General features: G+C 43.0%; 1 protein-coding gene and 1 long non-coding RNA gene across 4 annotated transcripts in view; one reads left to right on the top strand and one right to left on the bottom strand.

Annotated features, from left to right (window-relative positions):
* The window catches only part of LOC308621412, a 10,384-nt gene extending 1,433 nt beyond the window's left edge, over window positions 1-8,951 (top strand). The window contains exons 1-3 of the long non-coding RNA XR_014016452.1: window positions 1-677; window positions 7,012-7,173; window positions 8,551-8,951. The exon at window positions 1-677 is cut by the window's left edge and continues 1,433 nt beyond it. This is a non-coding gene — a long non-coding RNA (uncharacterized lncRNA). The remainder of the gene's footprint in view (window positions 678-7,011; window positions 7,174-8,550) is intronic.
* Window positions 8,952-33,838: 24,887 nt separating this feature from the next.
* HOPX (HOP homeobox) lies at window positions 33,839-55,629 on the bottom strand. Of its 3 annotated transcripts, none has more exons than XM_081254302.1 (3): window positions 55,499-55,629; window positions 40,841-40,997; window positions 33,839-34,634 (listed from the first exon to the last, which is right to left on the bottom strand). In XM_081254302.1, the coding sequence occupies exons 2-3, from the start codon at window positions 40,982-40,984 to the stop codon at window positions 34,557-34,559; spliced, it is 222 nt and encodes a 73-aa protein (XP_081110428.1). In that variant the 5' UTR covers window positions 40,985-40,997; window positions 55,499-55,629; the 3' UTR covers window positions 33,839-34,556. The 3 variants fall into 3 exon arrangements, with proteins under 3 accessions (XP_081110428.1, XP_081110427.1, XP_081110426.1); XM_081254301.1 differs by lacking the exon at window positions 55,499-55,629 and adding an exon at window positions 41,468-41,547; XM_081254300.1 differs by lacking the exon at window positions 55,499-55,629 and having other exon boundaries at window positions 40,841-41,541.
* Window positions 55,630-72,089: the final 16,460 nt, after the last annotated feature.

Here is a 72,089-nt window from a genome sequence, read left to right as displayed (position 1 = left end):
ATAACGTAAGGCTTTATCCCTTTTTTAAAATGCAAACACAGGCAGAAAGGGTACCTCACTAAACCTAATCAGGCATTTACACCTCAGCATGGAGGAGTTTATAAAATCCTAAACAGGAAGCCTGGAAGCTTAGAATATAAGCTTTACTAATCCCTTAGGAGAAATAGCCCCATACATCCTTAAGCTGTTCTTGAGGAGCCTTGCACATGCCCAATTACATGCAAGACTAAGGACAGTAACACTAGGTCCAGAACATCTGAATTTCCCCCTTTCAGTCTGGTGTCAGGCTGCTCCCATCTCGTAAGATGCTCTTACCTCCTTGGCATTTGTGCTTGCCCAGGGTTCTCCAGAGAAACAGAACCAGTAGGGGATTTTCTTCCTCCCTCCCTCCCTCCCTCCTTCCCTTCCTTCATTCCTTCCTTCCTCTCTCACTTTTTATCTCTTTTCTTTCATCCTATCTATCTATCTAAATGGGATTTATTATGAGGAATCGGCTCACAAGATTATGGAGGCTGAAAAAGACCCATGATCTGCCGTCTGCAAGCTGGAGACCCAGCAAAGCCAGTGGTGTAATTCATTTGGGGTCTGAAGGCCTGAGACCCAGGGGAGCTGATGATATAAATCCCAGTCTGGGGGCTTGACGTGATGAGATGAGATGTCCGAGCTCTAGCAGTGAGGTAAGAAAAAAAGAAGGAAATTCCACCTGTTTCTGCTTTTTGTTCTACTCAGGTCCCCAGTGGATTGGGTGAAGTTCATCCACATGGAGGAGGGCCATCTACTGAGTCCACCAATTCAAATGGTTAATCTCATCTGAAAACATCCTCACTGACACACCCAGAAAAAATGTTGGGTCTGGACAACCCATGGCCAGTCAAGCTGACATATAAAACTAACCGTCTCACCCAGTCATAGAGAGGAGGTGGGAATTTGCAGGTGGAAGAGGTATGTGTCATTATCTCTAGAGAAGGAATAAGGTATCTTTTTGAAATCACACACCACCAGTGAAGCTCCTTAGGTTAGGCAGTTAGTAAGCTGCCCCACTTTACCCGAAGTACCTACACTCAGTCATCTCTTCTGCAGGTTTCCACATCATGACAACACGCTCTAGACCTGGGGAGCTTAGCCCTGGCTATACCTTAGAGTCAACAGGGCAGCTTAAGAAAATACCTAAACCGGGGCAGCTTAAGAAAATACATAAACCAGGCCTGCCCATGCAAACCCTTACTGTCCAACACTCAAGCATCTGAACCAAAATATTAAGGTGAGGCCCAGGCACTGCTCTTTTTCAAAAGTTGCCCAGGTGATGCTGATACACAGCTTGAAGAAGCACTGCTCCAGATCAGTGCTATTCAAACTTTAGCTGCACAAGAGTCACTTAGAGGACTTGTTCAAACACAGATTTGGGGGTTTCATTCCCCAGAGATTCTGATTCAGTAGGTCTGGGTTAGGGCTTGAAAATCAGTACTTCTGAGATGCTCCCAGGTGATGTTGATGCTATGTATTGGTTTTCGGAGGGCTGCCATAACAAAGGACCACAGCGTGGGTGGCTTAAACAACAGAAATTTATTTTCTCACAATTCTGGTGTCTAGAAGTCCAAGATCAAGGTTTCAGCAAGGTTGGTTTCTTCTGGGTGTGTGGACCCCACCACTTTGAGTAGGAAGGCTCTAGATTCCACAGATCAAAGAGACAGTATGGGCTCACCAGTTAAGAGTCATTTGCAAGAAATATGATCCGTAATGGAATGGCTTCTTTTATATATTCCTTTGATATTAATGAGATCTCTGAATTCTCTTTGCCCTTCCCTCTAGAGTGAAGTGAGCAAAGGGTAGAGAGGTAGACAGAGAGGTCTGAGGTCAGAGAAATAGCCAGGAACCAGGGCTTTGTAGACTATTATGAGGTCTTTTCACAGAAGAAGGAGATGAGGGCTCTCCATATTGTGACCTTCTGCTGAATATTCCAAGCTGTGGGAGATCTTCATATATTAAGATCTTCCTTTACCATCGTTCGTCAGCCAACTGAGATGTTCCACGGCAAGGTATCTGCGTTTTCCTTTGCCCATTTCCCTGTTTTAGTTTAAAATAGGTTAACATTTTAAAAAAATTTTTTTATTGTGGTAAGAATACTTAACATGAGATCTACCCTCTTAACAAATTTTATATGTACAATACCTCATTGTTGACTACAGGTACAATGTTACATACACCAGGTCTCCAGAGCTTATTCATCTTGTTGGACTGAAAATTTATGCCTGTTGGTTAGCAACTCCCCACTTCCCCCTCCCCCTAACCCCTAACACCGTCATTCTACTCTTTAATTCTATGAATTTGCCTGTTTTAGATACCCCATATAAGTGGAATTATGCAGAATTTTCTTTCTGTAACTGGCTTATTTCACCTAGCATAATATCCTCATGGTTCCTCCATGTTATTGCATATAGCAGGATTTCCTTTTTTTTTTTAAAGGCTGAAGAGTATTCCATTGTATGAATATACTACATTTTCTTTATCCATTTATCTGTTGATGTTCTTTCCATATGTTGGCTATATGACAGGCAACAAAAACAAAAATAAACAAGTGGAAGGACCTCAACCTCAAATGCCTCTGCACAATAAAGGAAACAATCAGCTGAGTGAAAAGGCAATCTAGAGAATGAATGGGAGAAAATATTTGTAAGCCATGTATCTGAAAAGGGGTTAATCTGATAAGGGGTTAATCTCTAAAATATGTAAAAAGAACTCCTACAATTCCATTGTAAAAAAAAAAAAAAAGCTAGTCTACATAGGTTTGATACACATGGAGTGGCTCTTGTAGAATAAAATCATAGGCAGCATTAGCGCACACTGCAGAGTCACAGCTAAGGCCGGCTGGCTGGGATTCTGCAGCATCTACATTTACCTACATGAATGTAAGAAGTTAGCTGAAAAATTGCTGTTTCAAAGCCTCTCCCTGGGCCTTCCTGCAGCAGCGAGTTGTAAGTCCTGCATGGGAAATGGCAGACCACAGCTACAGCCTGCCTGCAATTTACGCAAAGTAACTTCTCAAGGAAAATAAAGTCATAGCCCAAGAATCAGACTGATTCTTGCACAGCCAGGATGAAACATTTTTAAGTTAGTTGCTGTTGTCCAGCTCCTTGGAAGTTTTTCATGTTGAAAAAAAGAAAATACTTGGATGTTAACTAGACCTATTGTGATCATTTTGCAATGTATACAAATATAAAATAATTATGTGTGCACCTAAACTAATGTGTGTCAACTACACCTCAATTTTCTAAAAAAAAAAAAAAAAAAAGAACAAAACACATCTTATATTACACACACAAAAAAAATTTTTTTTGATGATCAGATAAAATGAGTTGCAGCTTTAAGGGGACAAAATAAACTCGTGTTTTTAAGGCACATGACTTTCAGCGGGGCAGGCTGAGGGCTGCATTTAGCTGTGGAAATGCATTGTAAGCAAATGTGACTTTCGTGAATCTAAAATGTTAGAAAGGAAAAACTTTTCCTCTACTCTGTTAGGTTTAGTGTCTGTGGGCCTGTGAGTTAAACTGACACAAGAGATTAACAGGAGAAAAAGGTTTATTCATATGTATATGAAAACCAACAAAAGCAGTAGTGGCTCTTTAAAGAGTTAAATTTAGAGGTTTATAGACTAACTTAGTAGGGACAAGGGAGGGAAGAAAAAGGTGTTATGGGAAGACAAATAGGTTTCTTTAGGAAAGACAAGTGGATTTTTAGGAGAACAAATGGGAGATAAGAAAGTTGGTGATGGGCTTCCCTGGTGGTGCAGTGGTTAAGAATCCACTTGCCAGTGCAAGGCACACAGGTTCGAGCCCTGGCCCGGGAAGATCCCACATGCTGCGGAGCAACTAAGCCCGTGCGCCACAACTACTGAAGCCCGCGCACCTAGAGCCCGTGCTCCGCAACAAGAGAAGTCCCCGCAGTGAGAAGCCCGCACACTGCAACTAGAGAAAGCCCGCGCGCAGCAACGAAGACCCAGCGCAGCCAAAAACTACCCCAGACGGGATTTATGGCAGCCTCATTTCCCAGACGTTGCTGCTTTTAGTCAGATAAGGGAAGCTCTGAGAAGGCTTCTTTCCACATCTGTTGGATCTCAAATGTCTTCAGCTTAAAATAATCTTCATTTCAGCTCTAGGTCCCCACAATAGTAGTATGAGACAGAAATACTGTCTTGCTGCATAAGGAAGTGACTTGTAAACTGTTCTCTGTTGCTGCCTAGCACCTGGCAGTGCCCCTTTAGCTGGCAAGCTGTAATCCTCTTCATCCTCCATGTCAGGAGAGCTATGGTTATTTGAAGACATCTGAAATTCTCTTTGAAATTTAGCATTTATTACATTGTTATTCTCACATATGCTATTACTATAATTTGAAAGATTTTATAAATCCTATAAAAATATTATTCAAGTTATGATATTGCTAAAATCAGGGCTTGAAAAACGCAACCATAAATCAAAAAGTTCAGAATAAAAGTTAGATAAAATGGTATGAATAAGGCCAATCAACCAAATTAATACTATGCTATTAATTTAAGAGATAGCCCTATAGGAAAAATTTTAAATAGTGCTTAAAAATTAAAAGCAACATTAAAGTAAAAATGTGCTCCAATAGTTATAGACTTTTGTACTCTACAGATGCATTCTTCATACTCTTTATTCCTTTGGTAAAATGAGCTTGATTTATGAGAGATCTCCCAAAATTTGTTCCTTGAGTAAAATATACCTCTGTATAAGAGGGTGGACAAAAGCTAAGACATCATTTAGTTCATGAGTAAAGAATCAAATTGCAATTCAATGGCAGTTGTTTATGTAGAAGAGCTAGAAGTTGAACAAACATCTCAAAACTGTAGGGCAATTAATTCTGCAAACTCATGGCAACTATAAAGTAATTCATCCTTAAAATTATGACAAGATCAGAGATGATAAGTATGTGAACTCTGCTTGAGTTCACATAGAAATAGATTTATGAAATAGTTCACATAGAAATAGATCTATGAAATAATGTTGATTGAAAACAATTATTGATAGAATTCAAAATAGTACAGTTATTTTAGCTATGGACAAAATACAAGCTTGTCTACTGATAAAGATGGGGACTTAATTTAAACCTATGTAAATAGTACTTATATTCATTGGGTCCTCATTTTCTTCAGAGTTGTTTGTGTTAATGATAAAAGCAAATTGGAGTGGTCACCAGCTTTGGGAGGGGAAGGGAGGAAGGATAAATTGATGGAGCACAGGGGATTTTTAGGGAAATGAAACTATTCTGCATGATATTGTAATGGTGATGTATATCATTGTACATTTGTCAAATCCATAGACTATACAACACAAGGAGTGAACCCTAATTTAAACAATGGACTTTAGTTAATAATAATTATCAGTATTGGCTCATCAATTATAACCATTGTACCACACTAATACAAGATATTAGTAGCAGGAGAAATTGGGGGGTGGGGAGTAGGGGTGAGGAAGTATATGGGAACTCTGTACTTTCCACTCAATTTGTCTGAAAACGTAAAACTGCCCCCCAATTAATAAAGTCTATTAATTAAAGAAAAAAACTAAATTGGTGGACAAAGAGATTGCTGATTCTTGGGAAAATCTTGAATCATCCAACACAAATCAGGCTAAAACATGCTTTCGGTTCTTTATTTACTTTGCTTAAAGGTGCATTGTTTATTTTGCAAGGGCGTAAGGATTAAGAACAAAATGAGAGCAATAGACTGTCTTGCACCCGTTGCCAAAATAAGCTTTCTCATTTGGTTGACTATCATGAACCTTAAATCAATCTACTCAGAGGAATAAATTTCACCCTTTATAGGAAAAGTTCCAAATCTTCTTCAATTGATTTAGGAAGTAAACCCTGTATCTCAGAAATTCTCACTACAGGATTCACCACATCAACAAACATATATGCTTTATTGTTAGTATCTTGTTGATCAGCAATAACACATTTATCTTCATCAGAACACACAGCTTTTGCTCAGGCGGTGAACCAGGTCTGTAAGCCCCTCTCTGCAGTGGAAGCTCCGTAATCCTAGAGAATTCAAACTCGCTCTCACAATCAGACCCCAGTCTCCTCCAGCCCTGGAGCCACTTGCATCCTTCCTCCTCTGGCCACTCACCACCTTCTCTGCCTTGAATCATGGGTGTAAACTCAGGTCTATGAAAAAAACATGTCTTTATTCTCTCCAACTCAGCTTGCTTTCCAACCTCAAGCTTTATTCCGCCTAGCTGGTGGAAAAACAGCCTCCCGTCTTTCTGGGGTTCCAGGAGCCTCCGAGTGCCAAGATGTTGAGTGGTTGTGGGGGAAGATCCTCTGGACCATGGTCCATGCAGGTCACTGCTTAGACATGTCATCCCTCCCCACACGTTCCCTGCAGGTCCTCCCGCTTTCTGCTGTTTTCCTCCATGACTGGCACGTGGGAGTCTTTGGCAGGGCTGCCTTTGATCCTATCTGCCTCGACACAGCCATTTTCTCTCTGGGATTGTTTCCCTTAGTAGTGACTAGTAGTGACTGTGCTGCAAAGCCAGGCACAGGTCTTTTCTGCTTCTGGAATCCACGACCTCTCATTTTTCCCTGTAGACTCCCGCCTGTTAAAAACACTTTCCAGTGTGGGGATGACATAGATTCTCTTTCTTTAATCTTCTCCACAACACCCCACCCCTAGGATTCCCTAAGGGCTTAAGTTTTTGGAACAAGAAGCAAAAATACTTTCAAACTATATGTTTTCTCCCTTGTACATCCCTTCCTTAAGGCAATGAGGCCAGAGCCTGCTGGGATGGAAGGAAGGGAAAGGAGCCCTACAGAGAAAAAGGAAGAAACCCATATTTCAGAGTATTATTTGGCCATGTATTTTATTTGTATGGAGGCCTTATCTCCCTTAGTATATTTTAGACTGTCCGATAGCCTGAGTTGTTTTCTCATGTCCTCCCTAGCATTTGTGGAGTGAAAAGGTGTGCCCTTGACAGTCTCTGGTTGTTCTTCCTTTAGCCTTGACCAGCTTTGAGGACAGCTCTGGAGCACTCCTGTGGGGTCGTGATGGTCACATCCCTGCCACATCATAAGACTTCCCTTCCTAGTCGTTGCCGGCTATTACATTTTTGGCCACCTTTGGAGACATTGGATACCTCTGAACACAGTTCACCAGAACAGGTGAAATTTAAAACTGTTTTTCATCAAATAGAAAAGGTTTGGTCCAAATCATTAAGAGGATGGTGAATGTTATAACCATATTACTATGGCAGGGGGAGGTAAAGGGTAGAAACCTTCATACATTGAGTCTCCTACCCCAAAATGCCACAGTGCTTCTCCAGAATCCTCACATCAGATGCTCCTCTAGGCTGAAGCACTGAAGGCCTGTCTTAAAATGTAAACGTGGGCTTCCCTGGTGGCGCAGTGGTTGAGAGTCCGCCTGCCGATGCAGGGGACACGGGTTTGTGCCCCGGTCTGGGAGGATCCCATATGCCGCGGAGCGGCTGGGCCCGTGAGCCATGGCCGCTGTGCCTGCGCGTCCGGAGCCTGTGCGCCACAACGGTGGGAGGCCCGCGTACCGCAAAAAAAAAAAAAAAAAAATGTAAACGTGCTCTTTGGTGATGCTCTTAGATGACCTTGGTTACTCAGTAAAGAACAAACCCTGAAGGAATGAGACACAGGACAGGTAAGTTTTGATGAAACAAGGTGGGAGGGGGAAAGGAGAAGACCACAGCCTCCCATGGCAGACTGGGGTGAGAAATGGAATATGAAAGGGTCTCAGAAACCAACCCAAAGGTTTGTAATTTTGTCCAAGATGGGTAAGGCCCTGCATCTGTGGTAAGGGGGTGTGTGAGCCCATCAACTTTCTTTTTTGTGAGTTGTCCGATGAGCGCTTTATTCATTCTCCCCTCAACTCTGCAGGGAGCCTGCAGCTGTGGTATTTAGCTCCCCCCAGGTTTCCATTGTGTGGGCTGGAGTCCCAGGGCCCTGGTGGCTCACCACTGGGAGGGCACCACGCTGATGGGGAGAAGGGGGAATAAGCTCTTCTTTGCTCCAAGCACTTCTCCTTGCCTGCTTCCACTGCCCAGGGCTGATGGGGTTCTCCATGCCCCCCCGCCCCTCACAGCCCTGAATCTTGTCAAGGCCATTAACTATTTTTTCAGCTATATCAATTTAAGAATTTTTATTGAGATGTAATTGACATCTAACATTATATTAGTTTCAGGTGTGCAACATAATGACTCGCTATTTGTATGGAACGCTGAGTCTGGGTGCTGAGCAGCCGATCTGGTGAGGGTGGGTCCAGGCCTCATTCACCCCTGCACCCCAGCGCCCAGCCCTGTGTCTGCCACCTCAAGGCCACTCCCGCAATGTTTGCTGTGCTGAAATGAGCTGCATTTAGTCCACATTTGTGGAATTTGGGTCTACCTTCCCAAGCCTTTTAATATCCCCAAATAAGTCTCAGGCTCTGAAAAAGATAAATTGATTTTACTAATTGACTCAGGTGATTCTAATTCTTTGTCTTTGCTTTTCTAATTGTTCTCCGTGCTCCGCAAGCATCAAGGAGTGCAAAGTGCAAAGGAGTAGAAAGCGAAGGGAAAGACCCCTTCTTATCTTCAGACCAGACTCTCATGTGCTTTTGTGGAATAAGTATTTTGTACCAGGACTGGACAACAAAGTGGGTTCCTGATGAGAGAAGATGAAAGGAATGACCGCGTGGCCAGGATGGGGATATCAAAGGCCACCCTCTCTTCCCTCTGGCCAGCTGCTCAGCTCCGTGGAGCAAAACAACCCTTCTGTCTGGGATTTGTGTTAGACCTGATGCTGCTGTGGCTTTTCCCCAGACTGTGTAAGGCAAGTTCCCTGCTTATTATCCTTGTTTAGACTCAGCTAAACTCATAAACAGGACCTCTTAGGTTGCTGCTATTGTTTTGAAACTTTCTGGGCTTTGAAGATGGTCTGTGATTGATTTATTACTTACAGAACCTCGAATTCTTGGTTCATTAACCCTCACAGCTCCCAACTCTTGGTGCAAATGGAATAACTTAGTTGAAGTGCAGCTGAATTATCTAAACCTGCAAAAGATTTTAAATGGTTGCTGTTTGACCTTGTGGTATATGTGTGGCAAACTGTTCTCTGAACCCCATACAGGACATGTTAAGAAAGGAGATTTGAAATCAAAACTGTCCTGGGAGTGAGTCGTATGGTCACTTTATGTATATTGCATATTACTTGGTTAACAAAGTCATTTGCCTAAACTTGTTTTGCTTAGACAGATATTATAACTACTTGTATTCTGTAACCTCACACCAATTTGAAGGTATGGCAAACAGTTGTGGGTAAGAGAAAGATGGGAAGAGACAAACTGGTTCAGGTGTTCTGAATGAATGTTTTGGAGATATAGGTGCTACTCATCTAAAATTAGTTATTTGTATTTTATTATTTCCATTACATAGCATATATTAATACAATATATAAGTATATACATTATATTAAATTTAATGTATTCTATTAATATATAATGCATTAATATGAACATATATTTAATTTATTGATAAATATATTACTTTACATTTGATATATTAATATATAACATGTAATGTATGTTATATTAAATATAAATTATATATATTTAATTGGAAGTCCCTTTAGTAAATAAAACAACTTGTTCTGTGATGGCTCAGAGAATACTATTTGGTTAAGCACCTGAATTCCAGTTGCCTTACTTTAGAGGCGAGAGTGCTTCACTGCCAAGCTTTAGTTTAGTTTGTCATTTTTCCTCATTTTGCCTTTGCAGAAAGTCATCATATGAGTTATCTACTTCTGTGTAACAAGCTAACCTACAGCTAGTGGCTTAAAATTGTAAGCGTTTATTATCTCAGTTTCTGTGGGCCTTGAATCTGGGTGCAGCTTAGGTGGTTGCTTTAGCTCCTTGCTGGCTGTCGACTAGAAACTTCCCTCAGTTCTTTGACATGTGGGCCTCCCCACAGGGCAGTGCACAGCATGGCAGCAGGATCCTCAGAGTGAGTAAGAGTGAGCAAAAGAGAGCAAACAGAAGCCTGTCTTTCTGTAACCTAATCTTGGAAGTGACACCCTGTCAATTTTGTCACAGGGTCCAGCCCAGTCAAGGGGAGGGGATTCCACAAGAGCATGAATATCACATGTAGGGATTTGAAGCCATCTTAGGTGCTGCCTACCCCAGCTAAAGAGAGAAAAGTGACTTTTTACTTATCAAAATGAATATCACCGAGATATGACACCAAATACACAAGTAACCAAAGAAAAACAGGTAAATTGGACTTCATCTAAAGACTTACATATCACAGGATACTATCAAGAAAGTGAAAAGAGAATCCACAGAATGGGAGAAAATATTTGCAAACCACATATGGAATAAAGGTCTAATATCCAAAATACATAAAAAGCTCTTACAGCTCAGCAATAAAAAGACAAATAACCCAATTTAAAAATAGGCAAAGGAGGGCTTCCCTGGTGGAGCAGTGGTTGAGAGTCTGCCTGCCGATGCAGGGGACACGGGTTCGTGCCCCGGTCCGGGAGGATCCCACATGCCGCAGAGCGGCTGGGCCTGTGAGCCATGGCCACTGAGACTGTGCGTCCGGAGCCTGTGCTCCACAACGGGAGAGGCCACAACAGTGAGAGGCCCGTGTACCGCAAAAAAAAAAAAAAAAATAGGCAAAGGATTTACATAGACATTTCTCTAAAGAAGGTATACAAATGGCCAATAAGTGCATGAAAAGATGCTCAGCATCATTAGTCACTAGGAAAATGCAAATCAAAATCACAATGAGCACCACTTCATACACACTATATTTTATTTTATTTTATTTTTTAATTAATTTTTTACTGGAGTATAGTTGATTTACAATGTTGTGTTAGTTTCTGCTATACAGCAAAGTGAATCAGTTATACATATATCCACTCTTTTTTAGATTCTTTTCCCACATAGGTCATTAGAGAGTACTGAGTAGAGTTCCCTGTGCTATACAGTAGGTTCTTATTAGTTACCTATTTTATATAGAGTAGTATGTACATGTCAATCCCAATCTTCCAATTTATCTCTCCCTGCTCCTTCCCCCTGGTAACCATAAGTTTGTTTTCTACATCTGTGACTCTATTTCTGTTTTGTAAATAAGTTCATTTGTACCAGTTTTTTACATTCCACATATAAGCGATATCATGTATTTGTCTTTCTCGGCCTGACTTCTTTCACTCAGTATGACAGTCTCTAGGTCCATCCATGTTCTATATTTTTTTTAATGAAGAATAACAAATATTGACAACAATATGGAAAAACTGGAATCCTCACACACTGAGGTATAAAATGGTGCAGCCACTGTGAAAACAGTTTGGCAGTTCCTCCAAAAGTTAAATATAGAATTACCACATGACCCAGCAATGCTACTCCTGCATAGGTATACACCCACGAGACATGAAAATATACATTCACAAAAAAACTTGTACATGAATGATCATAGCAGCATTATTCATAATAGCCAAGAAGTGGAAATAATGCAAATGTCCATCAACTAATGAATGTAAAAACAAAATGTAGTCTATCCATGGAATGTTACTCAGCCATAAAAAGAAGCACTGATACATGCTACAACATGAATGAACCTTGAAAACATTACGCTAACTGAAAAAAGCCTGACACCAAAGGCCACATAGTGTATGATTCCATTTATATGAAGTGTCCAGAATAGGAAACTCTGTAAAGACAGAAAACAGATTAATGTTTGCCAGGGGCTTGGAGGAAGGGGGAATAGGGACTGCCTGCTAATAGGTACAGAGTCTCTTTTTGAGGTGGTGGAAATGTTCTGAAATTATATAGTGGTGCTGGTCACAGAACTCTGAGAATACACTAAAATCCACTGAATTGTACACTTTAAAATGGTGAATTTTATGTTATGTGAATTTTATCTCAATAAGAATTTTTTTTTAAGTTACTATGACCAATGGTAACAAATATTTACTGAATGTTTGGTAGCCTGCTAAGTACCCTGCTGTGTCTGGGTTCTAGAACCCAGGTCAGTGGTTTTCAACCTCAGTGGCACATTAAAATTACGTGGGAGCTTTTAAAATTTTTGATGCCCAGGCCACGCCCCAGACCAGTTAAATCAGAATCTCTAGGGTAGAATCCAGGCCTCAGTGGTTTTTAGGGTGCCGCATGAAATTCCATTGTGCGGCCAAGTTTGAGAACCGCCAGCCTAGAGCATCATGACTCCTCAGCAAGTTGGGTTCCCTCAAGAAGTGACCACTCTCACACCCTGTCTTCTTTCCATTAACAATAATCAGCAAAGAAAGCTGCTTGTCCTCAGGGACAGACTCCTCTTCCAAGTCAAGACGGCCCCTTAGTTTCTCCTAATTCACCACTATTTTCCTTTCTGTGGGTGACCCAGAATGTTCAGTAATTTAAAGAGGGAATATTTTATGCTTTGCAGTTTTTTTCTCATTTTGGATTAGGTTGCTGTGATTCAGCTGTGGGCAGAGAATCATTTGTTCCACTTTGGAACAAAAGTTGAATTCTGTCCAAATGGGTTGGCACTTTTGCCCTGAAAAACCTGGATTTTATAGTTTATGAAGTTCTGAGCAAAAAACTAAGATGAAATGAGCTAGAAACGTGAGGACTTTTACTGGGCCTATGTGCTCTCTTTTGTATTTATCATCTAACTGTAATACTTTAGTTTATTTAACCATCTTCTTGGCCTCCCAGAGCCTTAGCCTTTAGTGTCCTAAATCCTCCATTGCCAGCAGCACAGCAAGCTGCTTTTGTGTGGTATTCATTCTGTTTGGCAAACCCATGTGTTCTTGTGTCCCAAACCACAAGTGGTCCTAGTTAAATCCACCAATCAAAGTACTAACTTTTTTTTTCATTTGTCCCCAGAAGCTGAAGCCAATTTGTGAAAAAGATGGAAATGGGTTAAAAAAAAAAAAAAAAAAAAAGAAGTTAGGGCTTCCCTGGTGGCGCAGTGGTTGAGAGTCCGCCTGCCGACGCAGGGGACACGGGTTCCTGCCCCGGTCCGGGAATATCCCACATGCCGCAGAGCGGCTGGGACTGTGAGCCATGGCCACTGAGCCTGCGCGTCCGGAGCCTGTGCTCCGCAACGGGAGAGGCCACAGCAGTGAGAGGCCCGCGTACCGCAAAAAAAAAAAAAAGATGATTTTAAAGAGCCATAAAGAAAGGATCAGCAACAGCTACTTTAGGCTACAGGAGGGCCAGTGAGGTTTTAGCTAGTAACCCACCCTGGTGGTAGGTGATGGGGGTAAATATAGTTGGCCCTCTGTACCCCGGGGTTCCACATCTGCAGATTCAACCAACCATGCAACAAAAGATATTTGAAAAAAAAATTCCAGAAAATTCCAAAAAGCAAAACTTGAATTTGCCATGCGCAGGCAACTATTTACATAGCATTTACACTGTATTTGCAACTATCTCTATAGCATTTACATTGTATTAGGTATCATAAGTAATCTAGAAATGATTTAAAGTATACAGGAGGAAGTACACAGACTATTTGCAAATACTATGCTATTTTATATGAGGGACTTAAGCATCCAAGCATTTTGGTATCTGCAGAGGGTCCTGGAACCAATCACCCAAGGATCCCAAGGGACAGCTGTACACAGGATCAACTCTGGCACCACTCACAGGGACAACGAGAGAAAAACTCTGGAAGGGAGACTGATCAGAGACTAGCAACTGCCAAAAACTTCTGGCAAGAACACAAAAAATTGCAGAGGCCTGTGGAGTGGAGGAAACCCAGACAAGAAAGGGCAGGGAAGTAACAAGCAGAAGCGTGTGGATCTGCCCCTTAAAGGTAGTAGAAATCAGCCATCTTTCTAGAATTAAATAGAGTGCACAAGTCTTAAGTATATAGCTCAGTGAATTTTTACACATATACACCTATGAAACCACCAGCCAAATCAATACCTAGAACATTCCTATCTTCCCAGAAAATTCTCTCATGCCCCCTCCAGCTCAGTAGCCTCCTCTCCTCACCCAGAAGTAGCCACTATTCTTATTCATATCACTGTAAATTAGCTTTGCCTTTTCTTGATCATCGTATGAATGGAATCATATAGCATATTTTCATTTGTATATGGCTTCTCTTGCATGGCATAATGTTTTTGAGATCTACCCGTATTGTTATGTGTATCAATAGTTTGTTCTTTTATTATTGCTGCGTAGTATTTCATGATATAAATATGCCATATTGCTTATCCAGTCCTCTGTTGATGGACATTTGGCTTGTTTAAAGTTTGGGGCTATTCTGAATAAAGCTGCTATGAACATTGGGGGTACAGGCCTTTTCATAGACATACACATTCATTTTTCTTGAGGATATATCTAGGAGTGGAATTTCTGGGTCATACGGTAGGTATATGTTTAACTTTAGTAGATACTGCCAAACAGTTTTTCAGAGGTGGTTGTATCATTTCACACTTTCACTAACAGTGAGAACTCCAGTGGTTGTTTTTGAGATGAAAAGAAAATCAGCAAATACCTTAACCTGGGCCAAGTTCCTGGCAGCATAAAATTTGGGATATGAACTATCCATGCTTTGCAGTTGAGTGATGAAAGAAAAACAATAAAAACAGAGGCCAGGGAGGGGCCTGTAACTGTCCCAGCCCAACCAGTACCAGCAGGAAGGAAACCCTGCAGCTATTTTGGGATAGTTTCCTAGCAGGGACATTAGCTAGTTAAAAGGGAAAGGGATTTGATAGAAAGGGAGATGCTAAAGTTGTTTCCAATTAACCTGTTGAAAAACAGTAATTAAAAAAAAAAAAACAGGTAGGTAGCAGTGTTCCTCATACTTTACTGGGCAGGAGAATTCTGGTTAAAAATACAGAATTTGCATTTTTAAAGAGATATCCCAGGTGATATCACTGGTGTTTCAAAAACTACTCCAAAACATTGTTTAGAGGTTCAGCAATGCTAGCACATAATGTGTGCTGGGGATAAAAGTAAGAATATTCCCATCTCACTCTACATCATAGCACCTTACTGACACTGACCTTTTTGACCATTAAATGTTTTGTTGAGTATTCTTTTAAACACATAAAAATTGGGGGAAAGCTCCCACCTTTCACTTTGCCCCCTGGGGGTCTTCGTCTCAGTAATGCAAGGTTTAAAAGTGAGAGTCGGCTTCTTTCCTCCCTTCCTTGTTGCCAAGGAGGACGATCAACCTAGGTGACCCCAATCACCTTTTAAAAAGATTTACTGTTAGTCTCAATGTAGAGCTCTGAGGAGATATCAAAAATTACTGATACGCCTGTGCTCCGCAACGGGAGAGGCCACAACAGTGAGAGGCCCACATACCGCAAAAAAAAAAAAAAAAATTACTGATACATCATTGCAAAGTTAAAGCTATTTTGGCACGTGGTAGGTACTTGACACATGTTGAGAGAATTACATTTATTTCATTAAAAAATACATTAAGTGCCTTTTATGTGACAGGCACTATGCCAAAGCAAGGAATACCATGGTGGAAAAGATAGAGGAGGTTTCTATTTTGAAGAGGTTTGCGCTCTAATGGGGAACTGTATTAGTCAGGGTGGGATAACTTCTCTAACGAAAACACACAGACACCTAATTCTCAGTGGCTTATTAGCTCAATAAAAAATGGATTCTTCACTCGTTTCGTCTCAGTCTGATTTGGGCTGATGAGAGGATGGGTGTTCTGCTCCATGCAGACCTTCGAGGTCCCAGGCTCCTTCCACATTCTTTTATGTCCACAGAGCCCTCTCCATTCAGCCAGCAGATTGGAAAGAGAGTTAGGAGACTGCACGGGTAGTTTTCATGATACGGCCAAGCCTGGAAGTGGCAGACATCACTTTACCCACATTGCATTGACCAGGCTGAGTCATGTGGCCACACCTAACTGCAGAGGAGGTTAGGAAACATAGTTGAGTACGCAGAAAAGAAAGGGTTTGGTGAACACACACAGTCTCTACTGAAGGGGTAGACAAGGAAGTATAATCTGGTGTGGTAAGTGCTGTACTATGGGGAGGTAAAGGGTGCTTGATAATATACAGGAGAGACACCTAACCCATACTGAGCTTGGGCAGAGAATATCCTGAAGGAACTGATGCCTAAGCTGGCAGAAAAAAAGTTCATTGCTCTCTAGAATATGGTAACTTGTCCCCTAATGAGATACTACTCCCTTGCATGAACAATTTGTTTAAATCCAAAACCCTTTTTTTCCCCAAAGTAACCATTAGAAAATAATAAGCCCTTTCTTGGGTTCCTCTTGTTCTCTGCTTTAAGAAGAAATGGTAGGGCGGAGTCAAGATGGTGGACTAGGAAGATGCAGAATTCGTGTCTCCTCACAACTAGGGCACCTACAAGGCACTGGTGGGGGACCATGGACGACTAAGGGGACGGGAGGAACCTCCAGTGACCGGGTAGGATGTGAGGCATGGGGGGAGTGAGGGGGGAGGAGAAGTGGAGGCCAGGCAGGACTGGTGCCCCTGAGGGGCGTCTAGGGGAGGGGAAGGGATGCCACACCCGAAGAGGGAAATTGGGGGACCGTTGGGAGGGCGGAGGATCAAAAGGGAGCGTGGCCAGGCTTCTGCCTACTTGGGCCCCCCAGAGCCTGCTGAGATCCGGGGCCTGATCCTCTGCCCACCGAGGCCCCCTCCAGCTGGACGGGTCCTGCGGGAGTGGGAGGGAGGGGAGGCAGAACAAAAGTAAAGGCCGGACCTCTGGGACCGGCACCCCTGAGGGGCGGCTGGGGTGGGGGAGGAGTTCCTACACCCAGCGGGACCCACCCACGGTGAGGGGTCCAGCAGTGACGGGGGAGACCCTGGGGGAGATGGGGAGGAGGGGCACGAAGGAACGGAAGGGAACGGTGCCAGTGCTTTCCCTGTCCACTTAGGCACTGGGGAGCCTGTTGGGCTCCCGGGCGTCAGATCCTCCCTCCTAACACGCAGAGCCCAAGCCCCGTCCCTACACCCCCACCCAGGGCCCCACCTCTACACTCGGTGACCCCCTCTGAGACCCCCTCCAACGTGCTGGAGCTAAACCCCACCCACACACCCTCACCCAGGGCCCTACCTCCAAACTCCGGAACTCCACACTCCAAAGGCCCTCCTTTCCACGTGCTGCCTCTCCCCTTCTGTGCAGGTCCTAAGCAGAGGCCCCGCCCCACGCTTGAACGGCACCCTGCCTAGGCCCGGCCCCCAAAGCCTTTTCTGGCTGTGTGGGTCCTGAGCCTTGGCCCCTCCCCATGCTCAAACGTCACCCCCACACCCGCCTAGGGCCCGCCCCACCCTAAACCCTGCCCCTCCTAAACTCTGCCCCCATAGTCAAGGCTTTTTTTATTTTATTTTATTTTCTCTTTTAGATTGGGGTTCTCTTTTACCTTGTTGATGCACTGTAGTTGATTCTTTCAAATTTTTATTTTTCCTAATCTTTTATTTTTCTAATTTTATTCTTTATACTTTGTTACTATTCTCTCCTTTTGGCTTGTCCCCCCCCCCTTTTTTTCTTTTCTTTTTTTCTGTTGTAGTTTTATTTTACCTTGTTGCAGTTGTTTCAATTATATTTTTCCCATTATTCTTTGATATTGTACTGCTTTCTTTCTTTTTTTTTTTTACTGTGCCACGAAGCTTGTGGGATCTTGGTTCCCAGGCTGGAGGTCAGACCCCAGCTCCTGTGGTGGGAGCTCTGAGTCCAAACCACTGGACTAAGAGAGAACCTCAAACCCCAGGGAATATCAATTGGAGTGAGGCCTCCAGGAGGTCCTCATCTCAGCACCAAGATCTGGCTCTTTCCAACTGCCCGCAAACTCCAGGGCTGGACGCCTCAGGCCAAACAATCAGTAAGACAGGAATACAGCCCCACCCATCAAAAAAGAAAAAAAAAGAAGAAACGACAAAAAATATGTTACAGACCACGGAGCAAGGTAAAAACCTACAAGACCAAATAAATGAAGATGAAGTAGGCAACCTACCTGAAAAAGAATTCAGAGTAAAGATAGTAAAGATGATACAAAATCGCAGAAACAGAATGGAGAAAATACAAGAAATATTTAACAAGGATCTAGAAGAACTAAAAGCAAACAAACAGTGATGAACAACACAATTACTGAAATTAAAAATAGTCTAGAAGGAATCAATAGCAGAATAACTGAAGCAGAAGAATGGATAAGTGAGCTGGAAGATAAAATGGTGGAAATAACTGCCAGGCAGGGAGCAGGATAAAGAAAAAAGAATGAAAAGAATTGAGGACAGTCTCAGAGACCTCTGGGACAACATTAAATGCACCAACATTCGAATTATAGGGGTCACAGAAGAAGAGAAAAAGAAAGGGTGTGAGAAAATATTTGAAGAGATTATAGTTGAAAACTTCCCTAACATGGGAAAGGAAATAGTCAATCAAGTCCAGGAAACACAGAGAGTACCATACAGGATAAACCCAAAGAGGAACATGCCGAGACACATATTAATCAAAACTATCAAATACAAAGGAAAAATATTAAAAGCAGGAAGGGAAAACAATAAATAACATACAAGGGAATCCCCATAAGGTCAACAGCTGATCTTTCAGCAGAAACTCTGCAAGCCAGAAGGGAGTGGCAGGACATATGTAAAGTGATGAAATGGAAACCCTACAACCAAGATTACTCTACCCAGCAAGGATCTCATTCAGAGTCAGTGGAGAAATTAAAACCTTTACAGATAAGCAAAAGTTAAGAGAATTCAGCACCTCCAAACCAGCTTTACAACAAATGCTAAAGGAATTTCTTGAGGCAGGAAACACAAGAGAAGGAAAAGACCTACAAAAACAAACCCAAAACAATTAAGAAAATGGTAATAGGGACATACATATCAATAATTACCTTAAAAGTAAATGGATTAAATGCTCCAACCAAAAGACATAGACTGGCTGAATGGATACAAAAACAAGACCTGTACATATGCTGTCTACAAGAGACCCACTTCAGACCTAGGGACACATATAGACTGAAAGTGAGGGGATGGAAAAGGATATTCCATGCAAATGGAAAGCAAAAGAAAGCTGGATAACAATTCTCATAGCAGACAAAATAGACTTTAAAACAAAGACTATTACAAGAGGCAAAGAAAGACACTACATAATGATCAAAAGATCAATCCAAGAAGAAGATATAACAATTGTAAATATTTATGCACCCAAGATAGGAGCACCTCAATACATAAGGCAGATGCTAACAGCCATAAAAGGGGAAATCGACAGTAACACAGTAATAGTAGGAGACTTTAACACTGCACTTCCACCAATGGACAGATCATCCAAAATGAAAATAAATAAGGAAACACAAGCTTTAAATGACACGTTAAACAGGATGGACTTAATAAATAATTACAGGACATTCCATCCAGAAACAACAGAATATACTTTCTTCTCAAGTGCTCATGGTACATTCTTCAGGATAGACCATATCTTGGGTCACAAATCAAGCCCTGGTAAATTTAAGAAAATTGAAATCATATCAAGTATCTTTTCTGACCACAAAACTATGAGACTAGATACCAATTACAGGAAAAAAAACTGTAAAGTACAAACACATGGAAGCTAAACAATATGCTACTAAATAACCAAGAGATCACTAAAGAAATCAAAGAGGAAATCAAAAAATACCTAGAGGGGCTTCCCTGGTGGCGCAGTGGTTGAGAGTCCGCCTGCCGATGCGGGGGACACGGGTTCGTGCCCTGGTCTGGGAAGATCCCACATGCCGCGGAGTGGCTGGGCCCATGAGCCGTGGTTGCTGAGCCTGCACGTCTGGAGCCTGTGCTCCGCAACGGGAGGAGGCCACAGCAGTGAGAGGCCCGTGTACCGCAAAAAAAAAAAAAAAAAAAAAAACTAGAAACAAATGACATTGAAAACATGATGACCCAAAACCTATGGGATGCAGCAAAAGCAGTTCTGAGAGGGAAGTTTATAGCAATACAATCCTACCTCAAGAAACAAGAATAATTTCAAACACCCTAACCTTACACCTAAAGCAATTAGAGAAAAAAGAACAAAAAAACCCGAAGTTAGCAGAAGGAAAGAAATCATAAAAATCAGATAAGAAATAAATGAAAAAGAAATGAAACAGTGGCAGAGATCAATAAAACTAAAAGCTGGTTCTTTGAGAAGATAAACAAAATTGATAAACCATTAGCCAGACTCATCAAGAAAAAAAGGGAAAAGACTCAAATCAACAGAATTAGAAATGAAAAAGACATAACAACTGACACTGCAGAAATACAAAGGATCATGAGAGATTACTACAAGCAACTCTATGCCAATAAAATTGACAACCTGGAAGAAATGGACAAATTATTAGAAAAGTACAACCTTCCAAGACAGAAACAGGAAGAAATAGAAAATGTAAACAGACCAACCACAAGCACTGAAATTGAAACTGTGATTAAAAATCTTCCAACAAACAGAAGCCCAGGACCAGATGGCTTCACAGGCGAATTCTGTCACATATTTAGAAGAGCTAACACCTATCCTTCTCAAACTCTTCCAAAATACAGCAGAGGGAGGAACACTCCCCAACTCATTCTATGAGGCCACCATCACCCTGATACCAATACCAGATAAAGATGTCACAAAAAAGGAAAACTATAGGCCAATATCTCTGATGAACACAGATGCAAAAATCCTCAACAAAATACTAGCAAACAGAATCCAACAGCACATTAAAAGGATTATACACCATGATCAAGTGAGGTTTATCCCAGGAATGCAAGGATTCTTCAATATATGCAAATCAATCAATGTGATACACCATGTTAACAAATTGAAGGATAAAAACCATGTGATAATCTCAATAGATGCAGAAAAAGCTTTTGAAAAAATTCAACACCCATTTGTGATAAAAACTCTCCAGAAAATGGGCATAGAGGGAACCTACTTCAACATAATAAAGGCCATATATGACAAACCCACAGCAAACATCATACTCAATGGTGAAAAACTGAAAACATTTCCTCTAAGATCAGGAACAAGACAAGGTTGCCCACTCTCACCACTATTATTCAACATAGTTTTGGAAGTTTTAGCCACAGCAATCAGAGAAGAAAAAGAAATAAAAGGAATCCAAATAGGAAATGAAGAAGTAAAACTGTCACTGTTTGCAGATGACATGATACTATACATAGAGAATCCTAAAGATGCCACCAGAAAACTACTAAAGCTAATCAATGAATTTGGTAGAGTAGCAGGATACAAAATTAATGCACAGAAATCTCTTGCATTCCTATACACTAATGATGAAAAATCTGAAAGAGAAATGAAGGAAACACTCCCATTTACCATTGCAACAAAAAGAATAAAATACCTAGGAGTAAACCTACCTAAGGAGACAAAAGACCTGTATGCAGAGAACTATAAGACACTGATGAAAGAAATTAAAGATGATACAAACAAGATGGAAAGATATACCATGTTCTTGAATTGGAAGAATCAACATTGTGAAAATGACTGTACTACCCAAAGCAATCTACAGATTCAATGCAATCCCTATCAAACTACCAATGGCATTTTTCACAGAACTAGAACAAAAAAACTGCACAATTTGTATGGAAACACAAAAGACCCTGAATAGCCAAAGCAATCTTGAGAAAGAAAGACAGAGCTGGAGGAATCAGGCTCCTGGACTTCAGACTGTACTACAGTAATCAAGACAGTATGGTACTGGCACAAAAACAAAAATATAGATCAATGGAACAGGATAGAAAGCCCAGAGATAAACCCACACACAAATGGTCACCTTATCTTTGATAAAGGAGGCAAGAATATACAAATGGAGAAAAGACAGCCTCTTCAATAAGTGGTGCTGGGAAAACTGGAGAGCTACATGTAAAGAATTGAACTAGAACACTCCCTAACACCATACACAAAAATAAACTCAAAATGGATTAAAGATCTAAATATACAGCCAGACACTATAAAACTCTTAGAGGAAAACATAGGCAGAAACTCTATTATGTAAATCACAGCAAGATCTTTTTGACCCACCTAGAGCAATGGAAATAAAAACAAAAATAAACAAATGGGACCTAATGAAACTTAAAAGCTTTTGTACAGCAAAGGAAACCATAAAAAAAGACCAAAAGACAACCCTCAGAATGGGAGAAAATATTTGCAAACAAAGCAACTGGCAAAGGTTTAATCTCCAAAATTTACAAGCAGCTCATGCAGCTCAATATCAGAAAAACAAACAACCCAATCCAGAAATGGGCAGAAGACCTAAATAGACGTTTCTCCAAAGAAGATGTACAGATCGCCAACAAACACATGAAGAGATGCTCAACATCACTAATCATTAGAGAAATGCAAATCAAAACTACAATGAGGTATCACCTCACACCAGTCAGAATGGCCATCATCAAAAACTCTACAAACAATAAATGCTGGAGAGAGTGTGGAGAAAAGGGAACCCTCTTGCACGGTTGGTGGGAATGTAAATTTATACAGCCACTATGGAGAACAATATAGAGGTTCCTTAAAAAACTAAAAATAGAACTACCATACGACCCAGCAATCCCACTACTGGGCATATACCCTGAGAAAACCATAATTCAAAAAGAGTCATGCACCACAATGTTCATTGCAGCACTATTTACAATAGCCAGGACATGGAAGCAACCTAAATGTCCATCAGCAGATGAGTGGATAAAGAAGATGTGGCACATATATACAATGGAATATTATTCAGCCATAAAAAGAAATAAAATTGAGTTATTTGTAGGTGAGGTGGATGGACCTAGAGTCTGTCATACAGAGTGAAGTAAGTCAGAAAGAGAAAACAAATACCGTATGCTAACACATATATATGGAATCTAAAAATAACTGGTTATGATGAACCTAGGGGCAGGACAGGAATAAAGACACAGACATAGAGAATGGACTTCAGGACACGGGGAGGGGGAAGGATAAGCTGGGACGAAGTGAGAGAATAGCATGGACATGTATACACTACCAAATGTAAAATAGATAGCTAGTGGGAAGCAGCTGCATAGCACAGGGAGATCAGCTCAGTGCTTTGCGACCATCTAGAGGGGTGGGATAGGGAGGGTGGGAGTGAGATGCAAGAGGGAGGGGATATGGGGACATGTGTATGCATATAGCTGATTCACTTTGTTATAAAGCAGAAACTAACACACCATTGTAAAGGAATTATACTCCAATAAAGATGTTAAAAAAAAAAGAAATGGTGTGAGAATTCCCTGGTGGTCCAGTGGTTAGGACTTGGTGCTTTCACCTGGTCGGGGAGTCAGGGAACTAAGATCCCGCAAGCCGCACAGCTTGGCCAAAAAGGAAAAAGAAAAAAGAAATGGCGTAATGTGGTATATGCTGTTGGCTGACTACTCAAAAGCTATTCCTTCCTTCTTCTTTGAAAAGAAAATGCAAAGTTTCTTCAGCTATCAAACAACAGTGTGTTCTAGGAAAATGGATTCTATGAAATGGGCTGGAATTAGTCTAAGGCAACCATGGTAGTCCAATTCACCTTTCATTCATTTGGCAAATATTTAATGAGCTCCTGCTATGTGCCAGTCTGTTTTAAGTGCTGACTATCTTTGCCAGTTATAAGCATGGGGTGGACATGTGGTGCAATTCTAGACAGTGAGGGGCAAGGAGAAGACTCCTGGGGGGCTTCTGGGAAAGGCTTTTCCTCCTTAAAACAATAAAATGAGAGTTGCCTGAAGAGAAAGGCAGGGCTTTTCCTTCCTGTGTCTGGATGGTGGGCGGTGTTATGTGGGATGTGGTGCTTGGAACTGGAGTAGTAATCTTGCGACCACGAAGAGAAAGAGAAGAGAATCTCAGGGAGGATGACACAGAGCTCTGGCCTAGTTAGGTGGTCAAATTAGCCAAACCTGGAATCACCTACATTTCCTATATGAGAAAATAGAAAGCCTGATAACACTTTCAGTTGGATATTCACTCACTTGTAGCCAAAATCATCCTAACAAATACTCATGGTTTTGTTGGCATTGTTTGTTTTGGATTAAAATGAGTGAATATTTTAATAAATGGATGAAGACTGATATTTTTTATTTTCCTCTCAGCTGTCCTGTTTGATCATGGAGGATTTTATATCCCAGACATCTTTATGGATAAAAGTCATTTTCCTTGATCTGTCTCCTCCTTTGGCCACTGCAGATCCCCCCCACTGGAAGCTGACGTGTTTGGCAGCAAAGCCACATTCTCTTCTAGGTCCCCTAGATGTGTGCCCCTTGGGGAGCACTCTGATATGAGGGTGCTTGGGTTTTTTAATGTGGAAGAGGCATCTTCTCATTTGAAGAATCATCTTTCTTTCTGTGAACTTGATAGGCAGGTTCGTTCCTCCCTGCCTCCCTCCCTAAATGTGCTCCCTCCCTTCCTCCCCACCCCACTTCTCTCTCTCTCTTTCTTTCTTTTACCACAGATGAGCTGGGCTGTGAGCTGTACTCTCTTTGACCTGTGAGATTTTGGGAGGCTCCTTGAATTTTGTTCAGACATGAACCTGGCAAACTCCATGTTCTAATTCAAAGCTTCCTGGCTGAGCTCAGTGGAACTCCAGCTAAGGAATTAAATTGGTAAGTCAATGATATTTGAAATGAATAATGGAGATATTTGGGGATAAGCTTTAATTTTGGAATAAGTATGTCAAAGAGCTTTTGCTGGAACGATTTGGCATAAAGTTGCAAATATTTAAGATGCCACTTGGCTTCTCACTGTCTTGATGTTGCCAGTACAGGGGATATCTTTCCCATGCACTGTGAGATTTGGGTGCTAATGCCTATTTGATCTCATTATTACATTGTTGGTCTAAAAGATCATCATCACCCTTTTGGGATTTTCATGTCTGCCCATTTCTTATGTCATTGGTTGTTTTGACTAATAGCTATAAGTCAAGGGAGAAGTGTTGCATTGGTTAGGGTACTGACAGGAAATAGATGGTAGAAGTAATTAAGACAATTTAATGAAAGGACTCTACAAAGATTTGAGGAGTTTTAAGGGAAATCAAGAAAGGTAGTGTGGGCTTCCCTGGTGGCGCAGTGGTTGAGAGTCCGCCTGCCGATGCAGGGGACGCGGGTTCTTGCCCCGGTCCAGGAGGATCCCACATGCCGCGGAGTGGCTGGGCCCGTGAGCCATGGCCGCTGAGCCTGCGCGTCCGAAGCCTGTGCTCCGCAATGGGAGAGGCCACAACAGTGAGAGGCCTGCGTACCACAAAAAAAAAAAAAAAAAAAAGAAAGGTAGTGAAACACTGGGGCTAATAAGTGTTACTACCTCTAGGATTAGAATAGGTCAAGGAGAGGAAGAGGTTACTGAAAGCTGGAGAGACTTATAGCTGTGGAAAGGGCCTCCTGACAGAGGCTGTGGCCTTGGCTAGAAGAACATAGTCACTGTCAAACCATGACTCTGGACGGACGTAGACTGGGAAAAAATACCCTGATCTTACTCTACTCTTATCCTCTGATCTCCTGCTAGTGACTATCATTGGCTAAACCCCAGCAGAAGTCAGGGGGCAAGGGAGCCTGGTTGAGGTATCTGTAATGTCACCCTCCTTGGCCACAGAGTTGGGTAGAGAAGGATGCCAAGTGGATGTGGAAGGACAAAGAGGACTATCCATTTGTGTGCCTTCGTTTTCCTTGTCAATAACTTTAGAATCAGTTAGTAGGTAGGCAGATCCTAGACCCATTCTTTAATCTATATGCCTTTATTGCTTAGGGTAAAGGCTAGGCTCTGTAATAAGAGGTCCCCAACACTGTGACTTAATCAAGATGTAACTTTATTTCTCTATCAGGTATAGTCCTATATAGAAGTCCAGGGTTGTTGCAATGACTTGATGGTGCTGAGTGCTTTGGTAGATTATTTGTTCTGCTGAAAAAAGTATTTCCAGTCTTCTTCCTCTGGAAATAAGGAAGAAATGTGCTCTTCTGCCCCCTTGGGGTTAGTTGTGGTCATGCAACTTGCTTTGGCCAGTGAAATGTGAGTGTGAGGTGTGTCAGAGAAGCACTTAGTTGCCAACGCAAGGCTTTCGCACTCCTTTCCCTGTTCACTGAAATTTGTGGAAGCACTACTGATGTGAAGGACAGCCATCCTGAAGAGTTTTTCAGAGCTGCAGCAGATTTGTGGAAGTGAGAAATAAAGCACTGCTTTTAGGCCACTGAGATCAGAAGTTGGTTGTTAGTGCAGCTAAACCTGCTATTTCCTGACTGATACAGAGACCCAGGCTCTTTCTGTTTTGTTGCCCTCCAGCACCTAAGGGATTGTGGTCATCTGCATGATATGAGACAGCCAATTACCATAGTCACATTCTAGCTCATGGGAAGTGGGAAGGAGAAACAAGAGAACACACTTAGTTTTTTAGGGACATGACCCAGAAGTAGCACACATCACTTCACTGACCACATCCAGAGCTTTAGTTATCTACTGCTGCCTAACACATTATCCCAAAGCTTAGCAGATTACAACAACAGACATTTATTCTCTCAAACCATTTCAGGAGCAGCTTAGCTGAGTTGTTGTGGCTCAGGGGCTGCAGTTGTCTGAAAGCTAGACAGGGGCTGGAGGACGCACTTCCAAGCTCACTCACAGGGTTCTTGGCAGACCTCTTTCCTCACTGGCTGTTTTCAGGGGCCTTAGTTCCTGCCACATGGACCTCTCCACATGGCAGCTGCCTTTCCCTGGAGCAACTAATCCCAGAGAGAGAGAGAGAGAAGCTGCAGTGTCTTTTAGAAACTAATCTCAGAAGTGACACATCATCATTTCTGCTTTTTTTTACTGGGTCACACAGACCAACCCCTGTTCAGTGTGGGAAGGGCCTATGCACATGTGTGAATACCAGAAGGCAGAGCTCATTGGAGGCTGGCTATAAAACCTAACTATATGGGAAGTGAGCAAATTTAGTCTTTAGCTGGGCAGCCATTCTCCTCAAATAAAATTACAGGAAGAAAGAGAGAAGGGCTAAGGGGACAACCAGAATTCTCTGCCTCAGCTCTCCCCCTCTGGAGAAAGGGGACAAAAAAAACCCCACATATATATATATATATATATATATATATATATATATATATATATATATATATATATATATATATATATACACATATATATACACATATATATATATATATACACATATATATGTGTATATATATATATATATATATATATATATATATATATATACAGTTTTTCTCATACATGAACACACATTCTGTATCTTGGAAAGATTCTAAGCTTCTGGATTATGGTTCCTATGCTACGCCCTGAGGATTCTTATCCTCAGCATCACTATCCCCAGAAACTTGCCTTCTTCACTCCCAGGCAATGCCAAATTCCAAAGTAGAAACCTTTTTTTTAAAAAAGGGGTGGGGACATGCCACAGAGCAGCTGGGCCCGTGAGCCATGGCCGCTGAGCCTGCGCGTCTGGAGCCTGTGCTCCGCAATGGGAGCGGCCACAACAGTGAGAGGCCCACGTACCGGGGGGGGGGGGGGGGGGGGGTGGGGAACAGGGTGGGGAGAGGAAGCCTCCATCTGGGAGAAAGAGAAAGAAAATCCTTCTGCATTGCTCATCTGGAACTCCAAGGATGAGTCATAGGAACTGTGAGTCAGTTTGTCATTGTATCTAGGTAGTTGGATGAGTTACATAAATTGAGATTCAAGTCCAATGTTTCTCATATTTTTCTAAGTTTAGGTGGTGAACTCTTACAAGAAGCCACATTGAAATTTATGTTTACAGGAGTAATCCCCAGTGCAGCAGTGCTGAAATATTTGTCAGAATACAGCTGATGGTAAAGCTGAAGGGAGAGGCTCTCTAGAAATCTTTGCTTCTTCATGCCTATACTTGTTCATAGAGACCATACCATCAAAGCACCAGCCTTCTGAAAACCAAGAAATCTTATTGTCCTTCCTTGTCAACATAAACAGTGGCTCATGTCCTGCATCCCTGCCTGACTTATGTGTGCTCTACTACCTCCTAGTACTTCCATCATGGGATGAGAATATGAAGTTTTAAATTATACCATTATTATTGCTAGTTACTTTAACATTGAGTTTGGGCAGGGATACATTTGAAACAGTGTGAGGTTTTAAAATGACCCTTTAGTGGACAGTGGAATATGTGAACAAGATTTCTACATGGAGATGGCCAGGGTTGAGGAAGAGTAGCCAGATGTCCCCAGGAAGGTAACAAAATCATATCTACCATATATTTGCACTTAATTCAAAAAAGTATGTACTTAATATCCATATATTATCTACCTGTTAGTAATCATCTTTTCCATTAATATGGAAAAATAATCTTTTTTCTCAAGTCCCCAGCGATTGAGAAATGTCTGGTACTCTGTCCAGTTACTTTCAGGGTTTGTTGGCCTATGTATTCCTGGCTCTCTTCTACTCTAAGTTCCTGCTTCTCCTGGATTCATAATTCCCCTAGTGGCCAATATTCCTCCTTCCACGCACTCCTCTCTTCCTTTCTTCACTCTCCCATTAGTTAGGATTCTTTTTGCTGCAAATGACAGACACACCAAGAAGGGAATTCACTAGTTCACAGAGCTAGGAAGGCTGGGATGGCCTGAGGGAAGAGTGGACCTAGCTTCTGTCTGTCTGTCTGTCTCTCTCTTTCTCTAACTTCCATCTCTGCTTGCCTCCATTCTCTCTCATTACAGTGTAACCTTCTCTACGTGGCTGGGTAGCTGGCTGCCTGCAACCCCAGGCCTCCACCCTCACAACTCTCCATGCATGAGGTTAATAGAGAACTGCCCCTCCCGGTCCAGTTGGGAAAACTCTGGTGAGGGATTTTGATTGGCTCAGCTTAGGTCAAGTGCCCATACCTTGGTTCAGTCCCTGTGTGTGAAGGGAGGTGGCTTTGTGATTGGCCAGTCTGGGTCGTGTGTCTAATTCTGAGTAGAGTGGGGAACCTGGGACACTGTGATTAACTGCTCTACCAGGACCACATGAAGTGGGAGGTGTACCCCAAATGTAAAGGGGTGCTGTTACCCCTTTATAAGAGGAGAGCAGACAGAAGCAGAGCTTCTGCTGTCCACTGTGGGCCACAAATGTGGCCCAAGCAGCTCCTTTCCCAGCTCCTAAAGCATCACACATGCAAGGCTATTTTGTGCAATAGTGCTTTCCTAAAGGTAGAAGGTGACAAAGAGCAGTGACAGAATGGCAACAGTGGACCAGCATCATACAGGTGTTAATTTAAAATGAATATTTGACATGTTGAAGTCTCTGAGCCAAATCCACCAGCCTTCTGGGTCAGCCGACTTGTTGCTGGAGCCTGCACTCCCGTACCAGATCATTCTTCTCCATCTTTCCTCTCAGTGCCTGAGGGCCCCAGCTAGCCTCCTACCTGAGCGTCCATGGGACACAGTCCCAAGTTCCTGCTACTTTATTGTGCACAGCCACTGAATTCTTCATTTTTTTTTTCTCCTTCTAGACCTATGTTTTATAGCCAAAAACACTCATCAGGACGCTTTCATAAACAAAAGAGCAAATTCTCCCTTAGGGAGAATCTTTCTAAGGATATTGTGATTCATAATAAGAAATACATATGTTTGCTCTTCATCTTACTCCTGGCACACAGCTCCTAAAACCCTTGTAATTTCCTAAGTGATAAGAGTAATGTGAGCATCTTTTGTTACAGTATTTGGTCTTTTGCCCTCAAATAGTTCCAATTTCTGAAGTAGCTCCAGAGTGAGAAAGGTGAAGGGAGCATCTTGTTATTCATTAACAAGCCCCTTTCAACCACACCTGAATTTATGTTATGGAGGTGATTTTTGGATAACCACAGGATGGGGACTGGTCACCGGGGGAACCAATCAGGTGATTAGAGGGTTGGAACTTTCAGCCCCACCCCTCCACCTCTGACCTCCAGGGAGGGGAGAGGGGCTGGGAATTGAGTTTAATCGTGAATGGCCAATGATTTTATCAATCACGCCTCCATAATGAAACCTCCATAAAAAACCCCTAAAGTACAGGGTTCAGAGAGCTTCTGGGTTGGTGAATAGGTGGAGGTGCTGGGAGAGTGCTGTGCCCAGAGAGGGCCTGGGAGCTCCACATCCTTCCCCTGCATACCTTGCCCTTTTTCATCTCTTCCATCTAGCTGTTCCTGAGTTATATCCTTTATAATAAACTGGTAATCTGGTAAGAAAACCTTTCCTGAGTTCCGTGAGCTGCTCTAGCAAACCAATCCAATCCGACGAGGGGGTCTTGGAAACCTCCAATTTGCAGCCAGTCAATCAGAAGCACAGGTAACAACCCGGGCTTGCAACTGGCATCTGAAGTGGGGGGCAGTCTTGTGGGACTGAGCCCTTAACCTGTGGGATCTGATGCTAACTCCAGGTAGACAGTGTCAGACCGAATTGAATTGCAAGACATCCAATTGGTGTCACAGAATTGCTGCATGTGGGGGAAAAAAACCCACATATCTGGTGTCAGAAGTGAAATATTCTGAGTGTTGTAGCAGAGAAAAACAAGAGTTTTTCATTTATACATCCTCTCAGAGCAGTGGTTCAAACAGCAGCTACCTCCTAAAATGGTTTCTTCTCCCAGCTTCCTGTGTATTTATGCACTGAAAACATGCCTACCCTCAAGAATATTAAGGTTAATATTAGGGTTACCTCTGCATGGTGAGATCATGGTTAATTTTTATGGGTTTGTTTGTTTTATTGTATGTTTGTTTGGGGTTTGTTTTGCTTATCTGTTTCTACAATTAACAAATGAAACTGGTGCCATTCAAGACAAGAGAAAAGGACAGAGTCTGCTGTTTCTGTACCTTTTAGCAACACAAAACTCTTCCCCAGGACTTCTCTGGTGGCTCAGTGGTTAAGAATCCGCCTGCCAGTGCAGGGGACACGGGTTCGAGCCCTGGTCTGGGAAGATTCCACATGCCGCGGAGCAACTAAGCCCGTGAGCCACAACTACTGAGCCTGTGCTCTAGAGCCTCGAGCCACAACTATTGAGCCCACACACCACAACTACTGAAGCCCACGTGCCTAGAGCCCATGATCTGGGACAAGAGAAGCCGTGAGAAGCACAACGAGAAGCACACGCTTCTGCAATGAGAAGCACACGCACCACAACGAAGAGCAGCCCCCGCCGCAACTAGAGAAAGCCTGCGCGCAGCAACAAAGACCCACACAGCCAAAAACAAAAACAAAAAAACTCTTCCCCAAAGCCTTCTAACACCGCCCCCCCCACCCCGCGCACGCTTAAGCCTAAACCTCATTGGCCAGACTGTGTCACATGACCACAGCTCCGCGTGAGGAGGTGTAGTATTGTATTTTGGTTTTCCAGCCTCAGCAACCTTGGTAGAGAAAGGAGGTAACAGAGAGAAGGGTTGGGAATAATTATCAGGCTAAGCAACCAATAGTGTCAGCAACAGAAGTAGGACACACAGTGAAGAAAGAGGGGATTGTGCAGTTTTTCCCAGCCTGGGGTGGGTATTACCACTTTGGTGTGTGACCCTGGGTGTCCAGAAGAGACTCCTGATATTAAAAGTTAGTTAGAGCTCTGGGTTCTGGTTAAGACTTATCTCAGGCATCAAAATGAACCTTTCCCTGTCCTCATTAGTACTTTGTAGCAGTAGTAATTATTATTTTTTTTTCAAATTTCAATAATTTATTTCATCTGACCCAGTATATCCCAAACACTATGATTTCAACATGTAACCAAGAGAAAAGTTATTAATGAGATATTTTACATTTCCTTTTTTCATACTCAGGCTCTGATATCTGGTGTGCACTTTACAGCACATCTCAATTTGGATTAGCCACATTTCAAGTGTTCAATAGCCACATGTGGCTAGTGGCTACCAAACTGGACTGCACAGCAAGCTCTAAAGAGAGCTGATCTAGAGTTAGAGGGAGCTCTAAAAAGATTTTGATCTATACTTAGAGAGCTCTAGAGTACTAGCAATAGTAATTATTATTACTATTTACAAAGTGCTTTTTTTCTTTTAGTAGAGTATTGCTATCTTTGTATTACAGTTGAAAAAGTAAACTCAAAGAGGTTAATATTGGTAACAAATTTACATTTAAAAGGGCACTGACTCTTTCCCTGAGGCTGCCCAGCAGTGCAGAGGTGGAGGCTCAGGTACATTTAAGATTTCACTCCACCTGCTGACCACTAAATCAACCTAATTAAGGTTGATGACAAGGAGAAACTAGGGCAATGGGTAGGCAATGGGTAGGCCTCTGAAAAACTGACAGAAAGGAAAACTTGGCAAAGTGGTTGGTCGCAGTTGTGTGGTGGTTAAGGACTATGGTATCATCAAGGAGTACTTCAAATGCAAGAAATGAACAAATAAAAAACTTGGCTCTAGTTAAACATATATATTAATTGAATGATTAACTAGTTAAAGGATACCTGATCCTCATTCCCTTGCGGCACCTTCTATTTAAGGACTCTTGACTCTCGGGCCTGATAAACACAGGAAGTGATCCTTCTGTCCTAAACATGCTTCTCAGCTCCCAGCTAAAGGCACACTCTCTGCCCAGCTGGTTAACTCTTCTTGTCCCGATGGCTTATTCTAGATTCATGTCTCTGGTGTACTGGAAAGACTTCCGAGCTGGGGCTTAGACCTGGTTTAGCATCTTTCTCATTGCCTGACATGGGCAAATCTCCATGCTCTGTCTGGATCTGCTTTGCTCACAGTCATATTAACAGCACAAGGTAAAGAATACTCTCTCTATGCAGGTATGTATGATGTGCTCACACTCCTGTATTGTACCCACCTCCTCCCTTCTTTCTTTCCAGAAAGTGATGACAGTATCCAGCCCTGTGCTGACAGATTCTCAGACCACCATCAATTAGGTTGCAGAGGAACAAGCCAGATGAGGCTATTCTGCTCAGACCCTGGTTCACTGTGTATTGTTTAGAGAAGAATCTTGTAAACATTTGTATTCTGCATAACTGCTAGTATTTCTTATTCTGGGCTCTTTATTTTAAAGAACTGAAAAGACTGTGCCTGCATTGTAGGTAAGAGTTCAGAAGCGCACACCAGCATCATTCTGGGCTGGGCTGGCAGACACTGCTAGTGGCTTTTCCAATATCCATCCTCCCCTTCTTTCTTACCAACGGAACCCTAATTTTTCTCAAGGCAGTACTATGTCCAATTAAAAAGGCTCACCTTCCCAACTCCCTTGCAGTTGGGAGTAGCCATGTGACCCAGTTCTGGCCAATGAGATGTAGGGGGAAGTCCCTAGATGGGGGCCTCCAGGAACCTTTTTTACAGGGAAAAGTCTTAGCTGGCATTTCCCTTTGCTTTTTCCTTTTTTACTTGAAATGCATTCATCTTGTCTCCATAAACACAAGAGCCACATGCTAAAGATAGGAAAGTAGGAAGATAAAATGTCTGCAAGTTCTTGGCAATCTTAGGGAGCAACCTACCTGCTGATTTCTTATGTAAAAATAATTAATCGATTAAACAAACATACAAAAAGCCTATTTGGTTAATCCATTGTAATCAAGTTACTGCTCCATGCAATCAGACACTATCTTAACTAATGGACTGCTAAGATGTTTAATGTGCTCTGACAGAAAATGGATGTAGATCCACTGTAGAGTCCTTTAGAGCAGTGCTGCTCAAGCTTTCACGTGCATAGGCACCACGTGGAGAGCTTGTTGAAAATGCAAATTCTGATTCAGTAGGTCTGGATTGGAGTCTGAGATTCTGCACTTCTCACAAGCTTGCAGCTAATGCTGATGACGCCAGTCCTGGACGACTCTTTGAGTAGCAAGGATTTAGAAAATGACAGCTCTTTTGTCAGGCGGCTTCTGTGTTGAGCTATTCTGTTTTTCTTTGACATGCTTATTATTCAGTTAAAAATCTGCAGAGGACTCAGTGCATTTTCAACAAAATGTTAAGGTTTTATTTAGAAAATCATTTTAGAGGCAAAACGCAGTTCATTTTGTTTAGCAAAATGAATTTAACAAATGCATTTAAATAAGGTAAATTCAAGACTTCTGTGGATTTTTTTCCTTAGTTACTTGATTTTCTGCCAGTGGAAGTTTCTGTCTTCCAGCCTGAGTGCTTTCCAAGTTAATTCAGCTATAATCCAAGGAACTGCTCTATGGAATCTGAATAACTCAAATTCCCTCTGTATTCTCACTCAGTCTCAATGTATTAAATGAAACACAAGGAAAATGACTTAGGGAAGTAGAATTAGAAGGAAATGTTTCTCCCTCTTGGTCATGTTATCTTTTCAACAGAGGCCTTGTCTGCTCTGAAATGGATGGTGAAAGTAAATTGTTACTGGGAGGTGATGGTCAAAAAAAAAACTTAGATGGTTTTCACACCATCTGTCATCATGACCCAAAGGAAATGCAAGCCACACCACTTCCAGCCAAGCCACTGCTTTACACAGAAGCTGCCCATAGCTTCCTATTGTTATTTTCTTTTCTAGTTATGTACATTAAAAAAAAATACAACATTGTGTTAAATAGGAGGACAGCTAACAGAGGAGCATATGACACTACACTGAAAAACCAGAAGAGCTTGATTAAGCCGAGGAGAGAAACAGCAGATGGTCTTCGTGGAGGGAAGCTGCCAATGACCACCGTCTCCTCAGTCTGTGACGGATCTGCACTCTGAGGGTAGGCCTTCTGATAGCCGCCACTGGGCCAGGCGCTGCTTGAACCATTTCTGGAGGAGGGAAATGTGCAAAATTACCTGTCACATACTGAAAAACTGAAATGTCCATTCCCTTTCTAAAAGTAGCTTCTGTGGCCCAGCTGGAAAAGAGGAAAGCAAGAACTGAGTCCCTGGGGGTGGTTCTTCTCATTGTGATACTTATATTTCTGCCTCAGGACCTTTGTACATACTGTTTTCTATGCTTAGAATATCTGACCTTCATTATTTATCTGATGATAAATAATTCTCAGGGCTCAGCTTAAATAGAACCTTCTCAATAAGGCCTTCCCTAACCACTTTATCTAAAGTAGATTCTCCATCCATCTCCTATTCTCTATGTTAATACTTTGTTACCTTCACAGAACTTTTAATATCTGTAATTAATTTATTTGTGTATTCACTTGTTTTTAATCTACATTTCCTTCTAGAATATGAGATCCATGAAAGCCGTCTGCATCCATCTTATCATCATTAGCCCCTAGCATAAGAGCTTAACAGAGATTAATAAATGTTTGTTGAATGAATAAAAGAAATTGAAGCATCTCCTTGATGCCCCAGATAAATCTGTATGGCTGCTATACCTCATCAATGTGTAATGATCTCAAGGGCCTTGGTCATCAGTAGCACTTAGTAAGAATTTGTTGAATAAAATGAATGAAAAACTAAGCACTGAACAACCTTGGGGCACTCCTTTTTGAGGATCCATGAAGTAGTCTAGAAATCGTTCCTGCTCCAGGGCCACTGAACAGTGAGAAAAGAGCAAGTGGGATTCCCAGTTTACTCAAAATCTTCTAGCTCTGTGTGACCCAAATATTCACACCTCGCAAAAGTGACCATGGATTTAGGAAAAGCCCCAGATGGGATACTTCTAGACAAGGTACCATGTGAGGGCTAAAACATATTTTATGCATTTTAAAATGCATATAAAGGCATATAGATCTGCCTTTATTATACCCCTGAAGGGTGGGGGATTCTGCAAAGTGGAGATAAGGAGACCCATGCTGGGGAATAGTCTGGGGTATGAACCAGGTTGGCCAGGAGGAATCTGGATTTTTAAACAACAACATTGAAGAGGCAATAGTGAAGAAATAGAAGCAGCAAGCATTAATCCACATGGGAGAGGATGAGTAGAGGGCTCTGTGGGAAGGCAGGACCTCCAGGCTTTATTCTCCTGTGCTTCCCAACCCTTCACACATCATGGCACACTTTGAGAATGAAGACATTTTCATGTCATACTGCTTGGGTAGGTGACCACTGGGGGCTCTGCAGTCCTGGGCCCTGCCAACAGGAAGCTCTGTTGTAACCAACTGGCTCAGAACTTGAGGAAGTTAGAGCACCAGCCAGCTCAACTGTAAATGAAGAGGTAAACTTAGGGGCTATCTACTGTCCCTTGTAGTGTTTCTAAAATTTACCTGTTCTAGGGGTCAGTAGATGAGAGGACAGAAAGGAAGCAAAAAGAACACAGTTGTGGGATGGATGCCAGACCTGGAATGTGCTGATGGAGATGGTATGGTGAGAAACACCTAGAGGGCTCTGACTTGGCACAGCCAGATGCAGATTCAACCTCTGAACAAACAGAGTGGGCTCTAGGGCCATGCGTGGGAAGACCTCATCTCTGCGGAGATCTAGGGAGTCAAAAGGCATTTCAGCATAAGCCCAAGATGAGAATAAAGGGCGAGAATCACAGGGGAAGGAGTGCTTCTAAGCCTCAAGGTCTGTAGAGCTAGAAGGGAGCGAGCCCACAGCACGGCCTAGGGCTCTGCACCAATGCTCACCTGGCTGAACAGCAAGGGACCACGCCTACAACTCGCCCTAACTGTTCAACAGTTTACACACTGAAGTGCCTAACACCTGTCGAGATCAGTGGTCTTATATACCTTTGTACTGTGGGGTGGCAGCAGAGAAAAGTAATCTAAAGCCAAGGGCAGCAGACTACTCGTAGGGAAGCCTTCTCTTTGGGGGTTGCTCTCTGGGTGCCATAGTTCACTCCTGGGGATCTCCAGCCTTAAGGAGAATAGAGAGCTCATGTATCTTTGGTGGCTTTAACCAACATTCTGCTAAAGGTGGGCATATTTGCTTCTGTGATCCATGTGTGTATTTAGTTAACTCTGGAATCTGGTGTGAGAGCAGCATAGTTCCAGTTTCATTAATGAGGCAGCTCTGCAGGGGTTCCAAGGCTACAAGGTCTGATTAAACAGTATTTGCAGTTTCTAGAGCTGAATAAATGGCAGAGTTTTACAGACTGACTAATTAAAACTTGGAGGGGGAGAGGCTCATTTTCTATCAGGATTCATTTAAGACAAAATGATTGAGCTGGCTTCATTCAGAAGAGCCACCCACATCTTTATGCTAGTAATGAAGCAAAATATTAACATACAGTTACTGAAAATAACTTCAGCAATGACCAAATCTGTGAATCGGTGAGTTGGTATCCAAATGCTTAATAAATTGCACCCTAGCATTGGGGGATGGGAGGAGGTTCAAGAAAAGCTCAACTGTTTTCCACAGATATATATTTTTTAAATCACATATGTATATAATAATTTAGCAAACCAGTTGCTCTCCAACAAAAGTCATTGAACACCTTGCTTGCTTTTTTCACCTCCAGAGCTGAACCTTATCACATCTCACTCACATCAATACTAATTTTCCACCTGGCTTTCTCCTTCTCTTCTTTGTTTCAGTCATCCCCTGGGAAAGACATTCATCCCTTGCTTGCTTATGAATGGATGCCCTCATTAGCCTTGCCCATTGATGGAGATTTATTTACTCTGAGAGAACAGATGATAATTAGACACTGTGATGGGGAAGGGGTGAGGCAAAATAATATTGTTCCTGTCCTTTTCTCTAGTAACTAACATTTCATTCTTTTTAGGAGGAGACCTTTAGAGGTCTTTATTCCACTGATAAGACATCTAACAACTAAAACCAGGGTTCTAGGAAGAGTCCCAGGACATCAAGAGGGGATAAAAATCCTGGAAACCAATCTAAGAACCAACGCCAACTACACTGGGATTGAATCAGTGATAATAGAAAATGGAAGATCATTCTAACCTCCCAAGGGGCTGATAAGAGCTTTCCCAGCCCCTTCTCACACTGACTTCAAAATAATGAAAGACACAGGGGTCGGGATTCTGTAAGGTTTCTCTAATTTAAATATAGGAGATATCTAATTACTGTCATGAGAAAAAACCCATTCTAGGACCCCAGCAAATGCACCATAAAAAGTTATTTCCATTAGAGCATCCTTCACCTCATCCTGGGTTCCTACAGGTGTCCCTCCCCACCCCACCCCAAGTGAAGAACATTGTCCTACAGTGGGACAGTTATAAAGAGGTCAAAGCCCCCGGTCAGAGAATATTTCAACATTTTAGTCCCTCTTGCCTTTGCCAAAGTATCAGCAGTGTGAATCAGCCTGAGTTAACTATCTCATAGGAGCATAACATGCTTATTTTTCTTCTCCTAGTGTTACTTGTTCTAGGAAAATGAATATGAATCCAATTCTGGAAGTGGGTGGTATTAGGCCTAAGGGACCAAGCATATGAAATAAATATTATTTTGGCTTTGATGACCTTTTCTCATGGAAAAGGGTAATGCGAACAAATAGAAGAAACAGGGGAAGTGCTGATTCCAGACACTGCTTATGTTTAGGCCCAACAAACCTGGCCTCCATCAGTTATTTAAAGGGTCCCTACAGGGAAACCATTCTCACCCACCAGTGACATGGGGGTGAGAGGGTTGGGAAGGGGTTAAGGGGATGGGAGGGAACGATGGGAAGTTGGAAGATGAGATCCAATCTGGTAAAGGGATGACGGAGGGTTACCTAGGAAGCCTCTTCCCCTGAAACTGCTAAATTTTGCCTCTCTCTGAGCTCTTGGGTCTCAGATGCTTCCCTGTGGTTGATGCCAGAAGACAGAGGGGCAAGCTGAGCCGTGGCAATCTCAGGGAGGAAGAGGGTGTTAGCCCAGTGGCAGGAAAAGGAAGCAAGGAGCCCTGCTATGAGGCTGACTCATTGCCCTGAATGCTTACTTCAGGGCTGAGTCTACCATTTGCTCATTTGAGGATGGGAGAAGTGGGAGGGGGGGGAATGGGAGAAGGGCTGCCTGAAAGGGGCAGAGGAACCTGCTCTGTAGGGGTCTGAATCGGCCGACCTCAGTTATAGGAGGGTGCCCTCTCTTACTTTCTGCCCCTGACCTGATCTCAGTTCAGTTCTCTCGTATAAGGTGAATCTTGAGGAAAGATTGAATATAGCCTGAGATGACTGTCGTTTACTGCATGGATTTTTTTTCAGGAAGAAATAGAACATAAATTGAACTTTCAGTGCTTCCCTCCCACCCCACCCAGTTGTTTCCATTCCTTTTCTGTGGAGACAAAACAGCATGGTAGTTAAGCATCTGGGCCAGGGGGCCAGACTGCCAGGGTTCAGATCCCAGCGCTGCTACTCCCCAGTGGTGGTCTTCAGCAAGTTATTTAAACTTTCTGTGCAGTGGGGCCAAGAGTGCCCATCTCATAGCATTGTTGCGGCAAATAAATGATTTAGTACTCGGAGAGTACCTGGGGCAATAGGCCGCAAGTGTCATCTGTTACAAAGGCCAGCATAATCATTCTGCTTTACAGGTAAGGGAATGACAGTCACTTGCCAAGGGAGAATCAGGCTAATACGGGGCCCATGGTAAACCCACAGCCTTAAAGTTGAGTTACTGTCTCTGTGATCACTCCTCTTTTCTAAATACAGTGTGGGATTGTAAATGACAACAGTTCAGCAGGCTGCCTCCTGGGGAGAGCTGGGGTTCTGAGAAACATGAGCTGTTAGACTTGGGTTACAGTACATCACCTTCCATTAAGTTCTGGTTCTGGCTAGCCAGATATCTGTTCCTTTTGCAAAAGACTGATATGCTGGACTTCCTGTTTGACCTAGGAGAGGGAGGATTTTCTATGGGCAAGTTCTCCAAAGGCTTAATTAGTAAAAATCATTTTGGGCTTGGGATCCAAAATGGATCTTGGGGTCTTGGTTCTAGGATTCACTGGAGCACCCATTACAAGCCTTTAAGCCTCAGCTAAGTATGACTCATGGTGAGGAGAGAACAAAATGTCTGAATGCTCTGGTCTATAAGTTGGGAAGAATAAGAAAGTCTGCTTTAGACCTGTGACTAGAGGTGTGAATTGCTTTGGGCTCCCATGGGAGAGGTGCTAGAGGAGTTCCAAGTGGTATCATCATGCAGAACTAATTGTCTTTCCATGACCAAAGGGGAAATAGAAGAGTTTAGACAGGGGTTTAAAAAAAAAAAAAAAAGTCAGTTGAAGGAGCCAATACTGCACCTACTGTACCTAGTGGTTAAAAATCATGGGCAGTGTTGCATTCTCTACCCTAAACAATTTTCAGGATAATAGAGGAGCTTTTAAAATAGATAAATAAATCAATGCACTTACGGTGACATCTTTTTCCAGTTCCTTCAGTTGTAATGTCAGATGTCTACCTTCTCAGAAAACTCCAGAAAAGGACCCTAAACCTTAGACCCGTGGAATTTTTAAAAACCGGAACCAAATCTCCCTGGCTCCGTACAATTTTAGCTCTGCAGCTAACCGGAAGCTGCAGCGCGATGTGATGCAAAGAGCATGCTTAACGACCTGTGCCATCACGGCAAGTCTCTCCCTCTAAACCTCAGTTTCCTCGTTTACTAAACCTGAGGACTGAATTTATAGCTGATCACTAAGATCCCTTCCAGTTCTGACACTCCCGCTGAGAACAGATTTGAGGGCGCTGGGCTCAGAGGGCGCACACTGCACCTCTCCTAAAGGTTTCGCTTCCAGCCCAGAGGAGAAAATAAACCCGGGAAAGCGAGACAAAAGTGGGCCAAGGGACACTGCTCCCAGCCCAGAGGGAGGAGAGAGCGTTTATCCCGTGCTGTAGGGGAGAGTGGAAAAGCAAGGAGAAGGGAGGGTGGGCGTGGGGCTTCTAAGCAGCTCCCGCGGGAGCCACCGGGCTGGGGTGGAGGGACAGACCTGGCGTCCGCGGAGCCGGGAAGCTGGGATGCTGCTGTGGGGGCGATGCAGGTCTGGGCTCCCGGGGTGCGGGCAGAAGCGACGAAAGAGCCGGGGGAAGGAGGCCAAGCGGGAGCTGAGGGCAAGGGCGACCCCCCACCTTCTCGTGATCGCCCAGGCGAGGGTGGGCGCGGCGGGTCCTCGCGGGCAGGAGTCGGGCGCGCGCGGGGGCTTACCTGGGTCTCCTCCTCGGAAAGGCCGGCCTCGGCCGCGATCAGGCACAGCGTGGTGGGGTCCGGGTGCTTGTTGACCTTGTTGAAGTTGTACTCCAGGATCTCCACCTGGTCCTCAGTGGGGCCGCTCGCGGTCTCCGCAGACATGGTCCCGACACGGCTGCGGGAGAGGGAGAAGCGGCGGGGTGAGCGAGGTCCCGGGCGGGCGGGCGGGACGCAGGGTGGAACGGCGATCCGGGGCGCTGCCGGGCACCTTCAGCCCCGGGGCTGTCCCCGCCCGCGGTCGCACGGCGCACGGGTCCCCGGCGCTGCAGACTGCTGCGGGAGCCTGCCCGGGCTCCTTCCAGGGGCGCGCGCCTAGGGGTCCCGCCTCTGAGCTGCGCGTCCTTGGGCTGCGCTCCTGCCCCGAATTTTTACAAGGTTCCCCGGGGTCAGTGGTCTGGGGTGGTGGGAAGAAGCTGACGTCGCGCCCTCCCGGCCTTGAGCCTTTAAGGAAGGGGTGGAGGAAGCGCGGCGGTGATTTTGAAAAGTCGTCTTCAAAGCTTCCTCCTGGGAGAGGAGCTGCCCTGGGTACAGTCCTGACAGATGGCGTGGCTGGGCTGCCCCGCGTCCGCGGCGGGGACGCCTCACCCGTGCGCGCCCTGCCGCCTCTAAAGCGGTTTAGCACTTTGCAGCCCTCGCCAGGGAGGGCTGCACACCCCTACACCTCCTTCGGGGAAGTGACCCACAGGACAGAAGTTACTTCTCAAAGTTGGGGAAATGGGGGCGGCGCTTATTAATCTCTTCCTTTTACAGAGGTGAAGGTAGGTCCGCAGTGATTTACCCCTGCAGTTCCTAAGGCCAGTTACAGGACTTTGTATGCGGTTTCATGGATAGGTCCACTTGACTTTAAAGTACTCCTTGAGTTGGCTGAGGGCCATTGGACTTGGTTGGCCGCTAAAGCCCTCCACCTGAGGGCTGGTGTGAGTCACTCTACAATCTGCAACCTCCTTCTCCTTCCCTTCACCCCCAATTTTTCTAACTAAAGCCATGAGTCAGAGGCCTCCAGTCAACCCGGCTGTTCACTTCCCAGCGTGACCTGGACATTGTTCCCAGGGTCCCCCAGAGTCCACTTCACTATGTTCCTCCCTAGATGAGGCCTTCCAAGATACAGCCAAAACCCAACTGAGGAGGATCTACAGCAGCTGTCTTTGAAATCAGGCATCCCTTCTAATTGTGTTCAAATTAACTGTAAAGTCAAGAGAATTGGTCGGTTACCAGCTTCAAGGGCTCTTGTATTTCCTTACTTTAGAGCCAAGCATTACTCTAGCAGATAGGGGGCAACATGATTCCTGCTACATCTCTCATACCTAAGTAGCCTCTGAAATGGGACCAAAAAAATGGCAGATGTGCACCCCTCCCCTCCCCCCAATTTAAGATGTATTGAGGTATAGGAAGTTAGACTAACTTCTAACCATAGAAGTTAGACTCTATCTTCAAGTTCTTGGCTGAGCACTTGGTACAGACAGGTCAGCACTTGCCATTGCTGACAGTAGAAGACAAGCACAAGTGTGGGAATCCCGTTGGTTTGTTGTTTTAACAAACTAATGCAAAATCATGCAGCACAATCCTGAGTAGGTTTTGCTGTGGTCTGTGCCTGGGGATGAGCCATACTCCACTGATCTGCCTGCATAATGTCCCCGATGCTGTGACAACCTTTTCAAATGTGACCTGCATCCTGGGCTCCCTGAATAAATGTCTTTCCCTCTCCTCTTGGTCACCTGAAGAGGCTTCTCAGGTGAGACAAGAAGCCATTCTACTGTGAGAGGTTCTGGGCTTAAGCCAGTTGTCAGGTCATAGTGAAATCTTCGTGATTTTAGGGAGTTCTGTGCTCCCCCGCTTAATCTGTCCCAGTGATTCCTGTCACAGTGCTGAGGAAGGACGGGGTCAAGCCAGGTGGTAAATGCCTCTTCTCCTGTTGGCACCATCTCCCCCTTTCTCTGACACAGAACTTCAGAGCTGGAAAGAATCTTGGTGACCAGCAGCCTAGAATGGAAAGCCTTGGCTTCAGTTTCAGTCCTGTGCTCTTCTAGACCCTTCTCAGCGGGCCATTCTGTCTTTAGTTTGGCAGAAGAAAATCAGGAGGGCAACCGTGTAAATGCAGGCAGGGGCTTGTTGCTGTTTTGAATGGGCTTTGACTGCCCTCGTAGGATACCAATTCCAGCCAAAGCTGCCCACTGGAACCACCCACCACTGCACATTTTGCCTGAAAAAACACAGGAGAGGGGAAACTGCTGCCTCTGGTTTTATTCCTTGCCCTAGAAAGGTTCCATCTAATTCCAGTTACACAGTTATGCTGGCTCTTCCAGGAAAATTTTTGCTGCTGCTTTGTAGACTCCCCAGTCCTTCAGAAGTGTTCATCAAATGTACAGATTTCTAAACTGGACTCAGATTCAAGGACTGTTCTACATGTACTTCTTTCCCTCTTTCGGTTTTTTAATTGCTATTATATAATCCATGGGTGACTCATGTTCTTACATTTCATCAGGTGCATTTTCTCGTACATTTTTGCGGCTCTCCGTTACAGGACTTTGTATGAGGCTTCATGGATAGGTCCACTTGACTTTAAAGTACTCCTTGGGTTGGCTGAGGGCCATTGGACTTGGTTGGCTGCTAAAGAGACTTGTGGGAGGACCATTTGAAAGTACCTACTTCTCTAAGGTACACTAAACAAACAAACTTGACTTCTAGAAATGAGGATGGAAGATCTAACCACGATAGAGATATCTGCCTGTTATCTCTCCACAAAACTCAGTCTCTTATTTCAGCTCTCTTTGGTTGACATGTGTTTGCTGCTGCTGCTCGGTTTCTTCCTCCCTCTCTTTCTTTCAAAGGAAAATTATAAATCAAATCACCCTAGTAACCTTGGCCTTATAAAACTTCTCAACGCTTTCCAGTAAGGAAACTGTTGAAAAGTATCTCTGAACGTAGTCTAAACAATGTCAGATGAAAAGAACTAGAAATATTTTAAAGCTTCTTAAACTTTAATCTGAGCACAAGTTCTATTGTTGCTGTAGTTATTAATATGAAACATTCAAAGAGTAATTTGTCCTGTGGTTGTGTTTTCTTTTGTGATTGGGGAAGACAATGCATAAACCTTTTCAAGAGATTAAATGAAAACTGCTGGCTTTTTTCTAAATTCCAATGCCTGGGTAGACAATGTGTGCCAATATGACAGCTTTACCTTTGTCCCCTAATCCTGTAGTCATTTATTTTAAAAGTATCTACCTATATGAACCAGCTCATGGAGAGTGCTACAAATTGGAACCTGCAGAACTCTCTTTAGGGTCACATTTACCATCTTCTCCTCCCCAACCCAGCCATTCTGACCTCTTTGTAATGCCGCTAATTCTAAACCGAGAGAAGAAGATTATCAGTGGCAGATACTCCTCATAAACAATCCCATGGTGAGCTGACCAAAAGCAAAGAAAGCAGATGGATCATTCTTTAGGGTTGTCTCCCAATTTACTTTAGCCTGAATCTCCTTTATGCTCACCGTGGACTTTCTGGAAGCAGTGGGCTCTTGAAGTATTCTGTGTTTTCTTAAGTGAGAAAAATAATATACCACCATTTCCCCAAGAGAAGCGGTGGGTCTTTGGAAGTGGATAGAGTTTCCTCACTTGTCACTTACTGAACTACTCTGGATGGGGTTTGAGGGGGGATCACCCAAGCTGTCAGTGTTTCTCAGAAATTGACAGATGGGAGTGGAATACTGATCTGCTTCCCCAGGTTAACAACAAGGCTGGTTTTCAAAGAAAGGATTTTTTTGTTTTTGTTTGTTCTTTAAATATGAACCTGGTGGTTAACATCCTTAAGCTTAGGATAGTTCTCATGCCTGTCTGGGCCTCAGAATCATCTGTAGAAATGTGCAGGCACACTGCTGACCTCCTGAAGCAAAACCACATTGTAGGAATCCAGCATGGGAGAGACACAAAAAGTATCTCAGCTCTCACAAGAGTTTGCAACTTAATCATTAAAATCAACTGTAAATGTTTAGAGCTTCTTATACCTTATACCGTTAAGATGCTTTAAAATCTTCTAACTCTGATGCTGTATATCATCTCAACGCTTGAGTCGACAGTATGTTGAGGTAGTTTTAAAAGAATAAGCTTTTTTTTTTTTTTTTTTTTTGCGGTATGTGGGCCTCTCACTGTTGTGGCCTCTCCCGTTGCGGAGCACAGGCTCCGGACGCGCAGGCTCAGCGGCCATGGCTTATGGGCCCAGCCGCTCTGCGGCATGTGGGATCTTCCCGGACCGGGGCACGAACCCGTGTCCCCTGCATCAGCAGGCGGACTCTCAACCACTGCGCCACCAGGGAAGCCCAAGAATAAGCTTTTAAAAATATACATTGGAGAGGAAATTTAGACGTTATGCTATTTACCTTTTGTATATATGGTCAGGAATGTGGAAGTTGTCTTTAAAATTATGAATTATTAAGAGAAATTTCCCCATGCTTTCAAAAATTCAGAAATAATATAAAACTCTTTAAATTTTTTTTCAGAAAAACCCATTCTTTTGTTGAGATCAGAGTTTAAGAAAGCAGGTCATCAAAAGAAAAATTTCTTCCACCTTGTCATACAAATTTTCATAATTGATTTAGAAGCCAAAATTTACAGTGGAAGAGATTTGCCAACCTTGATAAAATGATTGTCCTCTAAATTCTTAAATTTTCCAGTGAGGGAAATGCTAAAGTTTAAGTTATGATCTATATAGACAATTTATATAATACAACTTAAAACTGAACATTAGATTATGAATGCACCATATACACATAGTGTCATTGCTGTCTTCAGAGAAACAAGATTCCAAATTTAAATAGGAAAAAACATTTTTAATGCTCTATTGATTCCAGTTTTACATATTAAAAAAACTGGAGGAAAATACAACAAAATGTTAACAGTGTTTATACCTAGACAGTGAGACTACAGATGACCTAAAATTTTTCTTCTTTTATTGTTCTGTTTTTTCACATTTACTACCCTGAAATTAGAAATTAAAATTTTTTTCTTAAAAAATTATTCCTTTTTTAGATTAGTTCCATCACATATGTATGGATCCCTAAAAGACCTTTTCTTTTAGTTTTTGTATTTTTGAGATACATAAAAATGATATCATACTATATGTAATTCTTTTGTTATTGCTTTGTTCATCAACATGTTTCCAAGATTCATTCATATCTCAGCATGCAGAGAACTTCATTCATATTCTGTGCTATTTCCATTTAGTGAAAATACTGCAATGGATTTATGTCTTTTCCTGTTGGTAGATATTTGGGTTGTTTCCAGTGTTTTGCTATTATGAACAATTTTCTCTGAACATTTTTGTATATATCCTCTGAAGCACATCTAGGAAGGCTTCTCTGGGAGTGGAACTGGTCATAACGTATGTGACTAGTAGCTTTACAACATTATACCAACTTCTTTTCCAAAACTGTTGAACAAAACTATACTCCTATCAGCAGTATATAGCATTTCCTTTGCTCTACATTCTCCTCAATGCTTGGATTGTCAAACTTCTGAATTTTTTTCCAAAATTGTTTTGTATTCTTTTTGTCCATGAATAATATTTAAACCTACTTGAAGCTATTTATGTTTCCATCCTGATTAACTTCTTGAGGCTAAAAGGTTCCATATGTTTACTATTTACTGTAAAAACGTATTTCCTGTTCCAGCCCAGAAGGAGATTTGAGGTGTTTTTGGAGGGTTTAGACTCTGTCTCCAGGCTAGCTTGTTATCTCCACTGGTCACCAAGAGCCATATGGAAGATATATGGAAAACTAATTACAGCAGATCTTTTGTCTGTATAATGCTAAAGATGTTACTATCTTCCCTTCTACAGAGCTCTTGGGAGTCAGGACTTGACTCTGCACTTAAAAACTGCGTAACCTTATTAATTTATTGTCCCCCGCCCTTAAAGCAAATATCAAAGTCTCCAGATGAAAACCACAAAGGTGGATTTAAAATGACTGAATAAGGAAGAAGAAAGAATGTAGGGATAGACAGAAAGTGTAAAAGAGAGAGATTATTTGGCTGTGGGCTTAAAATAGGATATAAACATGTGAAGTCAAATAATGCGCTCAGTGTTTGAACTGCAATATCATGACCATGGGGGTGCTGAGTTCTAGTTCAAAAGCAGGTCGCCATTTGTTCTTTCAGTTTCACTCACAGTCCTCTCTTAGAAATCAGAATGGAATTAGTCCTGTTTTGTGGTGGAGAAAGGTTAACTAACTTACCTACAGCATCAAAGAAAGACTCTGAATTCTTTGATTCTGACCACAGCTGTAAAGGCAGCTCTTGATGTCTTGAGCATCAAGATTGATGCCTACTTCCAAAATGTAGTCTCCTTATACTCTCTTGATGTCAGAAATTCTAAGATATCACTGAATCCCCTACTTGGATCTTTGAGCTCTAATTTTAGTCATAGTCTGTCACTTTAGTGAATAACTGGGGCTGGGGCAGCCAGGCCATTGCTGACCAACTGTGGGGTCTCCAGCCTCATTCCCTTAGTGGCTGCCACAGCCCAGCACTCTTGCAGACCTCCTCACATCTCCTGGGAAAGCCCTAGTATCTACTTGACACCAAGGCAACAGAAAGAATGGGATCGCCCCTTTCAAGTTTTGTTCTGACTCCACATTTTGAGGTGCAGATACATTGGGGAAATTTGTTCAAGTTTGGTAAGACCTGAGCTCCTAACTTTTTTTTTTTTGTTTTAGTTTCTGCTTTATAACTGAGCTCCTAACTTTTGACCTAGTGTAACAGCTACAGGCACACACAGAACCACCCGCCATCTCACAATGACAAGCACGCTGTTCTCCCAGAACATGCTGCACTTGACTGCATGGGGCAGGAAGGCTGAGATGCCAACTAGTGCCTGAATTCATGCCATTCCAACTGGTCGCCAGTGACCATACCATCCCAAGTACGTCTCATTCCCCCAGTTTTGTCAGGCACAGGTGTCATCAGATTTGGTTTTCAGTGTTTCAGCCCTGCTCAGAGGTTGCATATCTCTTAGTAGTTAAGTCAAGGCTTAAAAATATGAAGTGCTGCCTTCTTTTAAGTTTTGCATATCTGACATGCACTTTTATGTGTGCTCTGTGTAATTGCCAATTCAACTTAGTACTTTCCAGGTCCTCCTCTTTAGACTTGCTTTCCTCTTGGCTTAGAAGCCCCTCTGTTTCAGGAAACCCAGCAGAATTAAGAGTAAGATGAAATTTGAGTTAATGTAGTAAAAAGGTCAAATAATTAGAAATCCTGAATACTAATCCTTTGAAATATCACTTTGCTGAGCCTCCATTTCTTTCATGTGAAGAAGGGGTATAATAATACACACCTGAGTCTAGCTCACAGCTCTGTTGTAAAGTTCATATGATATCATTGTAGGGAAAGTGTTTCTAAACTGTAAAGTGCTTGCTTGTGGAAGATACTGATACTATTGTTCTTTAAATGACCATGAGCAAGGAGTTCAGTAGGGCATCTTCTGGGTGGCAAACTGGTAAGAATCGTTTGTAAGTTTCACTCTTTCTGGGTTTCAATCCCTTTTTTAATCTTTCTGGAACAGTAACGCACAATGGTTGAAATAAGAACCTTTTTTTAAAAAATCAAATGCTGTATATACTGCTTCATTGAAAGATGTGTCTCTGGATGGAGCTTCTCAAGCCTAACACAAGGGTGTGGCAGGTTTTCTCATTAGCAAAATTCTACACATTGTAAGTTGATTTGAACTTAGTTGTTGACATTTTCACTAAAATATTCGTTTCTTTGCTCACTCCTCACCACCACTCCCTAACTTATTCTTTCCTCTCATCTACTACTGAGGAAGCATCACTAGGACAGAAGATGAGTAGTGAGGAAGTTAATAATAAGCAGGGACAATTATTCTATGAATCGGTGAGTAGATTTTTTGAGGCCATCTTGGCCTATGAGAATAATGACCTAATTGTTCTGAAATAATTTGTTCACGGGCTTGTCTTCCCTACCAAATTATGTGCTCTCCTGTGGTAGATGTGTCATCTCTTATACGTTTCCATCTCTCCAGCATTCATTAAGAGTTCCACCACTTAATAGGTGCTCATTGGGCTTCCCTGGTGGCGCAGTGGTTGAGAGTCCGCCTGCCGATGCAGGGGACGTGGGTTCGTGCCCCGGTCCGGGAGGATCCCACATGCCGCAGAGCAGCTGGGCCCGTGAGACATGGCCGCTGAGCCTGTGCATCCGGAGCCTGTGCTCCGCAACGGGAGAGGCCACAACAGTGCGAGGCCCGCGTACCGCACAAAAAAAAAAAAAAAAAAAAAAAAAAAGGTGCTCATTGTATGTCTGTTGAACTGAATGTAACCAGTGGCATCTGGCATGACTTCCTGTCGATGATTGTTGTCAGTAGTTAGTTGTAATTCCAGTGTTCTCGAAAGAGGGAGTGAGAGCATGTCCTTCTACTCCGCCATCTTGAACCAATCCATGGTTTGTTTTTTACTTATTTGCAGCTTAGTTTTCTTCTCTGTAAAGTGTGACTAAAAACTTCCTTCCTTGCCTATTTACTCCAGTTGCTAACCAGTGAGATTATTATGCTCATGAAACAATTTAGAAAACTGTAAAATAACATACACATTTCCAGAAGTGTTATGATTATTTCTTCAGCCAGAAGAGTGAAGCTATTGGGCCACATGACCTCTGAGATCACTTCTCTTTTAATATTCTGATGATCAGAATGGTCTGAGTTTCAAATCATCATGTTATTCTTCATCAACAGTTTACTGATGTCATTGACCTGAGAAAGGGGAGTATAGTGGCCCCTTTTAGCCTATGTCCCTGATTTGCTGAACACTTTGTGCCTAGTTTCTACTTCAAAGAACAACTGAGGGGCCCATGAAATATTTTGAAACAAGGTGCTTTTTAATATTCAGCCTATCTGTTAAATTAACATGACATATAATTTGTCATCACTTAAGTGAGGACACTTAAGTGTAAAAGGGGTGCTGTGAATAATTACACCAGAACAACAGGCATACATCAGAAATGTCCCAGGCAAACCTGGATATCTGGTCCTCTTATTATATGTAAAAGGTTAAATTTTTCACTTAGGTGTGGGAGAGTAAAAGTGCACCTGTTGAATTTAGGCATCTGAGCTGCTGTTAGTAAGATGCAGGTCTATTAGGATCTTAGAGGACAGAACCACATACACCTATCCAAAGTAATGAACAGGAGGCTGCTTTTTGCTCTTAAGAAAGCATACTTGTTGCAGCTCTGTGGTTAAAGATAAGAGGATATACTATAGCTTCAAACTTCCTGACCTTTCATTTTTATTGCAATTTGAATACATAGAATAGAAATTTATCTGGTAGGGTGAATAATGCTTGGGCTTCTGCCTGCTTTGGGTATTGTTAGTATAGTTGTACTAATGCTTAGTAAGTGTGAATACCCATTACATATCAAACAGAGTTTGGTCCTATGATCAAATATAAACAAAGGAACAAAACTGGCTTGTACCAGAGATTTCCATGGTGCAGAGCCAGGGCTTTTCAAACCAGATAACACAGGAAGCATGAGACTTGTGAAATAAATTGAATCATCAGCTCTCCTCTTTGAAAATCTCTGATTCCCTAATACACCAAGAAATTAGACAGAGTTCTGTTATTGGGGGGGTGGGGGGGTGTCTCAATATTTCTAAAGAAAACCATTAAACATAAAGGGAAATTTGCACTGCTAAACCTAGAAGGAAGTAACAAAAAGATCAAATTTCTAAAGAGTTTGTGGAGAAGAAAACTGGCACAAATAAGTCAAAATGGCAGATAAATATTCTTTTTATGTTTTAGAGTATGTTATTAATTTTTGTGCGACCCATTTAGCTTCCTAATTATGTTTTATTTAGTAGAACATTAATTATATTAATTAAGTCATTAGGGAGGTGTGTGTGTTTGTTGCATAGAAAAGGAGGGATGCTCAAAAACTTAAATGCTGATGATGGAAATCAGTCTGATATTTTAAAAATTTAGTCCCTATAAGCCACACATAGATAATTGAGAATCAAGTAGAATTGTCATATTTCTCTGTGACCATTCAGTCACTTCAGAATGTTAAAAAATTAGTTTCTTTCTGAAAATGTTCTCATTCCAGTGCCTGACTCTGAAAAGGGCTGTTCATTTGTAATTCTGGGGACATGTCATCATGATTTATTGTTTTTGAAAATGTATTCTGGGTGCTACAATATTTTTGCCTGAGCCCTAATTACCGAGTAAGGAACAGTAGTTGGGGACCTTCATGGGATGGCACGTGCATGATCGGTAGATGTTTAGGGTGCCCACTCATAGGCCTTTGAAACCTGCCCAATGCAAGCAGGCATAACTTGCTCGGGTTGTTTGTGCATTTGCAGAAAAGACTCTTTGATGGAATGGAAATCTCTCTTTGCACAAATACACTTGAATCAATTATTATTTTTTATGGTCCAACTACCATTCTTATTTTGTGACTGTACTTTAAGTAATGGATAAAATAACACACACTTGGTTCTTTGTAGAGTTCCAAGTTATGCCAAAGTCCAGCCATGCATGCTGCTTGTTGCCATGATACTCAGTTATATGGACCTTACTTTTTCCCCCATTGAGTGGTTTTTATGAACAGGTGTTCAACTGATGGGATAAACAGAGGGTGTGCTGCTCCAGCCTAATCATTAACATCACAAAATAATTGAAAAGGACAGATAACACCAGAAAGCTAGCTCTGAACCTACAGTAGATCCTTTCTCTGAGCATCAGACATAATGTTGCAGAAAGAGCCTGGATGGAGCCTCAAAAGACCCACACTCTCCTTCCAGCAGTAGCACTTAAATTGCCAAGTGACTGTGGACAACTCATTTAATTGCTTTGAATCTCCATTTCTTCATCTATAACTGAAGCTGTAATCCTACTCCACCTGTCCCACAGGGTTGTAGTAGGATTCAGTGAGATGGATTAAGTTTATGAATGGCATTATAAATTATAAACAGTATATAGATACAAGATACCATTATTAAGGTTCTAATCCAGCTTTCCCAGTGATTCAGGATATAGTGTTGGGCAATTAATAACATTCTGTTTTGCAACCATTAGTGTAGCAAAACATTGTAGAAACTTCATCAAACTTATGCCTAAAAAAATTTCTTAGAACATTTCATTTGCTTTGTCCAGTAATCAGTCACCAATACGGAGAAATTAAATGCTTCTAAAACTGACCAGCCAAGTTTACAAAGATGACATTGAGAAGGAGAGATTGCTGAAGATCACACTCTTTAAGTTCCAGAAAATTATTTCGGTCACTTTTTAAAGTCTTAGTAAAGGAACACAGAGAAGCTCCTAAATGTTTGAAATACTAGACTAGAACTTATGATGTCATGTGTCTCCATTTCTTATGGACAGTTCAATATTCCATATTGCTTAAAGAAAGCATAGGCCATCTAGCCCACACCTCTCCCTTCCCCTGTCTCCCACCAACCAGATCTAAAGGGTGGTTGGGTATACGTGTGAGTGTATTCATTATGGCATCATTGGTGAGAACTGGGGGCAGAAAAAATGCCCAACACTAGAGGATTAGATAAGCCAATAGTGTATAAAAGTAGCAAAGTTACTATATATGTGGAGTTAGAAGTAATGCATTGGAAACATTAGAAATATAATCAGCAATGTATGTAGACCATAAAAATATGGTGTTGGGTTAAAAGAGAGAGCAAGGAAGAGGAAGAGTGGGAGAGCAGAAGAAATAGAATGAGATGTAAAACCTAAGAAGGGTCTTGTGTGAACTATGAATTAAGGAATGTGTTAACTCAACGTGAGCCTAAAGACCAAAAAAAAGGACTTGAAAAATTAGAACACTGTTGGACTGCCCCATCTTTCAGAGCTTGTCTGTGTAATTCTTTCCAGTGTATTTTTTGCATAATGAGGGAATACTTCATGGCTCACCTAATACCCTTCATGCTGCAGCCTACACCAATCCCTGGGCTTGGTTTTTCCCCCGAAGGGCAAGGTGAATAGCTGGTCATTGTCCTCCAGGACAGTACTCCATGTTTTTCAACACCATCATCAAATGGCTTTCTAGCCTTCTCTTATCCAATTTAAATAACACCAGGTCCTTTTGCCACTTTTTATAGACTTTGAAAAAATTATTTAGTCATCTAGGAGCTCTTTTTAGCTAGTTCCAAGGACTCTCCTCCCTTTTAAATTGTGGAACCCTGAACCGGGTACCATGCTAATGAAGGCAGAAGAGGCCTCCCTCTTTCTTCACTCCTGCTTCAAAAACCTCAGTTTTAGTCATTTCCAAAGGATGCTAGTCTATTGGGGCTGACCAAAAAGTTCATTTGGGGTTTTCCATAAGATCGTATGGAAAAACCCAAATGAACTTTTTGGCCAACCCAATACTATCCACAAAGAGTGTGAAGAGTACACAATAAAGTGATAGACATTTCTGGGCATAAATTATTGAATTAAAGATTTTTATAAAACAGATTCTACTCCTGAACCAATAGAGTAGAAATCTGGAAAGGAGCCAGGGAATATAAGCCCTAGGGAAAATTGTTTATGTAAATTTCCTAAGGGAGAAACCTCACAGGAAGGAAATGAAAAGACATCAACAAAGACTAGACTATCTAAGCAGATCTGTCATGCCCTTAAGAATTACAGGAAATTTCCATCATGATCCATCTAGATCTAATGGCTGGAATGACCACCATTAGTTTTCTGCCCAGTGTACTCTAAGAGATTAGAGCTGATCAGTGTCTGCCTTACATTGTTTATGACTTTGTTTTTGTTTTAACATGTAAAGATAGAATAGTTCATTCATGAAAGATCTGACAGGATTTTTATGTTTGGTCACATTTTATCAAAACCACCAGAAGTAAATTACAAGAAATTATATGAGGGTGGGTAAAAGTTAACTTCCCTACTTTCAAAAGAGCTTCTATCATGACCTAAACATGGCCATAAGCTAACAAGAGCCTAAAGCAAATATCAGAGTAAGCTGACCTTGTGATTAACGATTCCTTGAATGCCCAGCATTCATACTGAACTTCTTTTTGGTGAGCCAATATAAACAGCTCTCTGTCTGGGCAGGATGGATACAGTGCTTCCCACAGGGAACCTGAGTCACAGCAGGAGTGAATGACTCGGCAGAGAGGCCAGAATGAGGCATGGGGAGGTCTGGGTTCAGTCAGCTCAGCCTCCAACTAATCCTAAGGTACAGGGCAACTCTCTTTACTCTCTTGTACCTTCATATACTGTATTCACAAGTGACCATAGAGTATATTGCTCATGGCCAGGAATTGTTTACAATGAAAGGGGGCACTATTAATAATCCACTGGGACAAGTGATGTTTTAGGCTTTTACCTCCTGCTTTAAAATTCCATTATAACTGAAGTAGAGCTGAAAATAGGACTGGGTTCCTGACCACCAGACTCCTACTGTGCTTCCCAGGCTAGGCTGTCTACATGGGACTGTAGACCTGTCTACACTGCCAGGACCTGTCTATACTGGAGTTCTGTGGAAGAGTGTTCACCATATCACCTAAAGATCAATGAAGGCATTTTCCCAGCAATTAAAAAAGACAGCCTGACCTGCACCTGCTTGGTCAGGCCCTCATACATCCCAAACCCCACCTGTGTTCAGAATCAACAGCAATGGAACACCAAATCCACATCAAGGTCACTGAAAGGCAGGGGAGGCCAAGGGAGCCAGGGTCAGGAAGAGGGCAGATGCAGGCAGCCCCTGTGTCAGGACAGCCCCTTTTATTTGCAGCCTCAAGCCTGTTCTCCACTGGCCCGAGGCCTGTGGACAGAATGGGGTGATCCAGGGGCTGCCTTGGGATGCTCAGGTTTTGAGTTTTTTTAATTTTTTTTTTTTTTTGGCCTCACCACGTGGCATGAGGGATCTTAGTTCCCCGACCAGGGATCGAACCCTCACCCCCTGCAGTGGCATCGTGGAGTCTTAACTGCTGGGCTGCCAGGGAAGTCCCTCCTCAGGTGTTGGTTTTTAACCGGCAGGTTAGTACTTCATAAATCACTCTGGGCCACAGGCCACCGTTCTAACAATTTCATCATTGCATAGCCCTGTTCACCTGGCTTTTTTAAAGTTGGAGGAAGCCATCAACATCAAAAAACTAATCCGTGTTAGGTCATGACACAATCTTAAAAAAATGTGCCCAAGGGAAATAAGCCATTCCACACTAAGAGAATTTGGAAACAAAGATTAGGGGAAAATGTTTTAAAAAAAGTCATCCAAAGAAGGCAGAAATTCTGTCGCTGTTTTACAACCGTTTTTCATCAGCGGTGCAAAAAAAAAATTTTTTTAATTTACTCATTAAAAACTAATTTTTTGGGGTGAAACTCTGAATGGCAAGAAGAAGGAACATTTGGCTTCTGAACAGCATTAAACCAATTTTGGGGTGTCGCCCTGGTGGCAACAGCCTAATCCTTTCCCCCAAAACTTGGGTCCTCATCTCCTGGTCCCCCGGGACCCAGGATAATGCTCACCTTCCCCTTCCCCTCCTTGCTGCTGTTCTCACCAATGAGGTCTCTGTGCCACCTGGCTCCCCGCAGCCTGCAGACTCTACTTCCCCAGAGGGAGGTTAAGTACACCCCTGACCACACCCCTCTTCAGAGGCCGGACCTACCTAGTACAGCTGCCACTTGCCAACGAGAGCTGCAGCAATCTGAGCTTTCCGTATGGAAGAAAGGGCCGTTGGAGTCACAGGAACTAAGGGGACCCAAGCTGCAGGACTGGGTCCTCAAGGAAAGAAGCCCCTTGTCACGAAGCCTGGGCAAGCTGTTCTGCCAGTGCCAGCCTTCTGCCCTGGAGAAGGAAGCAGGTAATATTTATAAAGCCCTGTGGGCAGAATGTATTGACTTTTTATCTCTACTGTAGTGACCTTAATGTGACTTTCCATTTCTCAGAAAGATAAATGAAATGCAGCCACCTCCGATGAGGACGAATGCATTTAACAAAGAATACACTGATTGAAATGAAATTGAGCTATTTGTAATGAGGTGGATGGACCTAGAGTCTGTCATACAGAGTGAAGTAAGTCAGAAAGAGAAAGACAAATACTGTATGCTGACACATATATATGGAATTTAAGAAAAAAAAATGTCATGAAGAACATAGGGGTAAGACAGGAATAAAGACACAGACCTACTAGAGAATGGACTTGAGGATATGAGGAGGGGGAAGGGTAAGCTGTGACAAAGTGAAAGAGCGGCATGGACATATATACACTACCAAACGTAAGGTAGATAGATAGTGGGAAGCAGCCACATAGCACAGGGAGATCAGCTCCGTGCTTTGTGACCGCCTGGAGGGGTGGGATAGGGAGGGTGGGAGGGAGACGCAAAAGGGAGGGGATATGGGAACATATGTATATGTATAACTGATTAAATTTGTTATAAAGCAAAAAATAAAAAAATAAAAATAAATAAAAAGAATAGACTGATTGAGAAAAAGAAATCTCTCAGGGCCCACAGTGTGCAGGGAGTTCCCTATGGGATGTGATTTGAGGATTTCTATTGAAAACTTCCAATTTTGGTATATATTCCCCCAGCAAGCTGCTTGGGATTCTGACCAGTAGGGATTATAAATTTTGCCTAAAACTTTGATTCTCCTGATTACTCCAAATGGTAATGATATTTATATAACATTTCAAAGAACTCCCAGATAAACATTATCTTGCTGGAACCTATGTAACATACCAGGGAGGGACATAACTCATTAAACAATTATTGTCTATTAAAACTTTAATTAGTTTTCCAGAGCTGGGTAAGAAAAGCCCTAAGGGGATGAGACACTAGAAATTATTGGACTTGGAGGAGAGATGGGAAGTTACTTGAAACATGGCCAGCTGGCCCAGGCAGAGCAGGTGAGGCGCTGTGGCCCCAAGGGCAGCCCTACAGCTACCCTTGCAGGGGCACACGGTGCCAAGGTGAGGGACAGGCAGGAAGAACAGAAACCACAAACTTCACTCCACTCACGCTTCTGCCTGTGCTGACCCGGAAATCACGATGAAAAAACCTTGTGGTGCCGAATCAACCCATCCCAGTACTGAGAACCCGGGCTGGCTCCGCAAAGAACCACCTGGCTGTCCCCCGGAGCAGGGCGCCTGGTGCGTCTGCTGCGGTTCTTTTCAACGATTATAATCTTCTGGCTTAGACCAGATATTATGTAGGAAACAAAAGGAAGCTTTAGTTTTGAAACATCCCTTCTCACACGTTAGCACAATCCTTATATAATGTACCTTTGAGGCTCTAATTCCTCCCGCCTGCCGCCGGGAGCATGTCTGGGTTCTAAGGATTTGCTGGAAATGCGCCGGATACCCTATCCTAGCTAGAGTTGGAAATGTGGTGTTGAGGACCTAGAAGTAATGGTCTTGGGGATCCCTCGTCCTCTGAGGTCCTGTTGCTGTCCTCCCTGGGCCCTGGGACAGGGTGGTCGGGGGTTGTGTGGTCGTGTGGCTAAGGGCAGACCCTGCCCTCTCTCTGTGTCAAGTGAGGGGTTTGGCTGTCACCGGTTCTCATCCCCAGCTGAACATTAGAATCACCTGGGGAGCTTTAAAAAGCAGTGGCGGGGGCCACCCACCCAGGCGTTCTTATTTAATTAGTTGGGGCAGAGCTCAGTCCCAGGTATTTTTAAAAACAGTTCTCCAGGTGTGCAACCACTGCATTAGATGATCTCTGGGACCCTTCCAATTCTATAAAGTCCACAATCCTGACGGTCTGGTCCTTCACTTTATTTTTTGAATGGATTTTTTTCCCCCAAAATACTTATTTTTCATTTTCAGTCTGTTGCATAGGCGAATTCTTAGAAATGCTTTTAATTGTTTAAAAAAGATGGATTGTTAAAGTATTGCTTGTTGAGTATAATTGGCATCTAATACTGCACGTTTAAAGTGTACAATCTGATAAATTTTCACAAATGAGAAATGGTTGCCCAATCATGATTGTGAACATACCCATCACCCGCAAACCCTCCTAATCCATATAACCCTCTTCTCTGGCTCCCCTTCCCCAGGTAACCACTGACCCGCTTGCTGTTACTATAGATTAGTTTGCATTTTCTATCATTTTATACCATACAGTATGTACCATTTTTTTGTCTGGCTTCTTATTACTGATGTCCTTGTACTTGAGATTTCAAGCTCTTTAAGAAAAAGAGCCACCTTTTATTTCTTTTCTCTTCCTCCTGGCCCCCAATTTATCTTTGCTCAGAGAAGCCCCTTAATCATTATTTGCTTAATGGAAATCAGACCTTTATGACCTTACAACTGAGCTTCAGTTTGGTGGCAAGAAGTGCCTCCTGTGTTAATGGTCTCAACTCCCCACTACTTCTCTGTAGCTTCCTAGTCAGCAGTTTCAGCTCAGTTAAAACATAATGCATTTGTTTAAACCAGAGGTCTTCATTTAGCGTCATGGACTGTTAGGGGTCCAGAAAATGAGTATCAACATGAGTGTTGGGGGCAGGGGGCAGGGGAGCAACCTGGGAAAAGCTCTTGTATTTCCCCAGATTCTTTTTTTCTTTTCTTTTTTTTTTTTTTGCGTTACGCGGGCCTCTCACTGTCGTGGCCTCTCCCGTTGCGGAGCACAGGCTCCGGACGCTCAGGCTCAGCGGCCATGGCTCACGGGCCCAGCCGCTCCGTGGCATGTGGCGTCTTCCCGGACGGGGCACGAACCCGTGTTCCCTGCATCGGCAGGCGGACTCTCAACCACTGCGCCACCAGGGAAGCCCTCCCCAGATTCTTAATTGCCAGATTCTTGACCCAAAGGGAGGAACTATAGAATTCATGCCATGCTTTATTTCTTATTCTAGTCCTACATGCATTTTATGAATATGATATCTAATTATAAACCTTTACTATCTGCTCCCCCAAATCCTTCCTTCCTCAGTCCCCAGTACCTTTGTTTTGTTCTCTGGGCTCTGGCTATGCTTAACCCTACTAACTAAATACACTCCAGGGCCCTGTTGATTGTCAGGGCTACCTGGGAATTTTTTGCATTCCTCTTACCTTTTAGATGTTCTCACCTAAGCTTTGTGGTGTGTTGTGCCTTTAATTCTTATTCCACTTTACTTAACAACTTACCTGGATACCTGGTGCTCAAATATCACAAACCTATATTTCCTCAAAACCCCAGAGCATGGGATTCCTTTTCACCTTAAACAAGACCAATGTTTTTGTTGTTATAACTGTTAAGCATTATGAGAACCAGAAGTAACAACAAATAGCACGGCAAATTCAGCCGAGCCACCTCTAATCAATCCAGAGACACCTCCCTTTCTGGGAGTTTTGACTCCTTTTGGGTCAAAAAATATTTTAAAATGATACTATGTCTGATTTTACAGTAAGAAGTAGAATAGCAATATCGACTTCTAAATGACAGAAATTCATATGCATCTGGCACAGTCATATAAGCGCTGGTTTCATTGCGTCTTTCAGATAGGAGAGAGCAAGAAAGACATCTCACCTGCTGGCCCAAAGGCCAACGTGGACCACCCCCCCACCCGCGGCTCCAAATCCACCTTTACCCCACGCAGATTCTCAAGCTTCTGATGCCTTACACCCCGCAGCATTCTCTGGCTCCCCGCTTGGGGCCGGCTCTTAACTTTCATCCTCCCTTTCACCTCTACCTTTTCCCATCAGAATAGCAAACCTGGTAATGACAGCATTTCAGTCCAATCTCTATATAAGTTCATTCCTCTGCATGAAAACAAACCTCTGAAAGTTACTTACGTGGAAGTGGCAATGGCAAGCCCTGGATTTGGAAGCTAAATTGGCTGAAGCCAGCCTGCTTAAATAGCTGGGTTGGCTGACGCAGGCTGTGGGTAGCACGTTTGTTTATGCCTGTGAGTGCACACTTAGGCAGGGACCTGAAAAACCTGCAGCATGGGCAGGAGGAGAACACCTGAGAGTTCCATCTCTCCTGGTTATTCAGGTTTAGTATTCAGGCGGAGACTTCTGAGAGTCTCATGGAACTTTCTCGGCACTGCCTTCTTGTCCCTGATCTCTTTCTTAGCCGAGTAGATCTCTTCACCAAGATCGGATGAGAGATGTGTGGCTAAGAGAAGGAAGAAACACGGGACCCTGGACCCTTGAGCTGTGCTGCTTATTTTGAGTGGGCTTCCAGTTAGATGTTGCCTCATTTCAAAGCATAGGCTTGGTGAGGTTGATTTCACAGCTCTGCGGGCTGGATGCCAAGCTAAGAGCCTGGACAACTGCCCAATGAATGAAAAGGTTTTTGTTTTTTGTTTTTTTTCCAGGCACGGAATGTACAGGTAATAGTTATAAGGGAGGATCAGGCTAGGATGATACAATTTTAGGTCCCCTTAGAAAGCAATTTTAATTTCTTTCCCTCTGCATCTGGACTTTCCTCCCAATTGCCCCTCCCCTTCCTTTGTTAATGAAATTCCTATCTGAGAGTTGCAAGATTCCCCAAGAGAGCTCAAATAAAAAGCCAGTGTGTGAGCAAGGCTGTGGGAAGATGCACTCTCAGGGTAAGTGTTCAGTGGCTTGTATGATCATCAAAGGAAGTGTTCCTAAGGGTGAGGGTATGTGTGTGGGCGTGGGTACCCGGTTAGTCAGTGTTTATCTGGATTTTACAGCTAGATACAGCAGTCAGCAGTCAGTTGCACGACACTAAACACATTAAGTGGGTTTGATTTTAAGAGGATGAAGGAAGGGAGAGAGGGTTTGGTGAGATCATTTATGGGAGTATCTGTGTGTGTTTGCTGGTACACAGCACAAACTGGTAAGTGCCACCCAGATATACACATCCTATATTTTTCACTTCACTGGAACTAGAAAAGGCCCACTTGATTCTCTTGGGAACAGCAGCTGTATGTGAAAGAAAAGCAGCAATCATTCAGAATATTTCTTTCTCTCTTGGAAAAGGGAATAATGGTCATAAAACATGTGTGGGAGAAAAGCAGAGACAGGGGGCTTAGCCTACCCCAACCCTGGTTACCAGAGGAATTCTTTTGTTTCTGCCTAATTCATTGCCTAACTTTGACTTCCAAATCTGGATTCTTGCCTCCCAGACTTCCTGAATGCAGGGTCTATGTCTTGTTCATCTTTTGACACCCACAGTGCCTGGCACAAATTATTATGACAATGACGGTGAGGATGGCAATGATAATGATGATCTAGAATCTAGAGAAACTGACTGCGCACCAGGTTCTGTGTAAAACACTTTACAGAGTTTGCTTATTTAATCCTCATAACTCTATGAGTTAGCTTCTTATTGCTTATTTAATCCTCACAACCCTATAAGTTAGTTTTACAGATGAGGGAACTGATACTCAGAAAAATTAAATGACTTTCCCAAGGTCACAGCAAGTGGTAGGGTTAGAATTTGAATCCAGATCTATCTCTCTTATACTCAGGACTGATTTGAAGAAATATTTTGAAAGTTGCCTAAGAATGTTTTCACCTATTCTTCTGTGCTTACCTGTTTATCATTGGTCTCCCAGAAGGTGATTTCCATGACCTTAATGACCTTGCCTACTTGTCCACTCTTGTAACCCCAGCACCCAGCACAGTGTATGGCACATAGTAAGGGTTTGCTCAATAAATATGTGCTATTTGCTCAGTTTCTAAATTCCTTTGAAGGCTGTGCAAAGCAACAGACAGAGGGTCTGACATCAGCAGAGTCACATCTTGCTTCAGACACATTTCTTTTGCTCTTGTATAATGTATTGGCTTCAAGCTGTTTCTCTTTATCCATGTATCATGGATATGAAACTAAAAGTGGCTAAAACCATAGAGCAGTTTTACATCAATTAAGAACTCTGCAGGTATGTGGTTTCAGGTTGTCCAGTGGTGTAATGAGGTCACCAAGAACCCAGGCTTTTTCTATCTTTCATTTTGTAGCCCCAAGTGTGGCAGTGTTGCCTCTCCTCATGGTGGCAAGGTTGCTGCAGTAGCTCAGTACATTACATCCTTAAACAGGAACATTCAAAGACAGGTAGGAAGGGATGTGGGCCTTCTCCTTAGTATCTCTCTTTGTTAGAGAGGAAAATCTATCCAGAAGACATTAGCAGTTTTCCAGTTATGTCTCCTTACTGAGAAGTGGATCAAATGACCACCACATTGGCTAAATCCATCATCTGCAAAGAGGAAATGAATCACACTGATCAAGGTTCATCTCATGGGCCCAGGAGAAGGTTCCACATTCCCCAGACAAATTTCCCTGATATCTAAACAAAATCAGGGTTCAGTTAATAGGGAGGTAGTTGAGAAGTATTACCAACAGTTCTGCCAATCCAAGAAATCCTTTAAAGTATGATAACCTAAACAGCTTTAGTGCTTAGGCACCAATCCAGGTCTCAAAAATTGGGTTTCACAATATCAGTTCTCAATTTCTGTGTGCTTTTTTTTTTTTAAGTGAGAAAACACTTTGGCTCTCAGCAAAATTAAAACTATTTCATCAACCCACAAATAAGGGAAGTAGCTGGCCACAGTGATTTTTTTCTATAGGTTTAGATCTGAGGTCTTTATATGACCACTGATTTTCTGCATATCCAAGGAATAGCACACAATCTATCAGCCTCTCTTCTCCTGTGTCAGATGGGATTGATGATGCTGTTGACTTCTTAGAAACGTCAAGTCTAATACTGCAACTAATTGTAAAAGATTGCAAAATAGGCTATATAGGGGTTTAAGGTTCATTTTCCTGCTCCTCCTCTTGTCTATTATATTTCGGTGGATAACATAATCCTACATGTTTGCATCTGTCTCTGCCTCAGAGCTCCAGCTACTGCCTGGGATGTGTGAACTAGAAATATATGATTGATACAGTAATTCTCACATAGTTCTTTTTCTCCTGGTGGGTAACAAACTTCCAATTAATATATGCAGATAGGTACTTTCTTTTCTTCGCTGTTCTAGACCTTTTCCTTGTGGTGAGCTTCAAGAATTCTCTTCTCGATTGTCACAATCAACAGAATTAGGATAAAGGATGAGGTGAGCTAGATGTTATGCTCCACAAGGAAAGAACAATGTCTGGGGGCTGGTAAAAAAAAAATAAGTTTTTGCCGAGTGACTGGAAGAATGGTGGAAAGAAAAGAGTATGGGCTTCTGAATCATTTAGATTTGGATTCAAGCCCCACCCCTGACATTTACCATCCATGTGATCCAGGGAACGTTGTGTAACTTCTCTCAGACTCAGTTTCCCCAGCTGTAAAATGGGAATAATGACGCTTATCTCACAGGTTTGCTGTAAGGACTATACATAATATAGGTAAATTATCTTAGCATAGTGTCTAGAACATAGTACATGATCAGAAATTAGTAGCTACTGCTAATACTTAAAACAGGATGCCAGATTTTCCTTAGTCTTCTTTTTTTTTTTTTTTTTTTCTTTTTGCGGTATGTGGGCCTCTCACTGCTGTGGCCTCTCCCGTCGCGGAGCACAGGCTCCGGACGCGCAGGCCCAGCGGCCATGGCTCACGGACCCAGCCGCTCCGCGGCACGCGGGATCCTCCCAGACCGGGGCACGAACCCGTATCCCCTGCATCGGCAGGCGGACTCCCAACCACTGCGCCACCAGGGAGGCCCCCTTAGTCTTCTTTGTAAGCCCACACACGATGGGCACAAAGTATTTAAACCTAAAACCCCCAAGTGCTACAGCAAACAGAGGTGATTGGTAGAGCCACATAGGAGGCAGTGATATCTGGACAGCTATTCTCTTCTTGCCCAAAGCTAGAGATCACTGAAGTGCAGAGAGCCACATTATGAATATGGAACATATGGAACCAAGCAGTAGTGCAGAAAGAGAAAAGCCATTCTTTGAGGGACAGAAAACTACCAAAGCCATTTAAGAAAATTCACTGTGAAGGATACAAACCTCCCAAGGGTCAAAATCTGACTTGTACAGAAGCAAATAGGGAAAAGGGGTAACCAGAATATAGAAGCATACTTGCTGAAAGTTCTGCCCCACCAGGTATGAACTTGCAGACAGAGAGACTGAGAATTCTCTACAGCTGGTGTGGGAGTTCTTTTTTTTTTTTTTTTTTTTTTGCGGTACCTGGGCCTCTCACTGTCGTGGCCTCTCCCGTTGCGGAGCACAGGCTCCGGACACGCAGGCTCAGCAGCCATGGCTCACGGGCCCAGCCGCTCTGTGGCTTGTGGGATCTTCCCGGACTGGGGCACGAACCCGTGTCCCCTGCATCGGCAGGCGGACTCTCAACCACTGCGCCACCAGGGAAGCCCGGTGTGGGAGTTCTGACTCTCAGAGTGCCCTTCCTGGTCCAGCCTGGCTGGGGTGCAGAACAGGGTGGGAAGTAGAAGAGAATCAGCAGACGACAGAGAACCTGGATCTGGAAAAAGATGCCGGCTGGCCTGGGTTGGAGGTGTTTCCATTGGCTACTCCCGGCAGTGGGTTTCACAAGTTCCCTGGTGAAGAGGAACTGGAAGTTATGACATAATCACACTCTGTATTCATTGTAGTTTGTTGTATACCTAGTAATGATTAGGTCATCCACTCGGTGAACTGCGCATATTTTATTATAAGTGTGGATTCCATCATCTTACCTAATCCATCTGTTGTCCTCATGGAGTCCTGAGTCAGCTGATGATTGGGGGTTAAGATGCTGCAGCCTATAAGCAGCGCCCATGAATGAGTGGGCCTGGGCAAGGCTGTTCCCTCTGGCGTGGCCCATGCTGGCTTTTCTTCTCAATGCATTTCGTTTCACCCAGGGTCTAATGAACAGGGAGGACATGAGCATTGTTTTCCTTTGAAATCCCATTCATGCTAATGGTCAGAGGAGGGGAAGGCCCTTGGTAATGAGGAGCATCCCCCCATCTGTGGAAAGAGGGTGGAGGGAGGCATCTCTCTTCACCCATGGATGACTGGTTTCACCCATGACTCCCTCAGCACTAGGACTGAACGCCTCTGGCAGGAGCTGTAAGAGAAGCAATGTGTGCCATTCTCAAGGGGCGGGACGGGGTGGGCGGACGGTGGAGCCTCACCTGAGAGGCTTCCTCTTCCATGAATAATTGAAGGATGTTGCAGGTCGGGGCCACCTCAGCCTGCTTGTAATCCCCTAACACACGGGTGAGGAAAGAGAGTCACCACACCCACTACTGAAATTTCAGGGATGGGCCCTGTGCTATTAGAAAGCAGGGGGTGGGGAGCCGGAGTGAAAAAAACAAAATCCTTAGGTAAAAACTCGCTTGACTGGGTGTCAAAGCCAGGCACAGTCCTTGTTCTGACTGTTGCACTGGGGGATCTTTACAGCCGCTTCTAACAGCGGGACTCACAGAGCCCCAGGCAGGAGACGAAGAGCAGCCCCACCTCCTCCCCATGGGTCCCCCCAGCTCTGAGCTCTGTTTAAGACACGACGTCTGTGAATGTTTTTACTTGGGAACAGAGGAAGAAGAAAGGAGGACTGAGCTAATAAAAAGATAAAGTTTGAAGACAAAACAAAACAATTTGCATGCTTTATATAGTGGAGAAAGAAAGGGTTGAAAATAATTTGGGCTAAAATTGTGGATCAGCTGAAGGGAGAGAAGAGTTTTCATTAGAAGCTGCAGACCTGGGTTTCCCTGGTGGTTCAGTGGTTTAGAATCCACCTGCCAACGCAGGGGACATGGGTTCGAGGCCTGGTCTGGGAAGATCCCTACATGCCTCAGAGCAACTAAGCCCATGCGCCACAACTACTGAGCCTGCGCTCTAGAGCCCGCGAGCCACAACTACTGAAGCCCACGCGCCTAGAGCCTGGGCTCCACAACGAAGAGAAGCCACTGCAATGAGAAGCCCACGCACCACAATGAAGAGTAGCCCCCGCTCGCCACAATTAGAGAAAGCCCGCGCAGCAACAAAGACCCAGTGCAACCAAAAATAAATAAATTAATTTATTTATTAAAAAAAGAGAGAGAGAGAGAGAAAACCCCAGGAAAGGTGGGGAAAGAAGGAGGGAAGGGAGTATAGATCATCCCTGAAAAAAATGTCTGAAGGTCTTCATTTCTGCTTTTGGCAAAAATATACTGTGGTCTGATTTTGTTAACTAATTCAGTGCAATTCTGCTCTATGCATTTCAGCAAAACCCTGACTCCTCTGTGGCCTTCTCTGAGGTCTCTGTAATGAGGCCCTGACAGTGCAGTGGGCAGTGATTTGAGGTCTCCTGTAAAATGTCTTGTGATGTGGTGCATTGCATAAACAGTGGGGTGCACCCTTGTGTCTGGTTTTCACCTCTCTGGAGAGTCAGCTCCCGGATCCGCCTTTCTAGTGTTCTGAGGAGCCTGCAAGAGGGCCTGCTGTCCTGAGTTGATCTCCCAAAGCTCACACCCCTGACTTTGTTCTCTGACTCAGAGGGAAATGAACTCTGCATTCGTCATGGTGCTGTCAGTGGATGCCCCATCTGTCCCAGGGCCAGATCTCAGGCTGAGGATGATTCAGGGTTGTACCAGGGTTCAAAGGAAAGGCTTTGGAGACCTGGTTCAAACCTAGGGTGAACAAGCTTCCTGGTTTTCCCAGAACTGTCCTGGTTTTAGCACTGAAAGTCCCATGTCCCAGAAAACCCCCTAGTCCTGTGCAGACTGGGATGGTTGGTCACCCTATCCTAGTTCTCTCACTTCATAGCCAGTAATTTAAACTCTTTGAACCTTAGTTTCCCCATAGGTGAAATGAGGATAATGATAACAATATGTGGTATTAGAGGACTAGGGTTGATATCCATCCATAGATTGTTCCGAAAGAAAAGAAGATTGAGTGACAAAAATTATGTCTTTCTGCCTCTGTTCCAAGAAGGAGTAGTTGTCTCCTCTCCCCAGGTGTTTTTAATTTTCCCAGTGTAGGTGTGAGGACAGCACTTGAAGATTCTGGAACCATCTTCAGAAAGCCTTGCAGGCCCTGGCTAATGCAGAAGGGTGGATTAAGGGGCTCTCCCAGCCCTATGATTACCTGATTAACTGATGGCAGAAGCAGATGCCTGCTTGCAGAAGTCACTTTTAGAGCTACCACTTGGGAGTCACAAATAAGGGATTATGAAGCCTTTTCTTTTCAGTTTCTTTGCTGCCCCTTGATGATCGTCTGCAAAAGTTCTAAACCAATAGCCATGTTCTTTTGTTCTTTTTTTTTTTTTTTTTCTGAATGACTATCTCCCAGTAAGTACTGTTTTAGGGCTGAAAAAGGAAAAGAAGTCAATGTTTTCAAAGGACACCCTTGCAAGGCATTTGCAGCACAAGGGTGGATTTCACAAGCATCTTAATCCCTGGCAGTGATGGCTGAGGGCTGTCTTGGAGACCAGAAGCATTGAGCAAGAACTCAGATAACAAAAGAGAGGCGGAGGGGATTATTATTCAAATGCCCAGATAAAAGAAGGCCTTAATCAAAGACACCATAGAAAACAAGCCACAGGCTGATAGGGAGTGTTTGGAACATGAAGGTGTCAAAGGGATCCAGGCTTTTTCTGAAAGGAAGGAAAAGACTGGGGGAAATGGTCCTTCATTAATTGAGCAGAGCTCTGTCAGTGCTGACGACAGGAGGGACCTCTTATTAGGAAGATGCCAAGGGCAGGGGACTATTCAAAGTGCAAACATCTTCACCACCCCAGGCCTCTCACACCCCCATCGCAAATGAAGTAAGAATCATTAGAATTAGTGCCAGGTTCTGACTGAAAATAGAAGTCTTCAAACGTTGGAAAATTCAACATGCGAGACTCTGGCAGTGATAACAAACTAGTTTGTGTCCAAGGCAACTGATGGCACAATTTTGCATAATTAGGACACCTATGGGAATAGAGAGAAAAAAGGGCTCTCCAATCAGGAATTTACTGATTTACATAAACATTTAGTGTGACCGGTGGCTTCAAAGTCTACAGTACCTCCTTCACATTTACGTTCTAAAGTAACGAAGGGGCGGAATGCCAAGGAGAGCGACATTGCTGGCTTCGGGGGCACACAAAATGGCCCACCAGATTCTGGGGAAATCTGCAAAGTAGATGTTTCTAGGTTACCAGATCATCTTTTCTCCTGTGCTTCCCACCCTTTTCTAAAGAAAATTAAATTCTGGAACAGTTAGTTTAAAAGTCAAGAAATTTGGGCTTCCCTGGTGGCACAGTGGTTGAGAGCCCGCCTGCCGATGCAGGGGACACGGGTTCGTGCCCCGGTCCGGGAGGATCCCACATGCCGCGGAGCGGCTGGGCCCGTGAGCCATGGCCGCTGAGCCTGCGCGTCCGGAGCCTGTGCTCTGCAACGGGAGAGGCCACAACAGTGAGAGGCCCGAGTACCGCAAAAAAGAAAAAAAAAAAGTCAAGAAATTTGATTATCAGAGTACAGCACATTAACGCATGCCCATTAACGGCATAATAAATCACCCCAAAGCTCAGCGACTTAAATCAACCACAATTATTTTATTACCTTCCCCAGTTTCTGTGGTCAGGAATTCAGGGAGGGCTTGGTGGGGAGATTCTGGTCTGGGATCCCTCATGTGGCTGCAATCAGATAGCGGCTGGAGCTGGAACAGCAGAGGGGCTAGGGGAGCTGCAGTCTTGCTGGGTATCTCTCTCTTCATACAGTCTCGGGGCCTCTCTATGTGCTCTCTTCAAAAGAACTGGTTTGTGCTTCCTTCTCACAACATGGCAGGCTCAGGGCAGTTAAAACTGCTCCGGTGCAAATATTTCTGCTTCCAAGACAGCAGCCACATCAAATTTCATGACATGGCCTCAGAAGTCACGCAGCATCTCTTCTGCCACATTCCATGGCTTACAAGTGAATCACAAACCCACCTAGATTCAAGGAGGAATTAAACTTACTCCTCAGTGGAGAAATGGCAAGGTTCTCGAAGAGCAATGTGGGCTGGGAGATATTGTGACCATCTTTGGAAAATATAATATGCCATAAGGTATAAATAACTGATGATCATAGCCTTTAAAAGAAGTTTTTGTATTTTAAGAAAATAATGTTAGTCCAAATAAACCTCTATATTAGTGGAATAAGTATTGAAGAACCTTACATTAACTACCTTTAATCTCTTCTTCTCCACATTACTTATGACTATTTAGGGTAGAACGATTGGGTGTAATGTGCTATATTTGCTAGGGCTGCCATAACAAAGTACCACAAACTGAGTGGCTTTAACAACAGAAGAGTATTGTCTCACAGTTCTGGAGGCTAAAAATCTGAGATTAAGGTCTTGGCAAAGTTGATTTTCCCTGAGGGCTATAAGAGAAAAACCATTCCATGCCTCTCCCCTAGCTTCTGATGGTTGGTAATCTTTGCTATTCCTTGTTTTGTAGAAGCATTGCTCCAACCTCTGCCTTCATCATCACATGGTATTCTCCCTGAGTGCATGTATCTTGTCCAAATTTCCCCTTTTTATAAGGACACCAGTCATATTGGATTAGGGACTCACCCTACTACAGTAAGACTTCATCTTAACTAATTTCATCTGAAATGACCCTGTTTACATATAAGGTCGCATTCTGAGGTACTGGGGGATAGGACTTCAACATATGAATTTGGGGGGGACACAGTTCAACCCATAACATGTCTCTCATTTTTTGAAAGAAGGAGCTTCTTTTGACGAGGTTTCTGAAAGTATGAATGGAAGAGCAGGGCCCAATCCCAGGTAAAATTTTCAAATATTATATCTATCTTCTCCTTTCCATGGCCCTGGCCATTCTCTTGTATCTCCTAAACACCTTCTTTAAATTTTAGGTAAAGGTTTTCATTAAGGCTTTTAATGCCATTAGAGTATTTTAGGATTGAATGTCCTTTTTGTTAATAAAATGTAGTGATCAAATATTGCTTATGGGGTCTCATTCCCTCCCAAATTTTCCATCGTCTTAATGCCCCTAGTTATGTAACTTCATATTGCATAGCATTTTTCAAGACTTTATCCTCCTTGTAACCTGGGTCTCACCTATGCAACAACCTAGTTCATTTAAGGAGGCTTAAAGAGCAATTTATTGATTTTGGGGATTCGAGATTTTTCTCTCTCAATATTAGGCAGACATTTTAAATTTTGTTTCCTTTGGATGTCTAAAGTAAAAGGAAAATAAAACAGACACATCCCGCTACCTCATTAGGGAAGCCACAAGTCTTTGGCTTTTCTAACCTAGCACTTACCTTGCACTTGATGTTTTTAAAATACCATCCAATCATTAAATAGCCAGTTCCTACTACATCTTTGTAAGATGTGAGAATTCTTGCCATTTTTAGTAGAGGAAGTTGAAGCAAAAAGAACCAAGGTGACCTTTGCAAGGTGAAATAACAAATGAGGAGTAGACCCAGGTATCCACCATTTTATGAACTAAAACTTTGTCCTGTGCAAGCCCAGGGGTAGATTTTCATGACCACATCCTTTTCTTCTCTTCCCAGAAGCCAAATGCCCATTTTCCCCTTTGCTCTGCAGTCATTAGAGGGGCAGCAGGAAAGGCAGGAGTTAGCAGATGCCCAGCAAGCAAGGAGGATGCCCAGCAGATACTTAGTGAGAGCAGGCTTGTTATTAGTGTTTGTAAAACACCACCTGGAGAGTCCCAGAAATCTTAAGGGGAAACTTTGGAATATGAAGCCCTGAGTCAGCAGGTGGGCATCCCAGTGCAATCTCTTTTGCGTTTGCTGGGTGGTGAGATCTGAGAAATTCAGGTCATATGATAATAATGAAAAAGATATGGAAGGTGTTCCTTCTAATCCTAGAAAACCGTAATCTTCTTAATCACAGACTCTATTAGAAACAGGCCCCCCAAAATACTTTGGTCTGGTCTTATGCCAATAAACGGCAATAGCAACTTTTACCCTTAATTCAAGGAAGGTCTGCAGGAAAGAATCCCAGGCATCTTGTGTGGTTGCCTCCCCAGAAAGGTCGGTAGGCACCATGATGCCCTCTAGTATTTGCAAAGTTCTGTTATTTATCTGGTGAGGAAAGATTGCATATAATTGGCTGGTCCTATACTTGAGTGGAGGGAAATCAATGGCATGCACATTATCTTGCTTAAGGTAATTCAAGATGCCACCCAGACGAGCATGTTCCTCTTAGGCGGGCCAACAAGAAGCAAGAGGCCAACTCATATCACATTCTCCTCTCCTGAGCTACCAAACACCTTTTCCTTGCTTTTCTCTTTAGTCATTTACTTTAAAACGGTGACTGGCTTTTTACTGGGCAGAAGTATATCTAGTAAGGTATGCTTCGCTTTGATTATATGATACTTACATGGAATAGCACGTGATATGGACTTTTTTTTTTTTTTTTTTTTTTTGTGGTACGCAGGCCTCTCACTGTTGTGGCCTCACCCGTTGCAGAGCACAGGCTCCGGACGCGCAGGCTCAGCGGCCATGGTTCACGGGCCCAGCCGCTCCGTGGCATGTGGGATCCTCCTGGACCGGGGCAGGAAGCCGTGTCCCCTGCATCGGCAGGCGGACTCTCAACCACTGCGCCACCAGGGAAGCCCTGGACTTCTTTATGAGCAAAGATATAAATTGAGGCTTCTTGTTTTCATATCAAAGTGCTAACTTTGTGTCCTGCACACCTAAATTCTAAGCATATGGATAGAAGCATTTAGGCCTGTTTTCATAATCAATACTAGGAAATTCATCCTATTTCTCATTTCACATTGGCTGCTGAGAGTCTCAGAGCCAAATTTAGTGCTCAGTTTCATTGTATATTCTTAGTTTAGGTTTTCAGGTATAAAATATTTACAATGTTTATTATTTATCCAGTCTTAATGATTTTATTTTCAAAGAGATTTTTACTACAAGGTATGTCAAATCTTTTTTTCTTAATAATTTAAGCATGGTATTAATAATAAATAAAATACATTAAAAAAAAACAGTATACTATTCAACACTGAGAATGTCCTTAGAAAGTCATTATTTGTTTTGTGCACAGGTTGATTAGAGAACACTGGTAAGAGATAACCAGTTCTGATATTTTGCTGGCAAACACCTATCCTGCCATACTGGAAAGTTAAGATGTTGACATCTCTCTATGAATTGTTTAAAGACACTGCCCCGAGCCTCCTTAGGACATGCCACAGCAATTTACCTCCGCCCCTTGCCTGGGACCACTCCCTCCTGCACCTTCCCCAGGATCCAGCTCTGACCTGTAGCCATTCTCTCAAGTTGGTTGTCTAGCCATTCTGGTGATGTATTTTGTCTTGTTTTGTTTTGTTTTGTTTTTTGTGGTACGCGGGCCTCTCACTGCTGTGGCCTCTCCCATTGCGGAGCATAGGCTCCGGACACGCAGGCTCAGTGGCCATGGCTCACGGGCCCAGCCACTCCGTGG

Source organism: Mesoplodon bidens (assembly GCF_964165515.1).
Source record: "Mesoplodon bidens genome assembly, chromosome: 1".
In the NCBI taxonomy this organism is placed as follows: Eukaryota; Metazoa; Chordata; class Mammalia; order Artiodactyla; family Ziphiidae; genus Mesoplodon; species Mesoplodon bidens.
The sequence above is the reverse complement of the archived record's forward strand: the minus strand, read 5'-3'. Positions and strand labels throughout refer to the sequence as shown.

Coding starts and splice junctions, on each gene's coding strand:
- HOPX (XM_081254302.1), bottom strand. CDS start 40,984: ATGTCTGCGGAGACCGCGAGCGGCCCCACTGAGGACCAGGTGGAGATC. Junction 34,635..40,840: donor TTTCCGAGGAGGAGACCCAG/GTAAGCCCCCGC, acceptor TCCCTCCTCCAG/AAATGGTTCAAGCAGCGCCT.